Raw genomic sequence first — 72089 nt, 5'->3', positions numbered from 1 at the left:
TAAGTAAAACCTTATCTGCAGTGTGTACAAAAAGGGGGAATCCCTTTCCCAAAGATCCTAACTCTATAAATGGATACTGGCAGATAAGAGATTAAAAAAAAAAAAATCTTAAAAACTATTTTCTCCAGCCAGCTTCTTCGCTGGAAAAAGTATGCCGCTCCCAGACTTGGGACAAGGGGCTGTATGAGATGAGCTTTTCTGGCAAGCCAGATCAGTGCCAATGGCTGTGCTGAAGTCACCAACATGACACTGGCTTAGATCAGCCCCAGCGCCCTGCCTGGGCTCTGCTCTGCACCTTTCTCCACGAGAAAAACTCCTTAGACAATAAATTTTCTTCTGTGCCTCCCAGCTGTGTCTATGTCCACTCAACACAACTACCATGGATGACAACACTGCTCCTGAGAGCCATAGCTCATGCCATAGCCACCCATCTGAGCGGTCATTCACTGCAGCCCATGCCCCATCCTACTACTGAAGGTTACTCAAAGGCTCAGCCAGTGACAAAAGCAAGGCAAGGTGCTATGGGAACACACTCTTTTTTGAAGCTCTTGGGCAATCCTCTGTTCCCTAGTGATTTGGAAGTTGGGTGCCCCACACATATCATATCTGGGCATGTCACTGCTGGTAGAACACACAGAGCTCCCCTCGCTCTGGTTGCTCCAGGGTCTCTGTGAAGGTCCTGCAGAGCAGCAGGCACCAGGCTTAGTCCTCCTTCTTACACGGTGGGAATGGAGGCACGCTTCATTTGGCATTCAACTGATCAACATAATCTAAAATTTAACAAACCGAGTCTTGGCAGGCCCGAGTCCCAGCTAATGTGTGTCAACACAGCAGCCTCAAACCAGTAACTCCATTGCCTTTGAGGACCTGGTTGTATTTGGTACTCAGTATGCACTGACACGCACGTGCATGCACACAGCTCCTCCGGTCTTTGCAGTTTGAGAAAAGATCAGTCACGGCCATATACTTATTTCAAATTATCTCTGAAGCTCTGCTTCTTTTATTAAGAAGTCAAATGAACTCAAACTAATTTAAAATTTGAATTTTCTAGGACAATAGGAAAGCACTGGAATTTAATTGATTTTGATTACCCGCCTTATTATTATGCTGCCAGTAGTGATAGTTCAGGTTGGTGTAATTTTAAATTTACTGTGAGATGAATCTGACATTTCTCCGCTGCTGAATAGAGGACTTGAGCGATTCTTCAGCTCTTCACAAAGATGTCATAATTAATTCAGTAACATCACTTCTGTAAGCGGAGATAGAAAAGGAAGACACAGAAGCACCTACGCTGCATCTAAGAGCTGAATGAACGACAGGCTTAGTTACTCCAGGCTTCCTGAAATTGATTGTATTTTTTTTTTAACATTCAACACAATTTCTGCTGCAAAGACACATCTTCCCCTCTCCTGTCAGCACACAAGCTGGACTTATTAGCTGGCAACAATTTACAGCCAAAAGGTCAGCTCATCTTTCCCCAGCTGGCTCCAAGAAGCATTTCTATTCCCCAATCAGCCTGGAGCAAATTCTTCTGCAATCCAAGTCTAGCTGCTTTTCTTTGTCTCCTTTCTGAGGGCGCAGAGAGCACAGGGAAACGGATCCCCTGCCAGTATAAACCAGCTTTGCTCTGCTGGTTGAAAGGCACCTCCATCAAGATGAACAGCAGATGCCCCATGCCACCCCACCCCATCCCCTTTCTCTTGCCATGGGAACACAAGAGATCACCTCCGCTCCCCGCCTGAAGAGGACCTTTCCCCTCTGCCAGGGACGCCTGGCTGGGAATCACTGCCCAGCTGAAGTGCACAATGTTTTAATGCAATGGAAATTAAACAGAATTGTGAACCGGGACCAAAGTCTCTATTGACAGTGATATTATTTGAAAAGATAAGACTTTAAATGTGTACTGCGCAAGATAAAACCTGGACAGGCAGACAATAGAAGAGTAGCTTTTTTTTCTTTTTTTTTTAGTCTTTTAAAAGCAAGATTATCTAGCATAGTCAGTGCTATAATAAATATGTGTTTTTAAATGGTTTAGAGCAATTGGGAATATAAAAATCCAGAACATTAGCATTTACTTTACTTTAACTGCCTCACAGAATTAGAAAAAAATCATTTCCTTCATCTCAAAGCAGTTACATCTCCTCAAGCCAACTGTTAAAGCAAAATGAATTAAATTAATGCGCCCTTTTGAATTTAAGCACCAAACATTCAGAAGATGTGTGTATAAAAGCACCAGGCCTCCCAGGCAGCCTATACCTACACACGTGCTATGTTTCTAAATACAGCAGAAGGTATTTTCAAAAGATAAAACATACCTGAAATGCTTATAATTTGTACCCGAAACGCTGAGCAGTTTCACATGTGAGGCATTGCATCCTGGGCCAGTTTTTATCCCTGGCCTGGCCCACTCAGCTGCCTCCCACAGAAAAAGATCTTCAAAGGCTTTCCCAGCCATTGGCTTGTCACAGCAAACAATTGAGATGAGCAGCTCCAGTTTCTGGAGCCTGTTCACACCTCCCAACGGTTGGCCAACCTCGGAGGGACCAGATGACTTGGGAGGCTAATCCCGCCTGCGTCTAAAATGCAACTTTTGCATTTCATCCCAAAAGACCAGTTTCTCCTTCTGTTTTTCCTGTACGAGAACTCTGTTTTTCTGCTCTATCTTCCAATTCGTTGTACAAGAAAATTTTTCAGTATTTTAAAATTTGTTGGGTTTTTTTGACATTTTGACATTTAAAAAACCTTCCAAAAACTTCAGAAACAAGCCAGGGAAGAGCAGAACTAATGAAGCCTGTTTTCCTATACATTTGTGCTCTTTATCCCTTATGTCCTCCCCACCAACAACAACCAAATTCCACCACGTCTTCTTGGACACCTCCAGCTCAACCAGAGAGAGCACATGCTGTAGCTGGTCCAGAGCTGCACGCCAGCGTGATGGAGCAGCTGACTGACCCTTGGCCATCAAACCTACTTCTTTCTGCTTCTCTGTAAATGATCCCCTGCCAGGTGACAAAATCTGTAGAAGCATAATTGTCTTTGAGGCAGTTACCCTTCTTTCAACTGTGATTGAAATTGGCCGACCTGTTCAAAAATGATGATGGTGGGGGAGAGACTGGCGAGGAGACAGATGGCAGACAGCTCAGCTTCTTTAGCCTCAACTGAGCTGATTGAGAAGTGGGAACGCTTTCACCGTCTCATGAAAAATGATATCGCTCTTTCGTTGAAATTCAAAACTTAGTTTCCTGACATTAAAAATGTGACTGTTCCAACTGGTCAAAATTAGGATGACATCAGCGACGTCTTGGTAAAACAATACTTGGTGCTCGGCCAAGGAACAAAGCCGCTCTGAGCAAGGAATTAAAATGCAGCTAGAGGAAGAACAGGATAATCAGAACAATAAAGCCAAACACAGGCGGGAGCCCCTGGGGAGCCCGGCAAGATCCACACGTGCTCGTGCTGAGCAGCGGGTGTCCCAGCAAGAGCAGCAGCAAGTGGATTGCCAGGCTCACCGTCGTATTTGCACAGCGCTGCTGTACACCAAGCACGTAGAAAGCCCGAGTATTTTACCACCAATTTCATGGGTGGCCTCAGACCTGCCATTTAAGCCAAGCTGCCCAAATCTTGGCACCAAGATACATGGCCCATCCCCCGAGTTCAATGCCAGCAGCTTCGCCGTAGCGTGTGCCGAGCTTGCGTGGGGACACAGGCAAGTCTGCCTGGCGGAACAAATGAAGCCCCACTTTGGATTGCCCCGTGCTGGTGATCAGTCTGAGAAAACCCATCCACTGTGACAATACCACCAGCTCCTCTGCCACCATGCGGCGGCTGAGGACGTCCCCACAAGGACGTGGTGAGGCCGTGGGAAGAGCAAAACAAGTGTGGTGTTCCCAGCAGCGTCCAAGTCTTTTAGTCTAATTGCCGGTACCCCTCGGCATTGGGTTTCCACAGGAGAAACGGGGTGGAGTTGTCAGGGGAATTGAGGCCGGGAGACAGGCAGGGTGAATTTTAAGTGTTTTTCAGAAAAATGCATGGGGTGAAAAGGTGTTATGAACGACCAGGACAGGAAAGCGCTGCCCCGGGCACTGACTCAGGCCCTCCCACCCCCTTGGCAGCAATGCCCACCAGAGCTCCCCAACCCCAGAGCAACTCGTAGATGGTGTCTGGTTCTGCAGATCCCGTTCTGTGCCCAGAGGAGCTGCCAGGGGGGCTGACTGCAGCCCAGAGCAAACCCCCAGCCTCCCCTCTGCAACCTTCCCTGCTGCCGAGGCCTCCAAAAACTTAAAACTTCACCAGCACTTTCCCACCCCCTGCCCTCTCAGCTGAGCCTGGTCATCCCAACATTAGTCCTCAGCAAAACACATTATTTCATCACTGATTTACACCAAGTAGGGTGAGCTTTTCTGAACTCCCTTGTGCCTCTCTGAGCCTCCCAATGTATGCCAGTTCCCTGCCGTCTTTCAGATGAGGAGCTCTGGGTTGGGTTTTCTGTGTACGCAGATGTGGCTCGTACCTGCCACCGTTGCTGAGGCTTCCAGAAACTGAAGCTACCGACCGTTGCCAGGAATAGAAACTTTATTTCTGGGCTGGTCCTGGAAAGCCAGCCCTGTGGATGCCAGCAGGGATTCAGAAATCGTGGTTTCTCATGTCTCCCTCGAAGACGGCACTGCTATTCTGAGAGGAACAAACTACCCCCAGTTCAAAATCACCAATTAGGGAATTTTTTTTAGCTTCTGTCTTTCCCTGTCTTAACATAGACATGGATTACAACTGCAACCTGGCAGAAGTATACCACACACGTGAACACATCATGACCAAAGGTATGTGCAAGCATAAGTGGCCACCAGATAAAGACATACCCCTCATGGCTGAGGTGATGTGCCTGGCCTCCTATCGGCCCAATTTCCTCTGTTTCCACAGCAAGACACATCCACCCTATGGCCACCCCAACTGCTCCAGGGGCATCCAGTGTCCCATACACATGGCCAGGATGTCAACAAAGCTGGTATCCACACACAGGAGTGACACTGGGGACATTGACTCCCACGTGCCCTGGTGCAGGTACCAACACTGGGGGATTACCAGAGTTGCGTGTGAGGGGCTGCGCCCCCAACTCCTGCCAGGGGCTGGGTGGGAGATGGGGGGAGGACCGGACCCAAAACACACAGCCAGCACTTTTCCTTCCCCACACAGAGGCTGAAATGTGGGATACTGAGGGAGGAGGCAGAGGCACAGCGCGACATGGGAACCTCTTCAGTCCCCCAAAAGCACCCCAGCAGCCTCTGCCTGCTGCCGCAGGGCCCCTCTGTCCGTGCGGATGGACAGAGGCACCAACACAAGGGATATTTCCCAGTTCTCCCAGTTATGCATTATACACCACACACCTGCATCTTTGTTCTGAACAAAACACGTCCACCTCTCCTGGATGCATATTCACTCGGTTCTGCCACAATACAAACAAAAAGGAAGATACGCCAGTTTTGCATGTCTACATGAGCCATCTGCTTCTATTTTATTGATAAAAACCTGTAACAACAGCGTTCACCATAACAAAATAAGACTGTTTCTAAGGTGTGGATGGTTGTATGTGTGTGTGGATAATTTCAGCCCAGAATTCTGCAGAAGCTGGGTTGAATGCTTTTTTTTTTTCCCAGTCAGATATCATCTAGACATTAGTATTCCCAACGCAGCATATAATTAGCGAGAGGCAATATATTGTATGATCATGCACGTTAGCACTTAAGTAGAATAAAAATGTTTCATTGTCAAGTACATGAAAAGCTAAGAATAAACCCATACCACTCTTCCTGTTGAATATCCAAACATCTTTTCATCGTATTTTTCATCTTTTTTATCACAGTTTTGCACTTCAGATATCTCTTTCAATCACACACAGAGCAAGTGAAATGATGCTCATACCATTCCAGTGGCCTCACCAGTCAATACCAGCCATTTATTAAGTAGATTGAAGGTACAATTTTCAGTGCAAATCTTTGAACTTTACAAAAGTGAAAAGGGTATATGAGTTTGTTTCACAGAATCATAGAATGGTTTAGGTTGGTTTCTTATAACCTTCACAGTATGAACAATTCCTCCTTTACAGTATATTTATCATGAAAATAATTCAAATTCAAGCTCTAGAAGATTTGCTTTTGCACTGACAGAAGTTAGGGACCTGGCATTTTTATTAATTTGTCTGTATTGTTATTAAAGTGATTGATTTATAGACAAATTTTGTGCTTGTACATCTCAGGCTAGGAAAGGAGAGATGAAACCTCTACTATTCTTGATGCACCCTCAGCCACAGGGCTGAATTACGCGGAATACCAACCGGCTCGCTACCTGCCCATGGTCTGTGCTGAGGATATGACAGCAATGACAGAAAAAAAAAAATCTTAAAGATGGATTATTCCACTACACACGAGGAGGGAGACGCAGTAAGCGGGCTTACAACGCTGTCGTGTGGCAATGCACCCCAGCAGCGACGGATGTCCACCAGCAAAGCTGGTGGAGGGGAAGGACTATCATGTCACAGGGCAGGTGGAGGAAAGAGGAGATGGACACGCACACCTCAGCCACTGCATCTCCAGTGTCCAGCTGTGAGTGCAGCAGTGAGACAACGAAAACCTGTTCCTGCCAGAAATGGTATATCGTTCCAATATAAAAAGAAGCCAATATACACTAAAAAATATACAGTATATTTAAATCAACAGTCAAATATACATTGAAATGTGCTTCATGCAAATGCCTGGAGGCACTCTACCACAAAGAACATTTTTACATATACACGTATAAATGCCACACAGTATTTAAACGCTAAGTCTACCAAATGATTACTTCATTTACTCTTCTTGACAAACAACACTCTCTGCTGGGAAAAAGTCAACGAAGTTACAGCTGAGAATACAGCCCAGCAAGACAAAAACCCCAGCAGTGCCAGCTGGGAGAGATGTGGTTCTGGTTTAATTGGAAAACTTGTGCTTGAGGTGCCACATAGTGACAGCAAGAGATTGGAGGACAGGTTTTATCCTGAGCACCGTGAACATAAAATATTGCTACCAGGCACAGACCTGACTTGGAGCAGATCTCTACATATATTAATGAGAGGATGGGAGATGCAGTGATGGAGACAGCATGAAGGAAAAGCACCTGGAAAGTGTTAACAAGACACAACAGGGAAGAGGAAAGCTGGCAAAATTATATGATTTTTCCCAGCTGCTAATGAGGAGAGAAATTTGCACTGTTCTCCTAAGTCTCAGAAATTAAGGGAGAGGGAAGTATTTGGCATGATAAAATGCCTTCCCTGGAGGTCAAAGGCTAGTTAATGGTCGTGGGACTCAGGAAAGAATTCAGCTTTTGTCTGAATCCTGAATCCTTCTCGTTCTTTGCCCGTAGCCAAAATCAGCTTTTCATCTCTTGTTACTCAATGAGATCAGCCCACGCTGGGTATGACGTTACAGGGAATAGGCACCTCCAAAGTATTTGGTATCTATTTGATGGTCAGCCATTACAGTCAGGAGGAAACTCAAGAGCCAGGAGGTGATGTCCTCACTCCCTCGCACCTGCAGCTGCCTCGGGAGCTGCGATTTCTGTTACACCACTTTTGTTAAGTAAACCTCAACAATTTGCTTTCCAATTTTCTAAAGAGATGAGCAACTAACAGGCCCGAATGGAGCTTCGTCATTCCCATCTGGTTTCTGGGTTTCTTCAAATTTTTCCAGCCTCTGCTGCCTAATGCTCACTGATGCAACATGGTGCCCATGGAGTTTTTTGTCATGCAAGATCACACAGACTACCACAGCCCACCTGCATCGCTGTCAAGCAACACAGACTTCCTTCACCAGTGGTACCTTGTAGGATTCAGGTCTTATGTCCCTGTGATGGGGAATACCCAAATCCCATGCAGGTTCCCAAATTACGATCGAAAAATGTCTCAACACTGGACCGATATCTGCCTTATACAAGCATTGGGTTTTCCCTGCGTTGTGTGTGAAGACCTGTCTAGGGACAGAGCTTTGCTCAGGCTGTTCAGCTCTGCAGCGAGATCTCAAAATTTATCCCCCCATGAGAAACTCAGGAGCACAGAGGGGAAAAAAATCTCACCTTCAGCCTTCTATTTTGGGGGAGCAGCACAGGGAGAGCCCAGCCCACAGCTCTCCTCTTACACCCTTGTTTGTACAGATGGCTTGTGTGGAGAAGACAGAGATTGTAATGCTAGAAGAGATGAATGGTATCTACCAAGTTCTTTATCCAAGCTACAGTATTGACCTATATCTGCTTCATAAAGGTGAAAAAACATGAATAGCTGTGTGGGTTGAGCGGGAACATCTTCCCGCTGCCAGCTGGCAAACAGCTTGGGGATTACAGCATGAGGATTAATAGCCTTTGTCATTTGTAAGTGCAGATGCTAACCTTACTCACATGACAGACTGATCTTCTTTGGATTCTGTGCCTGTTTGCTGTTCCAGAAAGATGACCTTGGGCTGCTGCGAGAGACAAAATATTCACACATTCGTTTCTTCAGGCCTACAGTGTAGGCTGCAGGAAGGCAGGAGCCACTCAGCACTGAAAACACAAGAAAAAGCGGGGGGAGGGGGGAAGCTGTATGCCTTCAGCAGATCTGGAGCTAAGGATCGTGTTGAGAAACTGGGGTTTGGCTCAGGCTTAACACCACTGCGGCCCACTGTGACACTTTCTGGAGCACAGAGTGAGCAAACTCCCGGCTCTGCAGCAGCACAAGTACACCGAGCGCCTTCCCGGCCACTGCTTGGGGTTTTCATTTCTTGCACGACAGTTTGTTAAATCTGCACCAGATTCCAAATAAACACCCAAACCAGCTATGTTGAATTATCCCGTGTGTCTTTCCAAGCTTTAGGATCTGTCAGCTTCTGGCTGCTTTTATCACGGAAGCAGATCAGCTGGGAGCCAGCATCGCTGCCTGGGGTATGAGAATGTATTTGCTGGAATAGTGCACGCTGAAGGGAAAAACCTGCCTCATTCAAAGCGTGAGCTCTTCTACAAACCCTGGCTGCTGCTTTTTTTTTCCCCCTCAAGCCATAGTTGCAAACATCACACTTAGTACATTTTAAATGGAAAGCGGATGCTCGTGCATACTAATTCCTTCAGGCTCTGTTGTCCTTTTACAGAACAGGATGCTCACGGAAGAAAAGAAGAAAGCAAATACAGAACAGGTTGTTGTCTCTGTCATTAACTTGGTCCACATTGAGGTGAACAGGTGTCACTACTCTGCAATTATTAAAGCTACCCCAGCCCAGCCAACACGGCTCAAACTCCGCAAGTGGACTAGAGAGCAGGGAGAAAATTCTTGATAATGAGCATCATAATTTTAAGATGACCCCTCCAAGAGTCAGCTCCCCTTGAGCCCAGGGATAATGCAACAGCGAAGGCCATATTCTTTGCTCAGCCTTTCTGTCCACCTTTTGTGCTAAAGGGCAGAAGGCTGCTGAGAGTCAGAGAGATGAAGTGCAGTGATCACACAGATTAAAGATGATGATAAATATGGGAGTGGAAAGCAAGCTCCGCAGGCATGCTAGCTCCAAGGTCATCACCAGCTTCAACTGAAGGAGAAAATGAACTGCCACCAGAGGAAATGCCTGCTCCTCTGCCAAGCTGCCACCTTAGGCTTTATGCTAGAGAAATGATCAATAGCAGCTGGCAGCCTTTGGTTCTGTGCATCCAAGAACATCTGAAGACATTCATGATTGAAGATCAGTCAACTATGTAAAGCACCAAACAACTCCTCGGGATCTGCAGCCGCTAAAAATACATGCAAGTATTGTCCGTGTGCCCCAGGAGCTACACACCCCACATTACCCTGCAAGGGAAACGTAGACGAGCCATAGCTACAGGAGTGAACAGGCCACAGCAGGGTCCAGGTAATTAAAGACACTGGTAAAAAGGAAACCCAAATAAATCAAACGACATAGCAGATCATCCAGAAAAAGCCTTTACAAATGAGCACCTCAGTAAGCTATAGCTGTAACTCAGTGGGCTCAAAGAGGTACTCATTTCTGTGGGCATCAGTTGAAAGTCAGCATTATTACAGGGAATATAAACGTGGTGAGATCATTCTGTTCTGTTGTCAATACACATTAAAAAAAAAAAAAAAAACAACAAAATAAAATAACAGCACAGAGCCTAGCAGGACAGGGGCGTGCTGGCTGGAGAGAGACCAAGGAAGGAACAGACTGCCACTAGCTAAACGACGCTGTTTGAGAAACAGAGATGTATCCAGAGCACTTGCCCACAATAATCTGGGCTTGTGCCAGAGCAGTTGGTTCCTTCCCACACGATGGTTTTGTGGGTTTTCAGTCTTTTTTTTTTTCCCCCCAAGAGAAAAAAATTCAAATAAGATACAAGGGAACTCCAGACAGTGGTGGCAAAAGGGGATGAATTAGCTTAGAAAACATGAGTGCATTAGGAAACCTCCGAGCACTGGCACTTGCAAGCACCCAAGCATTCCCAGAACCAGGTCAGCCATTGCTTTCCCACTCACTGAAGTCCTCATGGCCTTCCCACGACTCTTCACCCCTCCTGGAGCCCCACAGAAACAGAGATTGGGCATCAGCATCCACGTGGATGAAGGCCGGCAGAGCATAGGGCCTCAAGTCTACTGACCACTACCAACTGAGAGCCAAGTGCGAGTCAAGATTCCCAATGAATAGAAACCCTTCCAGAAATTTAGTCGTCAGCCATTTCCAAAGGAAACAAGGGGTTAAAGCAGTGACTGAAAGGGCAGTGGTATTTACATAAGAAAGACCATGAGCACAAGCCCAGCTTGTATCAATATTAGCAATGACTAATTCAATCTGTCAAATGGGAAGAATTACGGGAGCTCTGGAATACGGGGAAGCTGCTGCAAAGCCTTCATTTCACAGACAGTCAATACTGAAAAGAAAAATAAACCACAAAAGCAACAAAAATCCCAAAGTACAGCTAGCAAGTATGAGCACCCCCAGCACTGTGTTCATCCCAAGATTCCTAAATTCCTCCATTGCTTCAGTAGGAACTTAATGAACCCCACAAATGCACTGCTCAAGGCACGGATGTGCCAACAGCTTTAGCAGCAGCTCCAAATAACCAATGCTCCCCTTGTCTCATCCCTTTTCCCTTTTTGCCAAATTTTTGCGGTAAAACATCAGGCCAAAACGTTGCAAGGATGCAGCAATCTGCTTCCACCTGAGAGCAAAGTTTTAACATGTGCTCAGATATTAACTTATTCTAAGTAAGATATTTTCACTTGCTTTCCTCTGACTCCCAATACTCTACACTGAAATTATACATTAGAATTCAATTCCCTTAATGCTGTATCTTCAGAAAAGATCTTTATACGAAAACAGCATAGAAGTCCAAAAACCAGTTTACTTCATTGCTTTTTAAAATTATCTTTTCCAAGATTTTTTTTTAATCACACTATTATAAATCTGGGTTATCTCCAGTTCACTGCTGAAACATATTATCAGTTTATACTCTTCCCTTAGCTAATCATTAAGCATAAGCAACATTTTGCAGGTTCAAAAAGTTATGAAGAGAATCTCAATAAGTTTATTATACATACACATCCCAGATAATAAAATTACTTACAAACACTTGTATATACATTTTACGCAGCTCAGGAAACAAGATGCAGAGATTGGAAAACGACTGAAATCAGCAAACGCACCTTTTGAATTGGGCCGTTTCCTCTACTTTTTTTCCAGAAGAAAATTACATGATAAAAAAAAATAAATTTCTATTCTTCTGGTTACCACTCGAATGCTCTTTTTCTCTTGCATTGGCAATACAGCAGCATTAACAGTGCAGTCAAAAATGTGTTTGTTTGCTGAACTGTATTTGGGTTAGATCCTGCTTTGTGATACAAAGCCCCAGTAGTGCAAAGCAGATATTATACCAGCTTATCTAGGCAATGGAGGACAACCCTCCTGCATAGGACACCCACCAGGCTCACCAGAAAAATGATGCTCAGACAGGTAAGCAATAAGAATATATAAATCCATGGCCTGTAGGATAACTTGTCTCACCTATAGCAGAAGTCCTTCTACATGCAGATTATTCTATCTGCCTCGTGAGGCCAGAAAAAGCCTGTGTGTATCACACCAAGGGATAACCTGCGTGTATCACACCACTGCCCGGCAGTGGGTCTGGCTAGCCAGACCCTGGAGGTGATGCAAACCAGCACCGTGGCTCAATTTTGGTCAAACAGCCAGTGCCAAAATTTGCACTAGTTAGATTTGCACAGCACCACTACTGAAGGGAAGGAGATGGTTGTGGTGCAGTAGGAGGCAGAATCTGGTGCCAGGTCTCAGTAAATGACAAAACCAAAACATGAAGTGATTCAGCACAGACAAACCTTTTCAGCAAAATATTTCCTGTCTTGCTATCATCAGCAGGAATGGAGAAATGCCAGTCCTCTCCTAGAGAGCACAGAGAACAGGAGACTGGGCAGCTGATAGTATTTGAAGATCACAGCACCTTAGTACCTGCATACCATCACTACACTAGAGGAGGAACATCCTCTGCTGTGTCGCACGCAGCATCGCAACAGCTAACAACCGCTAAGCTTTCAACAGTCAGGTAGCAGGCTAAGACGTGTCCTCTATCCATTGTTCCATGACTTCAACTCGCAGAAACAGGAAAAAAGATTAAAATGGAAAATGACAATATAGTCTGAAAAGTAACTACATAAAAATGTCATCACCTCATCCAGCAAGCCTGCTCCTTGCGTTGTTTTCAGTTAGAGGCAGGAAGCGTAATACTTTTCTCTGGCTCTAGTTCAGCAGAGCCAGCAGCCCCTCTAGGGGTTCCTCTGGATCCTATTCCTTGCCTGCAGGAGAGCTTGCCCTGAAGATGAGGTGACACGGCCTGGCATCCTTTACTGCTCAGTGTGCCAAAAACGGTCCCGAGAAGATATTACAGGACAGCACATTTGAAGAAGAGCCCTCAGCAAACTGAGCTGTGCTTAACTGAATCGCAGAGAAATCATGGACCTAAAGCCTTCCTGCGTAATGCTCACAGAAATGCTTTTCTGTTTTTTAAAACTGAGGTTCATTCAAGGTAACACATAGGGCAAAACAATGATGCAGGAAAGAGTGATTCAGGCACAAAGGTGGATGTGCAGCTTGTTCTGGTCTTTTTTTTGGTATTCGTGATGACAGAAGCCATGAACTTCAAGTAAGCATCTAAACATGCATTGTATAATTGCAATATAAAACTGACTCTAGTTCTCTCTCGTGCAAACCGATGGCGATGCAGGCTAACAATTGTACAGGATGCCTAATTAAAAATACCGGTAGTGCTTAGTCCTAATATCAGTTGTTAGTACAGGAGAACAGTAGTAATGTCTAGGCACTTAAAAGTTGACAGAGAATTCAAGAGTGCTTTCCCATGCTGCCTGAAAAATGTATCATCCAGTCTACAGCAGTATCAAATGCTTATTTCTAGGACTTAGAAACACAGTAAGAAAAAGGAGAGAATGTGATCTGCATGCAGGTTAGCCTTGCTGTGAGCTATCTGCGTGTCAAGAATATTTGCAAACTTCATTAATATAAATAAGGGCAGGGAGGAAAGAGATGGTTTACCCCAGAAGAAAACAGCATCAAAATCAGTCCGTGATGATTAAGCCTATGACAAAATGAGCAAGACAAGGAAAGGATTTTGCAAGTATTCCCATTGCTTCTCCCTAGGGTTAATTATTCGGATGTAGAAAATGCAGGACAACTTGGAAAGACAAAAACTAAACTTGCTTCCCAGGCCTTGCCACCTTTAATACCTATGACTGCTGACACTGAAAAGCCAGGTTAAAGTGTACATGACCTGTCAGAGCACGGTGCTCGCCATGGGATAGCTGTTTTCTGCTGACTGAAAACAAGGGAAGACAGCCCATAGTTCCAGGACCCGCAGGGTGCCATGGTAACCACTAGGACTCCAGCAGCGTGTGCCACCTGCAGACCTGCGTCCCCTTCGACTCCTTCATTTCCTGCCAATGACTTTGCTCTTCCTCTCCACTGCTGTTCTGACCCATAGAAATCCAGCCGATCATCTCTTTGCGCTTCATGCTGCGTCTGTTGTATATGGAGATCATTAGTGTGACATCAGAGAGCTGGAAGAGGGCAACCTGGAAGATGAAAGTTTCCTTGTAGACAGGGTTTGGCTGTCCTCGACGGATAGAGGTCTTGCAGCGAGACATCTCCTGGCCCATGGAGTTGAGCAGGCAGAGCTTTCCATAGGTGTCTAGGACAAAAAAGAGGAAATAATACATTTGGCACAGGTGACAGACTAAATGAAAGCCCTGAGTGGTCAAAATATACCCCAAAAACCTCCTAGTAGAGCAGCTTTGCAGTGAATAACAGATGAGGGCTGGACTGCTCTCCTTAGTAAAATCCATGGGATGAGAAGCAGAAGGTGAAAGCACCTCTTGGATTTCTTCCTATTCAGCTGGGGAGAAGAAAGGAAGGAAACTGATGCATGTTTCAGCCCTACTTTCTTGGAAAGAGATGGAAATCTGGTTCTCAAGCCTAGCAAGCCTGTCTAAGACCAACAGAAACTATGAGCATCTCTACAGATTTTCCATATCAAATGGTGTGTCTGCACCTTCCCTCCCTCTTCCTCACAACCAAGCTTCATTGGAGCTTGTCTTACCAGGGCTTCCCTTGGCTGCACTTGCCTCTCCACCACCTTCCTTTGGAAGAATGCCTCTATGACCTATTATTTGAGATAGCAAACAAAAAGGGTTCTGGAAAAGAGGGAAAGGAAACCTGCATACACAGTGAAATTATTTGATCTCGCATGATGGTTTCAAGGCTTTTTTCCAAATTCTCATCTCACTTTTTTGGTAGACTCAGGGTCAATTTTATTCACTATTTAAGTTAATACAAGGAGTAAAAATTCCTGTAGTAGATACAGGGAAGGGATGGCCCAAGTCAGTGTTCCTGTAAACCCACCCTGAAAAGTCTTGCTGCCTCCTGTGTTAATCAGTTCACCTCTGTTATGTGGTCGCTAATACCGTGGTCTCAGGCAGAGCTGCGCGGTCCTAATGCTCCACAGACCCAGCTCAGTGTAAGCTTTCACCTCGTTTTGCACGTGACAGTAACAGATCACTTGGCTAGAAAAGTCTCCTCCTAACCCCTTCATAATCTGCGCCTGGGTTTCTGCGAGTATTATTTCAGAGTGTGCCAAAGATAGGAAATAAATAACTAGCCTCCGTCTCTTGTCTACAGCATGTCTATCCTCTTCTGTTCCCGTTTGATGTGCTATTTTACGCACTTATCTACTGAGCAACACAAGGTGTGAAATTACACTTCAGGTGTGAAAACACTTCTGTGTCTCCAAAGCAAGGCTCTCCGCTCCTCTCAAACTGTTCCACTGAAAAAGCTGTCAGGAGACTGACAATCGAGGAGCAAATTGTGAGCCTGCACAGCTGTACAGCTATCGAGTTACTGCGGGGAAAGTTCAGTCCAATCATTAGCTGGGGGTGCCAGCTTGGCTCCCAGCGTAACACTGGAGATGAAGTAGATCTTGCCAACAACGACCTACTCATTAGACAGAAAGGCAGAGCTCTGACATGAAAGTTTCCTGATTGTATCTGGGAAGGAAGAACTGCGTTATCAAGAGGTGGACTAATTCCCACAGTAACATTCAGTGTCGGTGGTGCTGAGGGACTGAATTCTGTAACAACTTCAGACCCACGAGAGACACAAAGCCCAAGAGACGACTCTCACTTCTAGCTCGACTCAATGTGAAACCATGCAAGGTAACTACCAGACACAATCTCTTGCAGCACTTGTAGAGATGCCACATTGCTTTGCACTGACAAACCGTAACGTGCGCTGAGGCATTCCTCACGTGGAAGCCCTGGTTGCTGGTCTGAGGCTGCAGGGAACTCCCCGCAAATAAAAATAAGCGGGGAGTAGGGGTTTTATGGATTTTTTTTTTTAATGTGTTCACCCTTTTTTCTGTGAGGAGGGGATTTCAAAATAGTGAAAAATCACTGCCAGGCTGATTATTAAAATACAAACAAGCATCTAATTTGTACAACTCCCTGTCCGAATTTTAAATTTTTTCTTTCTTTCAAATTGAAAGCTTACATTTTTACATAATTTCAGTGCATTTTACAAACCAATTCCAATTCCAAACCAGCAGGGCTTGTTTCTGCTGACATGCAAGAGAGGTGAGTGCCGAGGCCCAGGAATTCATGGCGATGAGACCCCCTCTATTTGCTCCTGGCCCAAAACCTCCACTTCTCTCCAGATATGTCCCTGGTGTCATATCGCTTTCCTCGCTACCCTCTGAGAACTGCTTTGCTGAGGGTGAGGGCATTTGATTGGGATCACAGTAGGGGCTGGGAACAGTCAGCAAGGGCAGAGCTGAGGCACGGAGTCGCACTGGAAAGGTCCTGCCCCTGGACCCCTTGGCAGCTCCTGGGAGGATTTCCCTGGCTGTGCTGGGGCAGGGGATAGGCTGAGCAGAGAAGCAGCATGCAGCCAAGGTCCGCTACGAACAGCCTCACTGCTACCCCAGCTAAGCATGGCAATGTGCAACATAATTAACAGCAAACAAGGTACTTTTTTAGCTTAGCTTCCCATGCTGCTTCAGGGAAAGGTCACCCACATATGCCTGCTTTTCTGAGAAGATGGGGAGAGGACTGAGGACTAGATTTTCTTCTGAGTAAGCCTTGCTATCATCCTTCCTTCTGACTGCTGCCAGTATTGACAGCTCAGGTGCGATCCATCACATCTAACCACAGGTACATATGTTTAAGTGGTCCACGACAGAGAAAACCAAGTTATAGTAAATACCATCAAAGCAGCATTCAGCAAAGATCTAGTAGACAATGCTACCACTACAGATGATTTAGGTTTTAACACTAAAGCAGGTGCCACAGTGCCACAGCTACACACCTCATAGCATGCTGTTTCAGGATGTCCCAGTTAATTTTCCAGGCAATGAATGTACAAGTTTCTTGCAGTCAAACTCTAGGATGTCACATCGCTGACTGAGGCCTCAACTTTTGCAAGGGAGGAACAATATAGGTGGCTTTAAAGAAAACCGAGCATCATACAACCAATGACTTCAACCCAACAGAGATCGACGTCAGAAAATTAGGCTTTTTTCTTTGATACACATCAGATCTGCTACATAATCGTGCACCAAGGTCCTGTCTATACAGTATGAAGGTCAGTGGGGATTCTGCAGGTACCATGTGGATCGGGCAAGAATGTGCAGGCTGGAAGGAGACTACGCTCAGGGCAGAGCTCATACCAGGAGCCCTATTAATCCCCATATAAACACAGGCACAAAACCAGAGCAAGTGACAACTAAATCAAGCTGCTAGTTCTTCTCAAATTTATTCCACTGGGTGCATTTTACCAGCCAAAAGAATCAAGCTTGCCTGAACAGAAATAAAAGAGTAGGTGTGGATAATATATTTAGCGTCTGAAATTTGCTTTGTGGAGCTGGTACGTATGAGGCTGAGCTGTTATTTTGCTTCACTAACTAGATTTTAAGTTTGTGGTTTGCCCCTACTGCATTGTGCTCCTCCTTGCAGCATCTTTTTAGGTGTCTCATCAGGAAACACTTCCTAATTCTCCTTGTGGTCCAGTCTGGAGCTCTGAGATGGAAAGCTCTCCCCTTTGGTTGGCTTTGCCAAAGAAAATCCATCCCCAGATACATGGTGAAATCAGTGGAACTACAGCAAGGATGAACTCGCATATTTACTGAGGAATGTATGTGTGAGAGCATCTATTCATTATGCGGGCAAACATTTTCCATCTAATTACATGCTCAGACCCAGTAATGGCCTCATTACTGTGGTATCTCAGCACTTTACGTTCTTCAGTGTATTTACTTGCATGCCACCTCTGTCAAGCATAAAAAGAGAGGAGAAATTAAGGCTTACGTTCTTTAAAATGCCTAAGCGCTCACCTTCTATTTAGGCACCTATCTCACTGACATGAAGAAGGGCAAGGCCTCTTAATATCTGGGAGTGTCTGAGACTGCAGCTTGCCCACAGTTACACAAAAGTCTGTCAAGAAGCAGGAACAAGGTCTAATTTTGCTGAGACCAATTTTAGCACCACATCCACCGGGCTCTCCTTTACATACAGGCTTTGGAACAGCAGTTCTTGCTACAGATCATTTTTACTCCAAACTCATCTGTCATTTCTGGTATGAGTGGATTGAGCAATGTTCACGTGTACATAAAATATCAACACCTCTGCATTTAATACTAGAATGAAAAGCACTAAATCAAGGAATGCTGCAAGAAGCCAGACACATTTTGGGCTGGTGCTGCATAATCTTACTCCAGAGGTTTGGCCAAACCTCTCCTCGTGCAGACTGCTCTGTCTCCATCAACGCTGCCCCAACCATAAAACACCTCTTGAGAGCTCATCTGCAAAGGCAATCGGTTTATCCGCGATTCTTCTAATGACCCATTTCTGTCATCATCCTGCTAAGGGAACTAACTGATAATGACAACTCAAGGGAATAATCAACTGTAATTTAGATGTTCCTGTTTTTGGAGCAGGGACCATAGCGGGCATTCTGCTTTCATTTACCCTGCGCTCCGCCATTATTAATAAAGCTGACCCATGAACAAAAACACTGCAATACAAAAGTATCCAACCCCCTGCTTGAGTTTGTATTTAGAAAGGAAATAAACAACCAAAGACTTCTGACTCCTCAGGTCTGTGGACTGCAGGGTACAACACAAGTGCTGTACGGACTTTCCCACCCGCGCTCCAGGCAAGCTAGCTCATTTCCAAAAGCAGTATAACCATGTCAGCGTGCTGCAATCCAGACGAATAACACCCGCAGTGAAATAAAGCCTTGGGCCTGGAGCTTAATTTCACCCAGCTGGCGTGCCCACACTCCTAGCCTACATAATAAACGGCAGCATCGTGTGGCAAAGCAGCCCCAGAGCTCAACTCCGTGCTGCTCTGTACAGCACAGCTCAACACGAGGTCTCGGTTTGAGACCCAGAAGACCACTGCTCCACTAGTCATGGCTGCACCTCCCCATTAAACTGGCAGTGGGGCAGGAAAGCTCTGAACCTGGCTCACTGCAGCTGGATTGGGAAAAGAGCAGGAAGGAGAATTAAACCCAAGCTTTTGTTCCCAAACCCACATCGTGAAAGTCTGGATTAGGCCAGAGGCAGCTTGTGGCCTACTCTATAAACCATACAAGAGCTGAGGAGCCAACTTTCCTTCCCCTATTCCACCGAGTCTCTGTTGCTCAGGTCCCCTCTCCTGTGGCTGGCAGCCATCACACAAGGCAGAGGCTGGGATCTGGCAGCCTTCTCCACACATGAGTTATCAGAGAACAGATCAACAGCACCTTTAATTTAAAAGGCAGCAGAAAGGAGCGCTCCGCACCTTTGCCCTGAGGGGAGGTAATTGCCACCATCAATGACTTGTTTTGTGCAAGGAGAGGAGGGCTCCCTGGAAGCAATGCCCCGGTATCTCTGGAAGGGAGGCTGCTCCAAGCTCAGTTCGTTGGTGATCCTCCTCTGCTGCCACAACACCCCATGTCCACTTCATTTTACAGTGCCAGCCTTCACCTGGGACACGCATAACACAGACACTTCCAGATGTACAAGATGACTTTCTTCTAATAAGGGCATTTCAACACCTCCCACAACATACACTGAGCTTTATGCATTGCTGCTGCCTCAGAGAGGAGGTGGGAATTTGAACTGGGAGCGTATCAGAACGCATGAATGCACACCTTCTCAGCCATGCAACGGTAGTGGCATGATGTAAGGACGCTTAAGCCTGGCTTTTCTCACCTCCAGCAGTGGTAACCACAGGCATGGCCTTATTATACAGTCTGTCATCAGATCTCTTGCAAACACTGCTCTGTAGAGTCACTGCAGATTTGCACTAAACATTCAGCTCCAACTGAAATTTGGAATTAGGAGAGTTCTACCCTGGAAGCAATGGATTTGTCTTCTGCTTGTTTTCAGAGGGGAAAAAAAATAACTTTTTTGTCTTGTTCACAGCTGTGGAAGTGGGAGAGGCATCACCATACAAATGCACTCCTTTGATTCAGAAATATCTTCATTTTTATACCAAGTGTAACATGGATTATACTTTTAATAGACCTTTTAGAAATAGAAAACTATTGAAAACTGTACTGGATAACTGCATGCTATGACTGGATGTCTAATTATCATGGAACATTCCCCACAAAAATCTCACAATCACCCCTTGAAAGTCCATTATTCTGTGACTTGCTTCTCTGAGCCTAATCACCCCCAGGTCTCACATGTGGTGGGAAGAGCTGTACCAAGCCAGTCCACCCACCCAACAGTACCCAATACCACATGCCTTAGTAAGTCTATAAAAATATGGCAAATCACTGGTTCTCTCCCAAATATTCTCCCAGTCTCCAGCAATTTGTGAGTCAAGAACTTCCTCAATCAGAGGCAGTGTCTTCATATTTAATGGTCCTCGGTGGATCTTTCTTCATGAACTTGCCCTGTGCTGTACCAAACTCAAGTAGACTTGTAGCATCCACAACGTTCTGCAGTGAGGAACTTGACAGCATAAGTGAAGAGCTGTCTCCTCTTCAGGACCCACTACCTCCTCGCTTCATTTTATGATCCGTTGGTTTTGTATCAGGAGAGACAACGAACAAGTGTTGCCAATTCACTTTCTCAATGACACTTATGATTTCATAGACCTCCATGAAATCTTCCCCTGTCTCCCTTTGTCATAGCATCATCGGAGGCGCAGTCTATTCAGCTGCAGCTCACTGGAAGCTGTTCCCATACCCCTGATTGTCTTGGACGTTCCTCACCACATCCTTCTGCTTCTGACATATTCTATTTGAATAGAGGGAGCCAGAACTGTATGCAGTATTCATTACACCGGTGACTGTATATTTACAGTCAAATATCCATTTTTCATTTTGTTCTCTGTATATTTCTAACCCTTAATTTGTTTTTTTCACTACTACTGCTGATCTTTGAGTGGACATTTTCCTGGAGCTATTTACTATAAGCCTAATATTTCACTTCCAAGTTGCTCTTAGTCCATTCAGATTAAGTTTGAATTCCGCCCCTGCCCCCATGACTACCTTCCACTCATCCACCCTTCATCTTCCACCTCGCTGCCCAGCTGCTCATTACTGCAACATCCTTCTGGGGCTCCTTGCAGCTGGCCTCAGCTTTACTACCCTGAACAAAACTTTCTCAGCTGATCTTATTGTAAGTTTATTCAAGCTATATTTAAGGATAGGCAACAAAAAGATGCAGAAGGAGAGGTGGTCTTGTACTGTGACTGACTGGCAAGTACTCAGCAGCAAGTAGCTGCCCGGCGTCTCTACTGCTCTGTTAACCAAGATCTCTGGAGGACTGACTCCGCCCCAGCTCACCCTGGTACAGGTCCCCCTTCTGTTACCGATGAGATAGAAGCATGAATTATGAAGCTTCAGAAGCTCAATCAAGTTCCCTGTTCAGAGCAAGATACACAGGTTAAAAGTTAATTTTTTTAATTCATCTTCCTGGCCTGATTGGGAGTAATTAAAGAAATCAACCTGTGCCTTAGTTCTCCAGGAACGAAACAGGGATAATAACTGTCCTTCCCTCACAAATAAGTTGATAAAATAAAATTCACTAATGGCTTTCAAGCACTCTGATACCAGAGCAACAAATACCATGTAAGGATCCTAATTTTTCTATGGGAGCATCTTCTGTACTTCTTGGCATTGTTATCTGTGGCTCAGGTAGATGTTTGTTTTCAGACGAGTTTTTACTCCAAGAACTTCTCCTGTTCCCAATAGAAATCCTGATAGCTTGTTCTCTCCCTCCTGTCTTTTCCAGCATTAATGCTATTGTATTTGTTTAATGGGGTTAATATGCTGCTGGTATAATAATGATCATGTACAGATGTAATTATTATGTGTGATTAATTCTGCAGCTGCTGAAAAGCTTAGAGGACTTTTCTTAGGCGAGGGAATATCTTTACAATAGTCCTTCTTAAACTGCATTACACACAGACATAAACCCCCAAAGAAACACAGAAGGGGAAAGAACAAAGGCTGGATTAGAGGAGAGAGCGCTGCACCCAGCAGAGCAGCTGATGAAGATTAAACATCATGTGGGCAGAGACCATCTCTGTTGCATGTTTATATACTGACTAGCACAAATGATTGCCGGTCCATCACTACAATCCCAAGGTACTACTACCATGACATAGTATGCAACTGGTTATAAATTTTTAAAGATGTGTCTGCCAGTGGTGTAGGCTTCTCCTGTTACTTTTTTTATAGCAAACATCCTTTAAACAGACACACTGGGTTTTGTTCTAAGAAGATACAACACCACAGACCAAAATATGAACCCCTACACACTGCTAGCACAGGTTAATGATTTTTACAAGAACCAAAGAGAATGAGGAGCACAGCACACAAGCCATTAGCACTAAAACACCAAGGGTGTCCACATCTGACAAAACTGTAGATGCTTTTCTGCATGAGGCTTTTTGGCACACGCTGGTAATTTACAGTCCGATGCTGCAGCCATACTCTTGAGTGCTCTTAAGTGCTCTGAGTGATAATGGATCTATTTGCGTGATCAGGGATTGTAGACTCAGACCTATAACTCAGCATGTTCCCCACAACAATACCTGGACACTTATCCTTGACCAAACTATCCTTAAATCCCACATATGTGACCTGAAGAGAAGACACTGCCTGCAAGATTTATGTCTCTGTAAGCTGTCCAGCTGTTTTCTAACCCAGTTATTACCTATATTGTAGATAGGTGGGGGTCAGTCTCTTCTCCCAAGTAACAAGCGATAGGAAAGAGGAAACAGCCTCGAGTTGTGCCAGGGGAGGTTAAGGATGGATATTAGGAAAAATTTCTTCACTGATAGGGTTATCAAACATTGGAATAGGCTGCCTGGGGAAGCAGTGGAGTTGCCATCCCTGGAGATATTTAAAAGACAGGTAGATGTGGTGCTTAGGGACATGATTTAGTGGTGAGTTTAGCAGTGTTAGGCTGATGGTTGGACCTGATCTTAAAGGTCCCTTCCAACCTAGATGATTCTATGATTCTGTGTAAGCACATATGACTTTGGTATTTCCCTGACTCAGTTTAAAGGTTTAAGTGAAGGAGAAGATGTGTCCAGGAAAAACTGAGATGTGCACAATCTTCCTTTCCTTCTCCATAAAACCATTTGTTTTAGCTTCTGCAGTCTTTAACATCTAAAATCACCAATGACCCCGTCTAGTTCCTTCTTCTGCACACAGTGAAATCCCTGTGCAAGGATGCCAAGGGGGGAGCATGCACGCTGCAGGAGAGGCTAAGCTCACCTGTGCAGGACCACAGGTGGCAGAGAAGAGGGTCAAGGTGGGCAAAAAGCACAGATGGGGAATTTGCTGTCGTGCAAGACTCTCCTGTCATTCCCCAAAGCTGCAGCTGTCAGCAGCAGACAACACTCAAGCCACTGGGCTGCGACAGGACCACATATGGGTACTGTATAGGCTCTGTGCATGCAGAGCTGGGAATGGAGATGGATTCTGCTAGTTGACTTCTCTCAATGGCTGCCCTGAATAACAGTTTGGCCTTGGTGTTTAAGTGTCCCAAAGCGTTATTATATCTCAAATCCCTATGATATTTTAAAGAAATAAATCACTCCCTCTGAGCCTCATACAACAGAACTGCAGATAGGATGTATTTGAGAAAACACAAGGGCTATTTGCTCACTCTCCAGAAAGGGAGATAGCAGTTTAGTTTTCACCTGGTGAAGGACTATCGAGCATCTCATTCAGCCACCAGCACGTTTCAGACAGTAATGATCGGACCTCACAGAACTCCTCTGCCTACAGGAGTTGTCTGTGAAATGCTGCTCCAGTATCTGAGACAAGTGCTGGTCGTCTTCCTTCTTTTTAACTTCTTTCAGTTTCTGCTTCACTGGGTTTTCCTTTTCTCACCACGCTACTGGGAACTTTATAGGTGCAGAAGAACAACACAGAAGGCAGAAGCAACAATGTGACTTGGAATAAAAATAGCAGATTGTGATAGGCTCAGAATTTGCCTGTAATCATTTATGAATTTCTGTGTTTCACCTAAAAAGTGATCTAACACTGAGAGATACTGATCTGACAATGCAAAAGTTGATCTGGATACAGAAAGGATGTGAAGAAACAACTCAGGATAGCCTTAACAGCAAAGATGGAAGAACTGTTATGAAACAATGTCAGGACTATTAGTTTCGGTGGCTGACAGAAGACTTTGGCCAGCTTATCAAACCGATTAAACTAGGTTTATCTGAAGCCCTACAAACACAGAAATGGAAAATTCAGGCAGAATTTAAAATGAAAGATCCCTCAAGGAACGCCTCCTTTTCCCATCTCATCAACCAGACCAAAATGCTTATCAGGTTTAAAGATGCTGCCAACCAAGCTACTGCACTCCTGTGTGCTCCACAGCTAAAAAGCTGAATGTGACATCTAATCAAGGCAGCTAAACTTTCCCATGCTGAAAGCTAACCTGTGCACGCACTGCTAATCTGCCAAACCCCATCCCACCAGAGGCCCAGGACAAACACAACTCCCCAGCACTGACAGACAATGAATTATAAGGTTGCTCAGCTGATTGCAACACGTGGAGCTATACAACATGCACCCAAGAAGACATTTGTTAGAAGAATACAAAAAAAGTCACTAATTTGGTCATAATATTGCAGGTAGTAGGCTGGAGGGCAATTATTTGAGTTCTGTGCAGTGAAGACATTTCATTTATGGGAGAAGAGTGGGCATTACAGATGCCTGACCCAGCCAGACAGAAGACAACTGGTGCAGGGCCTGATTTAAGAACAGAAGTGCTGCATAATCCACATCTTCAGGCAGCTAAGAGATAAAACTCCAATACCACAGGTAGATACACAAAAACACGCCAGAAAAAAACTGCAGCAAATCAACATGGACCTATATTGGGACTACTTTAATTTCATTTCTGAGAATAAAACTTTAGAACGTAGCTATGCTGCAGCATATATAAACACTGGTGAGCTTGCTTGCTAGAGCATGTGGTAAGACTCTTGTCTCAGTCTACCTTTGCTTTAAATTACTAAAAAGGTCCCAACGTGAAACCTTTTAATAAAACGTGTACACGCAAACAAGAACATGTCTTTAAGTAACTCACATGGAGACCTACGTTGCCACAGCTAATACAAGACCAGCTAGGGCTATGCAGACTGGGGTCATGTGTTTTACTGTTGCATAGACTTGCCCTTAATTCTCAAGAGACGGACTGATGATACAGATTATTTCTGTAATATACTGAAGTATAGTTTAGCGGAAACTTAAGTTTTCACGTCCGTATACGGAAATATTACACAAATGTTTTGCTAGCTCTGGGCCAAAGAGCACAGAATCTTGCAAAAGCAATCTTAGCATTTTGCAAGCTGGAGACACTACGTCAAAGTCGGTGAATGCAAGGAACTGTCAAAGGTTATTACCTTTGGCAGGCAGGCAACCACATCACAAAAAGCAAATACACCAACAAACAAAAAAAATGTTATTTCACATCGCCATTAGCTGCCGGTTTCAGACAGGAGACAAAAGGACAATGTAAGATGAATACAGCACTGCCATTCAACCCCTGAATGAGGCACCCCAGCAGCAGTGCAGATAACACCATGCACTATGGCTGCATGACACCATCTATATCAGGGACATTAACACCGTCCATCCACTATCCTTCTCAAGAACTAACTACAGCTCAAGCACTAACTAAACCTATTGTAAGGCAATCTGCATTTTTTCCTTTATGTGTTGGAGGAAGGGGAACTCAACTGTTGCAACCCAGAAGAAAAACTTGCAAATCTTCTTTCTGCAGAAGGTTTTCTTGTGCGGCAGCAGAGAATTCACAGCAACAGGATCAAAGCACCCAGGGCCCAGAGCACTGGGTCACCTAGTGCTCAGCAGCACAGCAAGGGGACTAAACAAAGCACAGCCCTGGGAAACACATAATGGCACTAGGCAGGGCCTCTGTAGGTCACACAGTAACATATAATAACCTGAAAAGAGCTTCTTTCTCTTTATGGATCTGCTGAGAATTACTCTGTGCTTTGGGTATAATAGCACTTTTACCATAATCAGATGTTGTAAAGGTATATGCAATAAAAGAGACATTCGGGTATTACCGTCCCGTCAGCTGTGTCTTCATACAACTGCCTCCAATTACACTGTAAAATTCACCAGCACATGTATTTGACATTATGCTTTTAATTTTCAATCAGATACTCTACATGGAAACCCAGCTCAGAAATGACATAATTGAATATCTTGAGGAAGAAAATAAAAAGCAAATTTTGACTCAATGGTGTTATTTAATAGCAGTGAAAGTACTTACCAGGTGGCCTATTAATTGCAAGGTTTCGGAAATGACTGCCTTTGATCATCTCCACTGACAGCCGCCCCGTAGTGGCATTGTACGACAATCCCACGAGCAGCTCTGGCACCCCTCCATGCGACAGGGACTGTGTTGAAGAAGCGCTATCACTGTGAGAGACTGCTGACAGACTAAGCTGAGAGTCTGCACTCTGAAAGGAAAGAGCACCGAAAGTCTCATCAGGACATCCACCACCACCCTCCCTTAATTTATATCTTGTAGCCTTGTTTAGTAAGATCTCTTAAGAAATGACAATGACTAAGAATGAATTATGATGGGGCACCAGAAGAATCAGAGCATCACTTTTACAAAAACACATCTCTGAACTTTTTCTTTAAAGATGAGGAGCTCTGCGTAATGTGTTATCACTAGCATAGATCAAAGCCTCTGAGATAAGCATACATCCTACTACATGAAATGCACAGTAAATCTCCTTGACAATGACTTTTGGATGGAATGCATTTTGCAGTTTGGGTTTTTTTGGTCATGTACTGTGTATTTTCTTACTTTCTTTCCTCGCTACCATGATGCTCTCTCTACCCCCTCTTCACCCAGAGTATGATGTTTTATTCATGTCGTGTGCACAACCTCTCACCAAGCTTTTTGTAGACAATGAATCACGACAGAGCTCATCTACACAAATTGATTGGCATAGCCAGAGCTGGATACAACTGTGATGTGCATGGAAAACTATGAAGCAGCACAGCCAGTTCCTCCTCACATGACCCACCTCTCCACTTCCATCTGTCATGAAAAGGAACTAATTGCTAAGCCTTGCTGGTGACATGGAAACTGCACAATGCAGAGATTCACAAGCTAGTAGCTAGTGACAAATGAGATAGCTCTTGCACTGGCAGTAGTACAGGTCCACTAACATAATGGTCCACAAGAACTACTGTCCTTGTTGAAATTAAGACATAATTAGCCTTGGTGGTTCCAGGACCAACGTACTATTTCTGCCTGGCACAGCATGTAGGTGTAGTACATCCACGTGATTTTGTGTAAGCTTGCTAGCTGAGCTGTTGTTAATAAGGCACGGCTTTGTGTAGGGACGACATGCCCTGTGCTTCCCCTTACTGATAACTTTTTAAGTGACAGTAAAACAGATCCACCAGTTGCATTTTAACAGCCCTGAATGAAAGATATCAGGTACAGCTAGTCCCCATTCACCAGATGAATAACTTTACAGAGTCCGTATTTCTTTCATCAAACTTACGCTCAAATTACTCCTTGGCTCCAAGACCAATGTCACCTTCACTTCCCCTTCCTGGCCGATGTTGCTCAGGTAGAACAACTGCTCTCCCATCATCTTCTCTCCAATCATCTTGTGCACTGCATAGAGGCGGAAACGAATGGCGTGGCTGCTTAACTCCTCTGGCTCCAGCTTACTGAAGGTAATTTTATCCTTGAAAATGGGGATGGGTCCTCTCTGAACACTTGTTTTGCCCCTCTGTTTCTTGCTGGGCATCAGGACTGTGTGCACTTGCCAGGTGTTCACACCACTGCGGTCTTTGTCTGGGATATCCCTGGCCTCCAAGATAGTAACTACTAGCTTTTGACTTGAGGCTTTATAGTTGAAGATGACATCTAGATCACCACATTTACAGATGGGCTCACGAGCACCATGATAAGCTGGTACACTGCTCACTTCATCATGTTCCTGCAGAGAGAAGGAAGAAGTAAAACCTCCATTAGAGTTCGACTGCCTCTGTGATCCCAACTCTATTTAAAAAAAAATTCTTCTCTTCACTTGTGCTTGCAAGTGTAGGCAGTTGCTCTGCAAAACATGAGGAGGAACTTCTCTACTTTGAGGGTGGCAGAGCACTGGCACAGGCTGCCCAGAGAGGTTGTGGAGTCTCCCGCTCTGTAGACACTCAAAACCTGCCTGGATGCCGCCTTGTGCAACCTGCTGTACGTGACTCTGCTTGGGCAGGGGGGCTGGACTAGATGATCTCCAGAGATCCCTTCCAACCCCTGCCATTCTGTGATTCTGTGATTCTCTGAAAATAAAGATCCCACTGTTTCTTGAAAAGCCAGTGCTAGTTAACTGCCTGCTTTTGTGTAATATTCCCCATATAATCTAGTAAGCAACAGCCCTTATTGAAACATTTCCAAAAAAAAGTTTCATCAATATTTAAGTGCTTTGCAGGAGACCGTTAATTTGAAAAAATTCTATATAGGGAAAAACTAAACGAAGGTTTTTTTAAAAAATGTTGTTCATGCCAAATTTGAGGCATTAATAAAACTTTTTGGGTTGATTTGATTAAAAAAACACAACAACTTAACCTATTACTTTGAACATACACTGCAATTTTTTCAGAATGGCTTTTTTTACATTACTGAAAGCAAACAATTCAGTCAAACTTGCTGATTTTTTTGATATTTTGTTCTGTTGGAAATTAAAAAAATTAAGGACTGTATTCAATTTGATGGGAGGAGAAATCACCATGTCAGAATTTCTTGCAGTATGGAAATTCCATTTCTAGATGCTACCCTATAATTCAATACTTTTCCTACAGCTAAAGCAATGATAATCGAGAAAAACAGTCTCATTAAATACATATTGATTCTTTATTCTCTTTTTAAATCTCCCAAGAGAAGCATCTGTTCCTTCTGTTCAGTATGGATACTAATACTTTCAGAATAAAAATTCAAAATAAACAATCAGAACATGTGCAAACAAATTCACACACAATCTTTCACCCACTTTTGAAAGAAAAGTCATCTTGATAAAACAAGACAAAAAACATGGATGCTCACCTTACCTTTTGATGAGTGGGTGTGTGCGTTTCTGTTCAAAAGTGCTTTTCTATCTTAGAGCTAGAATGTGCTTCATGTGATAAAGGGGTTGCTATAGTGATCAATGATTTGTATTTAAACATGAGTATACACTGTACTAGGGAAAGATTTTCAGTTAATAGCCAGAAGGTGAATTAAGGCCTGTCACTAGCAGTCTGAGTCACCCTCCTCCTCAAACATTTATCTTCTTTCGCATTTCAAGTAACGCTTCTTTTCAACATAGGAATCTCATTGTTCAGAGTAGGGATGATGGGCCGCAAGACTTCTGATGTAATTCTCTTCAGAAGTGTCTAGGGTGGTATGTGTCTCAAACAAGACCTCGGACAAACATCAAAATTTGTATTTACTTCCTGTCAATCTACTTTTCAAGTGCTCGGATTCATCTGCCATGACGTGCAAAGCTCCGGCTTTTCGTATTTTCATAAGTGTCTAAGGGATTTTTGCATATGAATACCAAAGTCCCTGCGTGCCCATTAGTGATGGAGACCTGCTGTCATACAACTTGCAGAAGTAATATCAAAGAGAGAAAAATCAGTGCTTGGACAGCACACAAAATGACCCATAAAAGTGCCTTTTTGTATGAGCAGCAGGCTGCAAAGACAAAAATGCAAGGCAGGGCAGGTTGCCTGGAGAGAACGTGATGTTATGCAAATGTTAAGTGCTGCTGTGTAGCTGTTATTTCTGTCTGGTTGATGAAATAATATTTAAGAAGGAAATGCAAGCGATTGTGCTTGATTCATGTTTCCCTCCGCATGTTCATCCCTCCCCACTTTCATCTGTGTATTGAGGAGATGGAATCAAGGCACATTTGAGAACTGCTGCTAAAGAGTGGAGACAACTGTGCTTGTGACATAGCATTGCTTTCATCCACATGTCTGAGCTGGAGAATGCAAACTCCTACACGTCATGATAAACCCACAGGTACGAGGACACAAGAGGCACCTTCCTGCCCCAACAGGACCAAATATCTCATCTTCGGGCAGTGTGCAGGGCAGACTGAAAGTCAGCTATCTGTTTTTTGACAGAACAGCTAGAAAGGATCTGGATTTCAGGAAATCTCAAATTGTGCTACTATAGCTGTGGCAAAGAAAACCGCATGAACTGGAGGCAGAGAGAGAAAGAGAAATGTCAAACTGTGGCAGTAACCTTTCCATGGGCAACCAAGCTTTAGAGATCTCACGGGCTGGCACTTTCAGAGAGCGCTGTGCTATCTGCGACTCACCCCTGTACAGGTTTCCAGCACACAAAGCGTACGGATGCTCAGTCTTCTTTCTGTGGAAGTAATTGACAGAATTCCCCTTGGCTTTTGGAGCTCAGCTGCAGCTATGAGCCCTTTGTGAACGTATTGGTTATACAGACACTTAACCCAGAATCCAAGGAAAGTGTGGGGTTTAGACACTTCATCTGAATTTCTTTCTTTCCCTCTTCCTAGCACAGTTGTTGAGATGTCAAGCCAAGTGTACTGATTGATACTGTATGTCTAACCCGGTCATTCAGGACAGCCAATATCCACTTCACTAGGTAGAATAAGTCCATTTCTGCCAGAGAAACCTAAAAGAGCAGCTAATTATGGACAGGGCTTGAAATGGTACTTGTGGTTCCACTGCAGGGGCATAAAATTATCATTTTTGTCTCTAAAGAGACTTCCTTTGAGTGGAGCATAATAGCGCTTGGACATTTCTGGCATGTCAGAACATCTAGTTCCTGCAATAAAAAGTCTTTCATTAATCTACACAATACCTTTGCATAAGAAGCTGCTTGTAGTAGATAAACTGGGACTTGGGTGTATCTGCTCCCTGATGCTATAACCATTCTTTGCATTTTTTAAAATGTAGATACTAAGAACAAAATGAAAAGATGTATCCCAAAGAAATATAGGAGGCCACTGGAGACACTGTGACACATGCGACCCGTGGCAACGTACAACAAATGTGGCAAAGGAGAAATGAGCCTCAGACGGGCAGACAAACAGCGTGTGTCAGAGGCACACAGCAAAGAGAGGGCAGGGCTGCTGCCGCACAGAGCTCCCCTGTGTTGTGTAGTATTTTGTGGGACTGGTATGTGCAGCAAACCAAAATGCTGTTCAAAACACCCCTTAGGGCTGCAGCATATGCACTGAGGAGCTGCTTTCCATCTCTAATTGACTGCAGGCAGTGTGATCTGAGGAAAGGAACCTTTCCCTCAAAGCCTTATTGCTCGGAGTGTGGTAGAGGTATTAATTTCCACAGCTGAGGAACAGTCTCTTTTAACTCAGGCAGAAGATAAGACCTTTGTGCTGTTCTTTTAATATGTCTGATGCAGGCTGATATTTTTTTCACCAATTTAGTCTTGTGGTAAAATAATAATGCAAACCAACACATCACAGAAAGATTACAAGAGAAAGGGGGGATGATAAGTCATCAGGTATTTATGATGCCTTAAAATCTTCAATGTTTTCTGGAGGCTTCAAAATAAAGGCACAGAACTAAGGGAAAGCAGAGGAGCTCTCAGGCTCTCTCCTTCCCTGGAAGGATGCCTTGTATCTATGGGAACCAGAGTGATGGTCACTTGACTAAGTCACAGGCCATCCCCACCAGCTGCCTGCAGCTTTCCAGATGCCTCCCATTGTCTAAGCCATAGAAACCACCTGGAAAAAAGAGGCACAGAGCTGACCCAGTGACCACACAGCATCTCCCTGCACGTACAGCCAGTAACAAAGCCCTGGGCTATTGCTAAAGGATAGTAAATGCTGTCAGGCAGCTGATGGCTCCAATTTCACTTCAGAGATTGCAGTAAGAACTCAAGCAATAGCACAGCTCCTTTGAATGAGTGTTAGTAGCAAGAGGTAAAATACAAGAAAAAGGGGAAACACATAGAGAGAGGTGTATGTTCATGCACACATGCACACAGAAGTACCATTATCTTGTGCTGTGCCGATCAATTTTTCCCTTCATTTCTCCCCTAACGTTTTTTGGCCCCCAACATCCTTCAAAATCTTACTCTGTATGTAATAAATGACAATTCACCATACCTCCGGGGTCCAGGCCGATGAGCTGTCAGTAGCATCATTTACTTCAAATCCCTGGGTGGTAAATGCTGTCTCCATTTGCAAACGTCCTTCCGTGGCTTGCTGACTAACGCCATCAGCAGTGCTGGACTCCATTCTGGGCCCTTTATGCTGCCCAGTGACCCTACTCTCAATTGTTGCTCTTGAATCAACAGATATATGGTCATCTTCACAATAGGATAGGTTGTCTTGGTAACTCAGTTGGCTTAGTCCATCCAGATCTAACAATTTCCAGCAAGAAAATAATTTCAGAGGGATTAGAATAAATTCCTCCCCCTCTACCTCCCAAAATGTGAGTTTCTCTCCTTTCTTTTCTTTTTTTTTTTCCCCCCTCATCTCCAGTGTATGCAAGAGACAGTTTCTACTTCTGAGTATTGCAGCACTGAACTTACAAAATAACAAACCCTGTACAAATCAGCATTTGATGGAGTGGACTTGGCTGTTTCACACTCCATCCTGAACTGAGAAACCAGTTGCCTTTACTTGAAGAAGTTAACCAACAAATGCGATTAACAATGGAGCGTTTGGGATATTCAAGTACCTTGGGGATGCTTTGCAGCCCCAAAGCAATTGCTTCCATGAAAACACAGGTCAGAGAAATTAGAGAAAAGCACAGCATAGGCCTGATGAACATATATCAGCAATTTCCTTCTATGCAGAAGGAGAAGGAGGAAGACAGGACAGGAGTTACCATTACCTTCAAGGGGAGGGTGCTGGTGAGAAAAAGAGTTTCACGGAGATAACAGAGTGCCACATATCACCCATCCCTGAGAGCTTGGGTGCACATGACCAGCCCCACAAGCCAACGAGGAATCCCCAAATCCCAAGTTTGGGCTAAATTATCCCAAGGGTAACTGAGGGGACATGTGTTCCCTAATTTCCTGCCTGCTTTAATTAGTTTCAATTAATTTGATCCTACACACTTACTCCATGGGCTAAAGTAAGATTCATTAATAAGAATAAAATAATCTTCTTGGTTCAGACTACAGATTCCTTCCCTGCACCACTGAAGTCTCTATTTTGAACACCAGGCACTTTTCTCTACTTGAAGGCATCGGTACGAGCTCTCTGGGTGGAGTGACACAGACAATTACATGTGCAGGGACACAGATGAAAATAACATCATGATTTGGCCTTGAATGTGTTCTGCAAGCACTTCAGAAGAAAACCAGGGACCTTCCTCCTCCTAACGCATCTGACACCAGGCCTCGCTTTAGGAACACAAAGATTCTGCCTCCATCTCTTTCAAATAAGCAAGGAGCAGTCACAGTAAAAGAAAAAAAGTTGTGCTACCAGACAGCTGATGACAGTAATGAAAACAAAATTACTTCCTTTGCAAACACAGCTATTTGAGGTTTAAAGGTCTCACAGAATGGTTGAGATTGGAAGGAACCTCTGGAGGTCATCTTGTACATCCCCCTGCCCAAGCAGGGCCACCTGCTTGTTCATCCTCAAGCTTGCACATTTGTTCTCAAGGTCATTACTATAGAACAAAAATTTTTTTCACATTTAGTCTCCAACTCAAATCTTTAAAAAGCAATATTAATTATTGTGTTTAACAGAAAATACTATGCTTGGTTCAGATGAATCAATGTTTTCATCCCTGCCCAATAAATGAGACACAGAACCTGGTGACAACTGACACAGAGAAGGCTGAGGTACCCAACAACTTTTTTGCCTCAGTTTTCACTGGCAATTGCTTGTCCCGCATCTCTCAAGTCCCTGAATCTCAAGGCAGGGACTAGAGGAATGAAGTCCCACCCATTGTAGGAGAAGATCAGGTTTGAGACCCTCTGAGGGACCTGAACATATGCAAGTCCATGGGACTTGATAGGATGTATCCCAGGGTCCTGAGGGCACTGGCTGATGTAGCTGCTAAGTCACTCTCCATCATACTTCAAAAGTCATGGCAGTCAGACGAAGCCCCCAGTGACTGGAAAAAGGGGAATTTCACACCCATTCTTTAAAAGGGTAAAAAGGAGGACCCTGGGGACTACATCAGTCAGCATAACCTCTGTGCCCAGTAAGATCATGGAACAGATCTTCCTGGAAGATATGTCAAGGCATATGGATGACAGGAAGGTGATTACACACAGTCAATATGGCTTCACAAAGGGCAAACCCTGCTTGACTAATCTGGTGGCTGCTGATGATGGAGTGACTGCCTTGGTGCATAAGGGAAGAGCAACAGATGTCATCTAACTTGACTTCTGTAAGGCCTTGACATGGCCCCACACAATATCCTTGTCTCTAAATTACTGAGATAGGGATTTGATGGATGGACTATTTGATGGACAAGGAGTTGGCTGCAAGGCCTCATACAAAGAGTTGCAGTCAATGGCTCAATGTCCAAATGGAGATCAGTAACAAGTGGTGTCCTTCAGGGGTCTGTAATGGGACCAGTACTGTACAATATCTTTAGTAATGACATAGACAGTGGGATTGAGTGCACCCTCAGAAAGTCTGCAGATGACATCAAACTGAGTAGCACAGTTGATACACTTCAGAGAAGGGATGCCATCCAGAGTGACATGGACAGGCTTGAGAGGTGGGCCAATGTGAACCTCATGAAGTTCAACATGGCCAGGTGCAAGGTCCTGCACCTGGGTCAGGGCAATCCCCAATATCAGTACATACTGGGGGACAAATTGTTTGAGAGCAGCCCTGAGGAGAAGGAGTACTGGTCGACGAAAAGCTGGACATGAGCCAGCAATGCGCACTCACAGCCCAGAAGGCAAACCGTATCCTGGGCTGCATCAAAAGAAGCGTGGCAGGTCAAGGGAGGTGATCCTCCCCGTCTACTCCACTCTTGTGAGACCCCACCTGGAACACTGTGCCCAACTACGGAACCCCCAGCGCAAGAAAGACATGGACCTCTTACAGCAGGGCCAAAGGAGGGTCATAAAAATGGTCAGAGGGTTGGAACACTTTTTCTATGAAGAAAGGCTGAGACAGTTGGGGTTGTTCAACCTGGAGAAAAGAAGGTGTCAGGAAGACCTTATTGCTGCTTTTCAATACTTAAAGCAGGCTTACAAGAAAGATGGAGAGAGACTTTTTACCAGGGCCTGCAGTGATAGTGCAAGGGGTAAAGGTTATAAACTGAAAGAGGGTAGATTTAGATTGGATATAAGGAAGAAATTCTTTACTATGAGGTGGTGAGACACTGGAATAGGTTGCCCTGAGAAGTTGTGGATGACCCATTATTGGAAGTGTTCAAAGTCAGTTTGCACAGGGCTTTGAGCAACCTGATCATGGCAGGGGGGTTGGACTAGATGATCTTTAAACATTCCTTCCAACCCAAGACATTCTATGATTCTCTACACATCCCTCTGTCTAGAACAAAAAGCCCAAAGCTTTCTGAGTAGAAGAAATTTCATGTTTGGCCTTAGCAGCAAATATGCCTTTTCTGATTCATACCTGCTCCACAAAAAAAACCAAACAACCAACCCTCCCCCTGTCATTCCCCTCCCCCCCCCCCCCCCCAAAAAAAAAAAACCCAACAAAAAACCAAACAAGGGGAATGGGGATTATACTCAGGAAACATTTCCTGGAGGTGTTCAGAAGTATTTGCCCCTCTCCTTGGCTGCTCTTTCAATTTAACAGCTCAGAGTTTAGGAGAATAACTTTATCCCCTTTCTTCAGCTATGAATGGTCTCCCATTCTCTCTCCCAGTAAAATGCTTCAAGCATGGGCACTTCAACAGAGAAGTCTGAGAGCACCTCACAGCTTTGTAATTTTAGTCTTCTTCTGAGACATGGGAGATGGTCCTTCAGGAGGAGAGAGGGATCCAAATTCACATCTCTCAAATTCCAGGTGAGTGCTCTTCTCACTCCCTTCCGAAATGCAAAACCCACCTCTTGTCCTCCTCATCCTCCCATCTGGCAGACCTAGCACTGAAACCAAGAGCCCTCATTGTCTTGCCTCTGCCCTGAGCTGAAACTCTTGAGTGAGGGTAGAAAGTAATTAGGTTTTTTGCCATTACTTCCATTCTTCCCTATGAAGTCAGAAGCCAGAAAGAAGTAAACATAAGAAAGCAAGCAAGAAATAAAACAACAGAAATTCCACAAATATACTGAGACTGAATGGGTACAGGCACTCCTTAAGGCATTTAATTAGCAAGCCAATGTCTAACACGCATTTTAAACAGTGGGTCATCCATCAAAGCAAACACCACACAGCAGGCTTTCAGAATAAAATGCTACTGTAGTAAGAAATTATCCCTACACAATTGTCTTGTGGTTTTGACTCCTGCTGGGATAATATCTAGATCAATAATAGAGGAATTTTCAAAAACTACATTAAAGCCATAAAAGGCTATTCATAACAGGAGAACTCCAGAAATGTATTAATAGAGTAAGCCATCTCTCTAAGACTCAGGCAAAAAAATGAATGTGTTAGGAAAGCAAATGTAGTATTCAGGGAGAGGAAGGGAAAAGGTGATTCACCAAAATAATTTAGTGAAATAGTCTGGCCTTTTCTTTAAATTTAAAGTAGTTTGGTAAGAGATAATCACTTATAAATACCAGTATTAGAGGATCATTACAGGTAATAGCCAAACTATACAGACTATAACAACTACATCTCTCCAATTACATCCGTACTAACATTATATTCACAAAAAAAAACGGTCAAAACAAAAGTTCTCATGTAAAGGAAAAGGTCAGAGCAGTAAAATGCCTGTAATTTACCTGAGAAATCTTTAAGGAAGAAAATGTCAACTGTCTTATGAATACCTGACATGAATAAACAGCATAGCATCAGGGATATACATTGAGACAGCATTATCTCACTATTTGAACTTTAATTAGTCAAGAGTCCCTGCAGAGCAATAGCAGCCAATTCTAAAATTAAGGGCAGATAGCACTTTACACTACAAGAGGGCTATTTTTTCCAGTCCTGTCCCCAACCTTTCCCTGTTGCATCACATGTGCCCACAAGCCAAGAAGGAGGCAAAGAGAATACTAGGGAACAGAAATGACCAACAAATCAGGAAAGTCTGTATTCGGGGTTGGAGAACTGGCTATGAAGAAACTGTGACTTTTGTCAGATGGAAGGATGAGCATGACCTCCAAATAGAACTCTGGGATATGGAAGCATCTCTCCAAAGATATGGGGAAAGCTCAGTACCTCAAACACTGAAAATCAGGATGGAAAATACTGTGACGTTCCCCCTTACATTGGCAGGTAAACGGCCTGGTTAGCCTACAGTGTATTTCTTCTTTTTTGATGATGCACAATCTCTCAGTTCTATGAAGCATTACAATGTATTAAAGAAATGTCCTGAGAGGCCTCATCAGTTCCTAAAACACACTGTCAGAGTTAAAAGATGGAGCCTAGTAGATCTTGCTAAATTAACACTACATAGTTCACTGACCAGCGAGAAACACTGAGATGAAGAGTTTAATGTGTGCCTGTTACCTGTGCTGACCGAGGCGACGTTTGCTCTGTGGACTGCAGTGAATCACTGTGCTTTTACAAGAAAAAGCATGTCTTTTCTTTGTGATTTTCCAAAATGAAAGAGATTTGAACCCTTCTTCTAGACTGTATGTAAACACATGCTGAAAGTTAAGAACCTGTTTAAATATGGTCCAGGGGACAAACGGATTTCTGTATGGATCTAGGTACTTCTGGACTTGAAATCCTCCTAGCTACTAGGAGTGATTTTCAAACCCCTCTTCCTGAAAGACAGTAACAGCAGCAGAGATAGGAGTTAATGGGACTGAGGCATATTTGTCCTCATACAGCAGTAATCCCCTTGCCTGACCCTTGCTACAGCCCCAGTTCCAAATCACTTTGCTGTACCCCGGCACCATGTGCTCCTTCGCACTGAACGAAACCAGATGCAGGGAGACCAAGCAGTGGTTCTGCCCCTGGTTATTTTGAGATTAGCCATAAAAAAGTGCTAAAAAACTTCCCAGAAGAGCCTCAAAGGAGCAGAATCATTATCTAATTACAATAAATCTAAACAAAAATGGCTTGTAAATTTTAGGGGTTAAAGAGAAAAAGGATCTTAAATTTCAAGTGATATTATGCAATCAGGCCAAGATTGTTTAATTTACCACATGCTGGGTAATAGCCTGAGAAGACTCCATGTTTCCAGAACTAAAATAGGCTCTTTATTAACAGGGTGATTTGTAGGGAGGCTGTGGGCAGAGCTAGCATTCAAGTCATTCAGCTCCTCAGAGCATCCTCCAAACACTTCCTTCCTGCGGTGTGCACTCCTCTTTCCAAGCTGTATTCGGGTCACTACAAAGATTTTTAACAGGTGACAAGTTAAAGCCAGACAAGTCCAAAGCGCAGACTATCATGACATTGATAACAGAAACAGAAGGTCAAGGAAAATCTCATGTAAGAACATGATGTGAGAAGACTTTGCCATATGTCAAGGATGAGTGGGAGAGAAGCTATTCAGGGCTCTCCGAGATGCTCAACTTTACTGTATGCCGAAGTTTGTTATATTTTTCTGATTCTGTAAGAAAAGAAAAACTACCAGCTATATGAGTAAAAGGTCTGTGAAGAGAACACAAGGAGAAGAGAAGTCTTGGGCAGAATCTAATGAAGGTCTGAAAGCACCATGATCCCCATCTGGACTGAGCACTTTTGAAAGATCCTTCATCCCTCCCACCCAGAAAGGTCCAGAGGATCTGCTCAACTGAAAGTGTTTGATACGTCATCGGGGCACAATGATGGCATTACATGCCCAAACCTGTCTGTGTTTTGTGATCACGGTACCAGCTAGGGGCCAAAATGGACTCTCACGCACATGGAGTTCTCAGACCAGCAACTGGGAGGTAACGGGGTGTGGAGCTATCTAGGATTTACCTCAATCGGTCAGCTTTTCTCCCAAATAAATGTCTCATATTGGAAGCCGTGGGTGTATCTAACTATCCCTGTACACCCTGTAACAGCAGCTCTACATGTTTCGGAAACCTCTCTAGTTTTGAAGGAGACCTGACATACTCAAGGATTAGTTTATAGGCATTTGTAACAAAAGGTCTGATCTTGAGCTTAGTGAGGAACAGGGACAATCGAACGTCTCGGTGAAAGCAGGCTTTAACATCTGGTTTCATCTAGTTTCTGAACAGCCAGTTAAAGAATATTAACATTACCTCTGAAAAGAAAAGTAAGAGCAACTCTGCACCATGTTGTGTGAGAAAAACAGTCCAACGGAAAGCCATACCTTGAAATGATCTCTAATCAGAGGGCGCATCAAAATCAAGCAATTGTATTTCAAAATTAAAACATTCTATACAACAAAAACCAAGGCACTTTCCCAGCTCTTCCCTCTAATGAACTGCTCCAGATTTTAGAATGTGTTCAGGCCAATTTTCTAAGTAGCTACATTCTTAAATGCATTTCATCTCTGTTTGTATAAAAGAGTCATTACATTAGTCCATAGAAGATCATAAAATTCTTCCCTTCTGTGCCATAAATTTTTAGTTTCTGTCATTGCCTGACATTTGGCGTATGTGCTGGCAAATGATACAGCATAATTCATTCACCGTTCACCTTGTGTTTGCAAAGCTGTTACAAAAGGAGACGTTCAACTTCTGCTAAAAGGCTTGCTAAAGAAATGACTTAAGTGGCACAGAGGAAAAATAATTAGATCGAAGTCCTGCCGTCTTTACTCTGGCAAAACTGGCAATAAACCCTATGAAAATCCCTGATGAGAATGCCATATACAAATAATGGAAAGATCTCCATGGACTTCAGCAGGGCTTGGATCCAGACTCTTCCCTCTAAGTACTTTAGAAATGAGCTGCAGGTGACCAGTAAGTAAACCAAGTTTAGTAAGAGAGAAAGCAAGATTCAGGACTTGTTCTCCACAACAAAATAACCTTTTCACATTGAGGCTACAGATCTTGAAGACTCCAACTTCTTTAATCTTATTTCATGCAAACAGTACCTTTGCATTCAGATACCTCTGTACTGTACTCCTCACGGCTGGAGAACAAATGGCTGAATTTGGATCTGCGCTCCATGCCTGCTGGTGTTGCTTTTCCAGACACTTCTGATCGAAAACTTTGTGAGCATGACGCAGAGACCTCAAACTGCTTAATCACCTCGTCATCGCTGCCTGAAGATGCTGTCTGTTCTTCATCCTCCATGTAACTGTCTACTGGGAGAAAAATACAACTCGGGCTTTAGACAGTCTGTTGCCCTCAGCCAAGAAGCCAAATGACACGGCACACTTCTACCTCTCAGATGGACCTTCTGGGGAGAAAAAGGGGACCAAGGGTTTATGGAGGTTTGGGGAATGAACTTGAGAATCACCAGCTTCTTCAGCCTCTGGAAAGCTTGTGAATGTCCTATTACATCAGCAACATTTACATATTATTAGACCTTGCCCAGCTCTGCATGTTATCCTTTTTTTTTGTTGTCGTTAAAAAAAAGAAGATATTTAACAGAGCAGAACACAAAGTAAGACACAACACACATAGAGAACCACTTGTAAAATCATTAGCATGCGCAAAGACAAAGTAGTAGGCAAAGGACTTGAAAACTTGGTCATGCTTCCATTCCCCTTCAGATCCTGCTAAGGTGGAGAGGGAACTTCTTTTGTGCAGAAAAAGCAGCTCAGACATAACCTGCCCTGGGTAATACCATGAACACATAAATTCAGTACATGGCTAACAGGCACCACTGACTCCATCTGCCAGCAGCAGAGGAACTCGGGAGACCAATGTAAATTGTAACCTTTAAAACTGAAGATGATACGCATTTGAGCACGTCCCTGTGAACGCCCTTCCCCTCCTGCTACCAACACGTGCTTTGAATACAAGATGACTGCACCCTCATTAGCGCGTGAATATCCGCCAGATGGGGGAAGGAGGGTTCAATACATACTATATATACTTGGCCTTGCTTTGTCAGGACGAAAACGCAGAGGCATTTTGCTGATCTCCCTGCCATCAGCATCAAGGAAGCACAACAGCAGGACGTTTTGACCCACCGGCACGCAGAGAGAAGGGAGCAGTGGGGATGATGGGCAGTCGGTGTGTACGTGCATGTTTGCGTACACGCGTGTGAATAACCCAGCTGTCAAGTGTGGTCGGTCCGCTGCTCACTCTTGACCATGAAGTATACGATATCGTTGCCAAGACTCGCTTTGATAATCGCTATGGCAAACCCAAGCAGCTGAACAAATGAGCATTGCAGACAAACGGGCGGAGGGCAGAGTTCTCAGTGACATTGCCTGGTTTGGGAGGGAAAGCACCTTTTTTCACCTCAAAACTCACTTACATCAACCACACAGCTACAGGTGGGGAAACCAGATCCTGCTTTTACACACTGTGTTAGGTCTATTAAAAATGTGCCGCATAAACTTAATGACAATTGGTACCACTGCTCCATAAATTTACCTGCTGCTGCTGCACAGAAGACGGCGCTCAACTCCTTGGGCAGAGAGGACAGAGCAAGGAAGCTGGCAGTACCGAAGCAAACAGCTCCCACCACCAGCCCAGAAGAAGCTGGCTTCTTCCATGCCACCACACTGGTAAATTTGACCCTCTGGTCTGATATGCCACAGTTTGACAACAAGCCTGCTGTTCCTTCTAGAAAATTGCTCTCAGTTGGAGGAAAAAGCTAAGCGTTCCTATTCTGATAAAAATGAAAAAAGGTTTTAGACATTAGTTTGTAAATTGTCAGTGACCAGCTATCATAAAAATGGATTATTTTTATGTAAGCTGTTAAAAAAAAGTTTCTTTGAAATTTTTTAAAAACAAAAATTATTTCAAGCTGTAACAACCCTATGGCCTAAATGTGCTACGATCTATTCAAATACTCGAAATGCATAAAACTAAACATTCCTTTTCAGCCAATTGTGTTGTCAATTCACTACCTGCAGCTCATGCAACCTCTACAAAATTAATTTAAATGCTCAACAAATGCTGGTATGTTCTATTTATATGTGTATATCTTTTGGGTATTTAAGATAAAAACCAAAAATGTCTCCAACACAAACAAAAGTCTACTTTTCCCTCAAACAGCTTGCCAAAAATCCTGAGTAAAATATCATCTTTAGTAATTAAGCCACATCTTTCACCATTCTCTAAAACAACTCTAACATTAAAATCCTGGGTGTGTGGGCATGAGGCTGTATATTTAAATAAATGGGCATTACTGTTGCGTACAATTCTGGTTATTACAAGAAATTTGGCAAAGGCTATGGGGATGCAGCACTCCTGGACCACTCCTGTAAGGGCACTCCCCGCAAAACAGAGTGGAGCCCTTTTTCTAGGACAGAAGGGGAAGGGTGAAGGGATGGAGGGGAGGAGTTTGGCCCTGTTTGATATATTATTGGCCACTTGAATTTGACTTCAACTTTACAAATCCCCAAAGCATGACTGCATCACTTGTTATGACACTGGATGCTATTTCTTACTAGCATTTGGAAGCATACAGGCTAATTAAATGGTGGCACTGGGGAATCTGTAGCAAATGCTTGATATGTCTGCTGCTGAATCTCTGCCTGAGCAACAGACAGCTCTGTGTCAACTTAATATCTCTGTATTAATAAAACTAACTTTACCCAGGGGAGAAAAAAAACGTTCACCATTCAAATATACAAGTGTCCTGATTAGGAAAGGACAAGGGGGAAAGATTTTCTATATCACCAAGGAAACTTAAATAAAGGACCCATAATTACAATCTAAATTCCAGAGATTTAATGAATAAATCTTGTGATCTGCAGATGTTGTATAGTACATACATATTTCTAGCAACTTCAACTCAATTACTTCTATGCAGCATCTGTTTTACTAATCAACTTCCCACCACTCATAAGAAGGTATGTGGGATCTTTTTTTTATTATTTTTTTCCCAGAGGAGACTGCGGGGGGAGGAAGGAGGGTGACCTCTTTTTCTGGCAAAATATTTCGAACTACCACTATTTATTCAGAAATTTCAAACACCCAATCAGTTACAAAGTTAGCTTACAGGCATCCAAATACGCTGAGCTAAAATGCATGAAATAAATAATTCAAGAATACTCTGCAGTGTTACGAAGTATAAAGAATAACTTATCATTTGCTCAAAGCTTATCCAAGGAAAAAACATTATTGAATAAAATACATAGTGTAGGTGTAAAATGTAGATGTACTGCATGCATCCCGTCTGCCTGCACGTTAAAATAAAAAAAACAAAAAACAAAAAACAAAAAACCAAACAGCAAACAACAGTCATTTTGGCTGAACAATGAAAAGTTCACAAATGCCAAATTTCTGCTATCCTATACATTTAATGCTGCCCTTGTGTGCCCACTTTCTTCTTAAAGATTTTGCTTCTGCTTTATGGAAGTCAGTGAGAGTTACAATAGGCGCATCACCGAGCCCTGAAGGAAGCAGAAGCACTATACAAAAAAAAATGTATTTGATCACATAACCAAAGATACTATCAGTACATCTATGCATAATGCATATACTTGGAGGATCCCAGGAGTGCTCTGTGCTGTGTTCTTTGCTATTACAGAAGCAGTCACATAGGCCTGGCCTTAAAATTTTCATGATCAGGATGACATAGAGAAACAGTGATCTGCAACAGCTCCTAACTCAGCAAAATGCAGAATCACACACAGAAAAAAGGGGGCTTTCATTTTGGAAAACTGGAAAGGCCTGCTGCAAACAATGGATACGTTAAAGCTTCTCAGAAAAAAAAAAGGAGGAACATTTTGCAAAGGGAACACACGTGGAGTTGCTACTACCAATTATTCCCATGCAACCACAGCTCTGATTTGCAGTGTCTTCAGTCGGGAGTCATCTTCTCCCTCTTGCTGTCAACCATTTGAATTGGGAGTTGAAACGAAAGTACAAATTAACGCAACTACCTGATTTATGGGTTTGACTAGGAAGGAGAGTAGCCCATGCCTTCATTTATGCTCAAAACTATTTGGAGACACAATCTGATCATCAAAATCCATTTTATGAAACAGAAAGAAAATCCAAAACATCCACCCAGACCTCAAACAGACTTAAAACTGAGAATGCACTGTGATACAGTAAACCCATGTTTCTAAACATGCCATTATGGACATGTGCACCATTAACACTGACTGGTCATTTACTAATGAACAGAAGGCAGCCTTCACCTGGGCTTTCTCCTTGCACCCAGGCCAGTGTAGTTTTGCCCCTTTCTGGTATGTATACCAACCAGGGAGCCATTTAGTGCCCAACGTAAACATGAGATCCACCCCTCTTTGCTGAGTGACAAGTGACAGTGTCCTGCTTTTGCAACACGTCAATCTTTACCCCTTCATCTGTCCTCACACCATGACCAAACCAACTGGGAGCTCTCCGAGGCAAACACACTTGGGTGTCTGCATGTAATGCAGGCAGAAAGAATTGCAACTTGGCAGCTTTCATACCAGGGGACATTTCCAACAAAAAAGAAAAAAAAGGCAAACAAAATAAAGTCAGAGAGTAATCAGAAACAAGTCATTATTTGGCTCTGACCATCAAGCACCTCCGTAGCTGAACAATACAGCAGTCAGAGCAATACACTCTAATTCTGCACACTGCTGTGCAAGGAAATAGAGAACTGCCCACAGCAAACAGCAGGCAAACCAACATCTTCTCCTGTTGCTTTTTTTCTAGGCCCAAATTTGGATTTTAAAAATAGGAACATGGGATTCGGCTTCAAACTGACTCTCACTTTGCTGCCTGAAGTTCTTCCATAGCTAAAGGAAATGGCAGCCAAGAAGCAGAAGCGCAATCATCCCTGATTTTCCCAATCACCTACTTTACATTTTACATGTGGAGAAGCATGAGTCAGGCTTCATTTACGCTGCTGGGTTTTATTAGCACAGGCCCAGGATTTGTGGAGAATTGGAAGATAAAAAGAGATTACACACTGTAGGAGGCACTGTTAGCCAGGAAAACCCCTGGTGTGGATGCAGTTACATCCATGAGTCAACCTACACCCCTTTGCCAGCCCAGGTTAGGTGGCCTGAAGAAAACATGCAGTTGTAGAGGCAGAAAAGTACCTTCTGTCAACAGATGCTGTGTCTATGCTGGGGACACTGCAGGGCACAGGTGTAGCTGGGTATGCTCTGGGGTGTGAGGCTGTAAATGCCTGTGGACTCGGAAACTAAACAAACAGCCAGATCCCTACAGAGGGCGAGTTAGAAAACACTGTCCTTTCCTTCCAACAAATAAAAATAATGATTATAAAGCAAAAGTTATGATGACAGTTTTCCTGGTAGCTTTGACAGTGCAATGGGCTGAATTCCTTCAGGTTCTCCATCAATTGCCTCTTCTACTTCTTTGCTTGGCTTGGCTACTCACTTCTTGTAGTGCAAGGGAGTCCCTATGTAAGCTCTCTCCACTACGTTTAAGGAAGTTTCACTCAATTGGCACTAGCTTCTTCCAGAAAATGGCCTCAAACTGGCCAAGGAAATGCCCAGGAAACCCAGGACATGATTGACTCTTGCTCCGCTTTAAAGCGCAGTTTTGCCACGCCATGCTCACAACCTGCTAGACCCAGCATCTGCATGCCAACTACATACCGTTCATAGAACCCACTGCTGTAACCATTAGCTTCACATCCACAAGCCTTTGTTTGCTGATTAGCAGGGTGGAAATCAACTCCCTCTCAAAGTTATTTGTTTGGGGTTGCTACGGATAACAACTGCACTGCAACAAGGCAGATATTTATTTTCCCACTGACTTTTCTAATTGTAACTTTCTGTTTGCTACCAGAGGGCTGATTCACCACAGTTCCCCTTTACCACCGCTGTAACACCACCGTTTCCATGGCATTGCAGGGAAAAATCACAGACTTCAGCAGCAGCAGTGGGTGAGGATGTGGTACAACAAGACTCACATGCGTTCCGGACCAAAGCTGTCACCCAAAAGGGACAATCCTATCCTTTCCTTCCCCTCTTCCCCTTGTTTCAATTTTAGCAATCATGTGGCCAACTCACCTGATTCAAAAGTAAACTGGAAAGGGCTGGTAACTCTCAGCTGAAGAAATGACCTGGTCCTGTTCACCACCCAGTGGCAAGCTCATGAGGCCAGACATGGAAAATAGCACAACTGTGTGATAGGGGAAGGACAATACATCTCAGCTGCAGTTTTACATCAGCTACAGACAATTGCAAAACTGCACCCTCAGGGCCAATGGTTTTATAGCTATATTATTTATGGCAATAAGTCTAGACCCCAAAATTGACCCTGTGACACAGAGCTTCAGCAAACCTCAGTGCTCTCATTAATCCAAATTCAGGGCTTTCTCTCCAGCAATACCACTCATACTATTTGCTGGAAAACACTCCCACACGGATTATGCTGCTACGTATAGACTGTATGAGCTTGAAACTCTTTCAGCCTGAGGACAGAAAGGTGTCCAAGTGCCCAGCTTGCGTGGGCAAGCACTCACACCCAGTGCAGTAAGCCTTTCCAGCGATGCCTCATTTCACATGGATACTGAGCTCTCTAGACAGGGCACAACCCTCCTGAACATCAGGGGACTTTTAGGTAGGGTGATGAAGCCATGACAGTATCAGCCATTTTCACGGTCCTTAAAAGGGATTTCCTACAGATTTTGCTATGGACTGGTTTAAGATTCAACCTAAGTCATTCATGTTGGTCTACAAATAGGTACTGATGAAGCCTTCCTTCAGTAAGAGGACACTGCATGAGAATCACACAAACAGCATCTGCAGAGGCACAGCCCAACAACACCGTCCTCGTTACCTGGAAGACCCACACAGCTGAACAATACCATTCACTGTCTATAAAACTGCACAATTTTTCCTCCGTGACTGTAATCTCCCTATTTTCTTTCATTGCAGTCTCTCCCCTTGATTACTAAAACTGTTCCAGGAGTCTATGAGGCCACTTAAAACAATGGCTGCTGCCAACAGGTCATTACAACAGCCAAAAATGAACTGGGTGCAAGGAAGTCATATCCACACCCCTATCTGGCAAGAGGTGAGGAGCAACACCAGCTCACCTTTTGGCAGAGTGTTCCCATCTCATATAAGCTTATGTTAGTGTTTTTTGTGCTGTTAAGCAATGCAAAAAGGCTAGAAGAAACAGCGTTGGATTATCCGTACTTCCAAAAGTCCTAATGTTCATTCCCTTCTGCAAGCGTTTGCCTGCCATCCTGGGTTTGCATAAGTAGCCTCCTACAAAACGGGTGAAGCTAGCAAAAACTGGAGGAAAAAAAAAAAAGAAAAAAGAAAAAGTACTACTGTTTGTATCAGCACACAGAAATACTATGTTCCAGCTCTGCACAGAGTGCTGCTAGTATGCCTGCATGTAACCTCCACCACAACACAATGAGATCATTCACACCTGCCTCGCCTGTAGTAGGAGATGGAAGGTGAGGAGGCAGGGTTTCTAGGAGAGAGGCAGCACTTCCCAGATGCTGCCAAGATGCTGTTTATTGGTAAATGTAGCCTCTTGAGTCCTAAACAACCTTCCCAGAGGAAGACAGAGTCGCAACTGCCATATGGGGAGTGGGAAGAGGATGCCACTTAGCTAAAGTGGATCAGAAAATACATGCACAAACACACACGCTCACACACACAATTTGTTCTGTAACTGCACTGAATGGCAAAATCCATTTCTTCCTCTCAAATACATCCTTCTCCAGACAGTTTATGCAACTTTCTAGATGGCAAGAGCACATGACAAGTACTCCTCAACACAGTATCCTTCCTCATGCTCCCTAGGGAGCTAGGCACAAGGAAGCTCTGCCCACCAGACAAGGAACTTGGTGAAAACCCAAACTCCTGATCTACTGTGGACTTACAAAGATTCTGTGTCTAAAATGACCAACTGAGGATGAACAGCAATGTTGACAGCCCCAAGACAGAGCCCACAATGGTAGCACCTTTGAAAATTTGTGTTTTGAACCACTCTTTGGCTTCATTTCTCCAGCTGTAAAGCTGTCATGCTGCAATCCATCCTCCTTTCAGGGCTATTGTGTACTCTCATCACCACTTACTTTTGGCATCATTGCTGAAGATCCCTTATAATTTGAAACTCTGAAAAGGCAGAACTGCGAAGGAGTACTTTAAATATAAAAGGAACATGGTACCACCTTCAGAAGGACAAAAGTCCGTGCACAAACACTTTCTGAGTGGTTCTGAATTTCCCAGAGAGAAAGCATTCAATGCAAATTCATGTCTGCACTTCATTTCAGAAAGCTGCAGACTCGTACCTCATTCTTCAGAGAACAGATGCATATCCTCAGTCACATTAGTGCTTTTTCCCACTTGAGCAGCCAGGAGTATTTTCTGTGAAGTGCTTTTATCCACTGTCTGTCTTTGCTTTCCTTCACTCAGTCCTAGTGGTGCTATTGATTCAGTGTAGCCTCTTTAGATGTCCTGGTTTGAGTACAGGCACTGATTTTTATAGGGATACATTCTGGCTAAAGCACTGGCTGGCTCCATAGCCAGACGGTGATAAAATTCATCAACACTTAGGAACTTTACATGGAAACTGGCCATCTATATATTTTAGTCTCAGGTTCAATCAGAAGTTTTATTTATCACGCAAGCAACATCTTTCTATTATGGGTATATTTTGCTATATGGGTTTATAGGACCGAATGAAAACTCACTTCTTGCCTAGGAATTCCCGGCCACATGAAGGGATATTTACTGAGGTCAGGAGTGCTCATATACAGCAGAAAGAATAATTTCCTCTACTACAGCAATTAGTGGCAAAAATCAATGACCCCTGTTAAGCTGGAGGCCAAGGTAAGTAAATGCAATAGTGCTTTCTAGTTTTAAAAACTCCCAGAGCTTCAGAGGCACGCCTCCCCTTACACATGTACTGAGGATAGCCATCTAGACAAGACTCCTATTAGGATGTCAAACTTCCTAGTATTCCAAGGTCAAAAATCTATTTTAGTGCAACTGAAATGCAATCTCCCGCTAGCACTGAGATTGACTAATTGATGGAAAAAAGTCTCCAAAGACTTCATGTAGTTTAAGTGTAGTGCTCACCTATAAATTACACTAGTGTTATGAACGCAGTGTCAGAGAGCTCAGGAGACTCTTCAGTCACAGAACTCGTGATGCAAAATTAGTTCAGCTCTGATTCAGAAGACTCAGCTCTGGTGGTGTGTCTGTCCCTATGCCTTTTCAGAGCAACGTCTGCTGAAACTGCTAACTTAATGGTCACTTTGACTTTTTGTTTGCAAAGGACATCGGCCCTGAAGAAGAAGTGGGCTAAAGCCATTGTATTCATGGCACATTTTTTGCTGCTCTTCATCTTTTTCATTATTACTTTTTTTTTATCTATAGATTCAGGCTGGGAAGCAGACGGACTGGCCAGCTCCACCCCTCTGCTTTCAGTGCGCTACTTTTAGAAGTGGCTTATTGCTCTACTGCTTTTTTTCAATTCTTAAGCCAAATGTGCAATGATGGATTTGGCAGCCACGCTCCCGCCAGCCACCCCCAGTCAGCTGATGAGCAGTATCTTAGCCGTGGGGGGATGCAAAGGCTGCTCCATTCTGCAATGGGAGACAGTTTCTCTACCAGAAACCCTGAGGTTAGACAATGAAGGAGGGTCTCGAGGAAGCTGCAAGAGCAAGTTCATCTGTATTTGCAAAATTTACGGCTATGTGATGTGCAAATGGTGGCAGGGATCTGCATGCATGGAAGGGTCTGCCTTCCCATCATTAACCTCTTAAACCAAACACCTGGCATTGCAATATTTCCTGCTGAACTACCTCCTCATTTTTAAACTGTGGATCAAAAGCATCCAAAGTGCCAAACTTTTCGCTGCATGTTTGAAACCTTGGCACAATATTACTAGCATCGTTTAAGTACAGACCAGGACTCAGTGGCAGCCAAACCTGCACCCTGCTGATTACCATGCCTCACAGTATCTAACAGACGTTTGACTTAAGAACCCAAGTATTTCATTGCTCAAACACTTTATTAGATCCCTAAGCCTAAAAATGGTTTTCAATAATGTGTGTGCTGCTCTGGGGCCTCAGAAAAGCTACTTTGGGAGCTAGGAAACATTTCCTAGGAGGCAAAAATGTGATCAAAAACATATTTGATAAAAAGGAGAAGGGGTAATGATGGTTTTTAACAGCCATTTTATTTTATTTGATCTCAGAAGCATGCTCTAAGTTTAAAAGAGGGGAAGAACTATTGGATTTTGTTTTGCATCTTTTTTAAAACAAAATGATTCTCATATAAGATTGGTGGCGGTTTTTTCCCCCTTAAACCCAATAAACTATATATTGGAATGACCTTGTAACAGGTTTCTGTGGCTCTTTAATCACCAGTGGCTGCTAAATGAAGCATATCTATTTTCTCTGTTACATTACTATTGGCAACCAGGTCTTCAGTAAGTGCCCAGAAATATTTCCATGGCAACAAAAAGCATTCAGCATTGCTACTGTTTTGTGCCAATTTAGCTTTAAAATATTCTATTGTGGAGAGAAATATGGTACATTAAGTGAAATAAAGTCAAGATGCAATGTTCTGAAAAGAATATAAGGATAAACAGGAAACATGTATTTTGCAGAAATAGGGAAAAAATGCCAAATGGAAGGAAAAATGTTCAAAGCCAATATTGATGCTACTGAACGCCTTTGCTGAATGTCAGCAAGTCCATATGCTCGCTTACGTTGTCACTTAGGGTTAGGTAACAAAGCTAACAGAAATAAGGATACCTCAAATATCTTCTCTTGATCATTTTAATCCATGACTGAAATTTTAAGTTGCCAGGATATTACAGCCTCTCTGCATGTCTAGGTTACCATCAGAAGAGTTCATACTCTTGATGTTAGAGAGTGAATCTAAAGGAAAAAGAGGAAATAAAGAGTTGAAAAATGAAATACAAAGAGCATGTGTGTGTTTTGGAAGTGAAGGGTCACTTAGAAGAGCAAACTGAGTTCTGCCACAGGAAAGGTCCTGTGGAAGACATTTTCAAATCACAGTTCAGCTCTTTATCTCTTATTATACAACTTAGTTCTGAGAAAAAAGGCACCAGCTCTGAGCCCTCAAACTCTTAAACAGCCAACTTCATGACTTGAGTCTTGAGACCATTGGATGCCCCTTTGTGCAGTGCATTGCAGAGATAAAAAGATAAAAAACTATTTGAAAGCATTTGGAGTGACATTCCCTCTGGTGTAAAAAGCTATGCAATGCCCTCTAAAGTGCTTTGTGTGGAAGTAGAGAGCTCTAGGCAGAAGCAATGTAGGTGCTGGGGAGCTTTTTAAGGCCAGCCTTCCAGTCTACAGTGGCTCCAAACAGCTTACTGGGAAGTAAAGCAAATAAACTCTACATGAGAGCCCAAGAGCAACTTGATCAGTACCTGCTCTCAGCTGGGAGAGAGGCAGAGTGATGCTCTCCTTTAGCTGCAGTGACAGATTACTCTGGCATCTGACTGTCCCTCTATGTGTCTCTCACCAGGAAAATTCATCTGGTCCATGATGTGCTCCTAAGGATCCTCTTTCTCAGATGTCCCTGCGGACAGGACTGCAGGTGGGAAACTGTTCCGACAGTGACAGCAGCTCATTCCTGTCCCCCATTTCCCTGACAGCTCAACACCTTTTCTTCCATCCACTGTGAGCACGGGTGTAATCCAGAGACAGGACAAAGATCTGGAGGCCACCACCAGAATAATGTGTTCGGCACAAGGCTGCTCCCCAGCCTACTCAGAGCAGCCCCAGGTTTTGCTCTAATAGCCCCTTTTAGGGGTACAGGCTCTGCAAAAGACAAGGTTGCACCCTGGATAGTACTCGTCCAAGAGGATCCATGGCCCCAGCACTCCCTGGAAGGACACTACATGCCCTGCTCCATGGCATCTGTGCACACGCTGGACACATAATCCAAGCACACACAGTAAATCCAGGCCTGCAGCATTGACTTGGTGCCTATGAACAAACCCTGTGGGCAGGATATCGCACAGGCAATGTACAGGGGTACCAGAAGGTAGGGGATCTGTACAGGTTAGAGGCTAGGCTTCAAGAGATACAGCTCTGGGGTGCTTAATCTGAGAATTGGCAATCATTCAATTTGGAATATGAAACAAGCAGTCCCAGTTTGGGAGACAGAACAGCTAGACCAAAAGCTCTTTTTAATTATTTACTCCCTGGCCATAACAGTGTGAGGAATAGTAATAAAGAAAAGAGCTAATTTTAACATTCATTAAAGAACACCGTCAAGGTTTATACCCTCTCAGTCTGATATTCCTATTAAATATGAAAACAAACATGCTGATCTTCCGCAGTCTGCACAGAAAAGGCTAAATATGTAAGACTTCCCTAGAAGCCAGGAGTGATGAAAAGCTCTTGGTCATTATAAAACAAAAAACTTTCAATAGTATCTCCTGCCTGCTTCAATAAAAGGAATTTAGCTATTTGAAGCCAAATTCTGAAGACCCTCAGTGAGTCTCAAGTTCTTCATCAGCTCCAAATTGTAGACCTACTCCTGCTCCACCTTTCCTCCTTTATCCCCCTTCCTAGGATGTTCGTAGAAGAGCAGCTTTAATCCCGCAAAACCCAACAGTGGTGTCAGCAGGACTGCAGCTTTCCTGCTTGTGGTTGGGACATATGTCTCCACCAGTCCTCTGTGACCCAAGTAACATCCAGCCACATTTACGATGATATTTAGTAAATGCAAGTCACGTGGCTGAAATTCAAAAGCTGTTCATGTCACTTAATGATCAGAAGTCATAGTTAGGCCTATTTAAAACTGAAAATATCAAATTCAGTTCTGCTTCCCATAATCTCCTGCCTGCCGTCCTCTTCGGTCTTATTTGAAAAGCCTGTGGGGGTGGTGGGAGGGGAAGAAAGCGATCTGGGAGCCTTTCATCCATAAAATCATGAGATATGGCTGGCTTTTTAGTACAGCATTTCACAGCACATGGCACAGTAACATCTTGAGATTCCTGGCACAAAGAAACAAGGTTTGAGATTATATATATCTTTAATAGCAATGACGCAAAGGCAGATGGTTCTCAAAGCAAAGGCTTAAGGCTAAACACTCCCTTTGAAGGGTCCTGCTACCAGAAACAAGACACGGGGGAAGCAAAATACTCCTTGCTACAGCAACAGGCCCCGATTGCCTTCTAATACACAGCATTTCACCGTGGAGATTTCCACTTATTTCAATGAGATTAGGCTCACAAACGAGAGATGAATTGGAAACAGAAGAGGAAAGGTTAGATGTTTCTTTGGGATTTGGGGCGTTTTATTTTAGCTGTGGGAAACAAAGACAACACAGAACATAATGAACAGATTAGCAACTAAATCAAATCTATACCAGAAGAAAGAGGTCTGGATAATACTGTCAGGGTGCGTGCCAGCTGCTTACCTGCAAAACTTGCCTTGCCATTCTTACTTTTTAAGGAGCCACCCAAGCTGAGGTTGTGCTCGCGACCTCCCATCCTCATAGAGGGCTCACCTTCTTCCTCAGCAATGGGAGGAAGCCGATCAAGCAGCTGGAGATCTTCATTCGCCCAGTAGGATCCATTGGCTGCCAAAGATGTGGTGTTTTCAACACACTGCTCTGGTAAGCTGCTGGTATCTTTAAACCGTTTTTGCCTCTGCAGACCCATGTCAGAGCCATGATGGAGGTCTTGGGAAGCAAGGTCAGGACCCCCAACATGACCATCTTCTCTAGGATATAGGTATTCCTCATCCCAGAGGTCCAGGTGTCGTTCACCATCTGATTCCTCAGAATAATCCTCATAAACTCCTCCATTATTCTCCAAGTCCCGGTTCCTCTCTTCTTCTGACTTACGACCCACTCCACTCAAATTCAGCAGTGAAGCAGATATAGAGTCTCCCGCTTGTTGGATAGCTTCGTATATTTGAGACATCCAAGAAGACAGTGGCTGAAGGAAATTCTGAGCAGCCTCAGAAGCCATGTTTAACACTACGCCGGTATCTGGTGATCAGTTGTTCAGCTTTGCCAGCATGTCACTTATAATTCAGGGAGCTACAGAATAAGCACCATAAGAGATTACTGTAAATTACTTGTCCATCAACACCTGTCGACACACTATCTACGTAAGATGTCTAGAACTGAGAGGAGAAATGGAAAAAGCACTTCTACCCATTGAGAATACCACTACAAATCCAGAAATGATGGACAAATTACACATACTCCTGCAGAGATCTGGAAAGCTTTCATTCAATTGCTAATTTTATAAAAATAAAAACATAGAACATTGGAACAGAAGTACCTTTTCTGAAGCGCACACATTCTGGTTACAGCTGTCAACAGACCTGGTAAAAAAAAGTACAAAACAATTTGCAGTCAAAAATCTCAAACAATCTATTGGCCCTGACTTCTACCACATCCTTAGCATTTGCATGTCCAGATGGAAAAACTGAAGTGTAGAGAAATTGGGGAGAATTATGTTTTGATTGGTTGGTCTAGTGGGAGGTGACCCTGTCTATGGCAGGGGGGTTGGAACTCGGTGATCGTCAAGGTCCTTTCCAACCTAAACCATTCCATGATTCTATGATTGTTTAAAGTGACAGGCCTAAGGTGTGCAGAACCAGCCCACGGCAGACAACTGTCTCAAATGCTTTGCTCCAGAAATTCTCTGAAGAAGCTCTCTCTGCCCGCAGAGGAACACAAGCCAGACTTGTTTTGCGCTTCACAGAAATAAATAAATAAATAAATAAAAAACCAAACAAAAAAAACACTCAGGAGATGGAATATTATAGGTATGAAATTACTGGGAACAGAGATGGAACATTATAGGTATGAAATTACTGGGAACAGAAGCAAGTTAACAAAAGCATTGCTATCATGTCAGTACAATAGGTTTTCTCAAAACTCATCTAATCCCTAAATAAAAACACAACTTGCAGAACATTACGGTGCCTTTTTGCCTGATATACATCTTCCCACATTATCACAAGACAGATATTCTTTTAGAGACTCTGAGAAGGAGAAACCTACAAGTAGGATGATGGGTTTAGGAAGAAAGAATTAAACGGTTGCAGATTTTAGACTAAAAGACAACTAAAAAGAAGCAAAGAGAAGCTTCAAAAATTAATACCAGTGTCTTGCTGAATTTAGAGGTCTAGAAGCAATTAACCTATAAAAGGGTAAATGCAGTATAAGCAGCAAGAAAATAAGCTCAGCAGCAACGTGTATTACCTCGTGAAATGGCCTCCAGAGAAATGTAGTGGGAATCCCACCTTGCTTGGTGAGCAGCTTTTTTTTACAGACGGCATCAGTGACTTAAGAGGTCTTTACCTTTTGAAACACTTGTGCCAAATAATTTTGTTCAGTGATGTTGACTTACACTGCAGACACTTGCAACGAGTTTATTATCAGCTTCAGTATGTACTAAGAATTACAGTCCTAACAAGGGCAGTAAATGAATGTAGGTTACTAAAGCCATTTTAAAAGCTGATGGCTGTTACAAACTCTCCAGGCTCAGGGCACACACTGTTCCAGTTTCCACCTGTCAACCACTGCACTCTGGCTTAGCCGCCGGGACCCAGGTAACACTCCCTGCCACGCACTAAATCTTTGGCAAAGAACAGACAACGCCATGGCATAACCTCCCAGGTGAGTTGTTCCCTTCATCACCTCTCCTCTTTCCAACCCTGCCCTTGGCAAAACCCCTCTGCTGTGTGCAACTTATTTTCTCATAGACCTAAAGCGATTACACACTCCAAACAACACATTTTCAGCACAATGCAGATCTGCTGCTGCTAAGTCACAGCACCAGAGCAGTCACTGGGAGGAGATGGTGCTTGTAAGAGTGAGATTCTCCCAGGCGTGGAAGGAGATAAATTTGAGTGGGTAAGTACTGGATACTTTTTAACCTGTCATTTATTTACAAGCAACAATAAATGAATCGCTTGATTTCTGATGAAAGGAGAACGTCATAATGCTGTGTCTCCATCTCAGCAGCAAGAGACACGACAGCAGTAGCCTTCGGAGGGATGCAGGCATCCAGGAGTGATAGCTAACCAATGCAGATAAAACATATGGGTGCTAAAATGAAGCGCTGATCTGTTCTAAAAATCAACAGAACACAGACTTGTGATATTTGCATAGGGAATAATTAACTCCTCTTGTTATTAGATCTCAGAGCTAACACCCAATTGGTCCAACAGAGCCATCCCGCTTCTCCCGCTTGCTGTCGCTGACTGCACCATGGCTCAGGCAAACATCGCGGTCCTGCACAAGAGACTCTGCATTAGGGAGTTTGGTTTCACAACCATAAAGATGGAGGGAATTTTTCAAGGCAAGATTTTGCTTTAGTCACAGAATTAAAACAGTGATCTATAGTCACCTGCAGGGCTTGGATGTGGTCACACAGTCATCCGTAGAGGCAGATAAAACCTGAACACGCATCTTTCGTATACCAAGTAGTTGCCACAATCATCTTGCTATAAGTAGGCTGGGGGGAAAACATGACGCATGCTCACGTGTACATACCCAAGACCTGGAAATTTGTCTGGATTAAAGCTGGAGAACCCCAACAATTGGTTTGATTTCAGTTTACAGACAACGGAGAGACACTGAAGTATATTTCACCCAAAAAATCTGAACCTCTTTGCAGTAACACCTGCAACATACCTGTACAACTTGCAATCCAGTGCCTACATAATCCCCACAGGCAAAAGCAACACAATTTCTAGAGTGCCTGACTCCGTTTAGCCTTTGCTTGGCTTTTCCTCCTGTCCTTACCCTCTTACCGAAAACTCCACAGTCAGTGATATGCTGAACAACTGGAGTTCAACTGAATTATAAATCCCTTATTTTTGGTTTGCAGCAGATGGCGAAAATGTGTAACAAGCTGCAGACAAGTTTAGGCGGGCAACATTTTTACAAACTCAACAGAGGATCAAAGGGGGCTGAGCTCTGTTATAGGCTTGCTGTTTCCCAAGAGCTCTCTCCCTTAATTAGCAGGCACTGCTCTAACGGGGTGTTTATGATATATTTCACAACATGGCCTTTTCAACATAACGGATTTTTACTTTTGAATTCTCTAAGAGTTTTGACTTGCATTAGAAAAAAAATAAAAGAACTGAGAAGAGCATTTAAAATGTGTGGGAAAGAAAAATCCATTTCTTTTTAAAAGCATTCATCAAAAAAGAGAGAAAAAAAAAAGAACAGTTTAGAAAATTCACTTCAAGTTCCATCTTCTAAAACTAACCACATGAATTTTCACACTGAATCGCCTGCTTAACTCAAAGTTGGGTGTTTTTTTCCCCTCTTGGAAAATCAGATAGCTAAATGGATCAATGTTAAGCCTCTCAGAAACCATCATAACCTTTACTACAATCTATATTCCCTTTTCTTGATAGGATCATTATTCCTGAGTAGCGTTCCCATTGAGAGGTGCAATTACTGTATAGCTAAAAAAAGACAACTATTAGCAGAATTTCAAACACTACCACAATGCAGAGGTTTGTAATATTAGCAAAGTGTCTTTCAATCTTCTTGATATGCAGGGTCCTAAAAAATTGCAATCAGATGTACATTTCTTACAACGATTTCCCTTATTCAAGCTGTTTTAGAGTGTAGGCACAAACTTCCTTCAGTCACTTTTTGTGCGGCCCTTGCAAAAGTTTTCTACCAAATTCCTCCTTTGTAGGGAGGCTTGTAGACGACAGGTTGAAAACAGTGTCCCAGCATATAATAACCGAACAATTTTCAAGTGAGTGCTTATTTCTGAAACACTACAGAGGAAGAAATCCACAGCCTCACCTCTTTGCCTTGAAATGTATTATCCCGTGTAGGGACACAAGAAGGGGAAATCAGCTCCCAGCTTCCAAAGATCAGAAGACATCTTTGTCACATCACTGTTTTAGAAAGATGCACTTATTTTGCCGCTGCCAAGAATATTGTACCAAGAAGCCTTTTTAGCAGTTTGGGCAAGTTGCTGAATCAATCTGTCCACAACTGAAATTCTGAGTGCTGTGCTGGGTCACTGGTTTAGACAGCCACACTACATGTACCAGAAGAAGCAATTCCTGCCTTCCCCACTTCTCATAATTTTTAATTAAGACATTAATAATGATTTACCTTTATTTCCTGACAGACAGCATCAGCCCCTTGTGCCCACCTGGCACGCCACGTATCATATCCATGGACAGCAGCTTTATTTGTGTGGACACCTAGGAAAACCAGTGCTACAGACCCACCACGAAGCCCTGCTCCAAGCTTAGGAGGAAAGACCTAAACCAAGGTGTGAGTCTAAGCTGATGCCCAGAACATCAAAGGTCTGTGCAAAAGGCAAGGCCATTTTTCTCTTCATGAAAGGAGGAAGTAGGGAAGGCTTGGAGGAGTAAGATAATTTAATAATTCTTTTTAAGGTATTGAAAACTATAACGAGCCCGATCCTCCTTTCGGACTGGAGTCCAATTAGCACACATGTGAAATAGCAGAGGGGAGATTAGAAATGTACTCTGCTGAAGGCAGGCAGCCGCAGCACTGGGCCAAGAAATCCTCTGTCCTAGTTCTGGGAACAATCTGGACTCTTCCCTACTCCTGTAGTTGCCAGAATCGTGTTTTAACAAGATGCTAGCAAAGCCCTTCCACCCTCACAGCAAAGGATAACCAAACATTGCTACGACAAAACTGTATTTCCAGTTAAGATTGTCACAGTGCCAAAACCAATCTGTGCACTCAAAGCCGTTCAGTTCATTGGAGCCTCTTGCAGAAGCATTATGAGTAAAGTTCACAGACAGTGCACAAGGTTCACATCAACCATGACTGTCACAGCTGCCCAAGTTTCCCTAAGGTAAAACAAAACATAAATACAGAACATCTTGGTACCTTTTTGGCCTACGTGTTATAAAAATGCTATTTATGTAGCTGAATTTAACACAAAAAAAAAAAAAAAAAAGACGGAGGCACTTTCCAAGTGATTATGTGCTCTGTAATAATAGTTTTCAGCTGGTGATTCAGAAACTCCAGGGCATTCAAGGAAGATCTAATGGTTTATGCCAATAAATTACACACATCTCATTGGAAACATTTATGGGTTACAAATCAACAAGGCAATAAACCCACTGCTGCAAAGCATTGGTCCTGCAAGCTCCAAAAGGGTGAAGTGAAAACAAAGATGAGATCAGACAGATATCAATGCACCCTGCTGCACGGGGTTTAGCCTAGGCAGAAGAAGCCTGCAGACTTATTCCTCACTCTCAAATCATCTTATGTCTTTGCGGACAGCTCGCTATTAGTGATGCTGTGCCAAATTAGTTTTAAAAATTGATACCCAAATGACAGAAGTGGTTTTGATCAGAATATTTAGCCCCATGGTGTCTCCTCCTTTCTTCCCATTCCTTTGTTGCATGCTCTCCGTTTGTCAGAAATAGAGGCAACAATTACTGATCCTCACAGTTTCAGTGGGATCGGGAGAAGACAAAAGTGATAGAAGAAAAAAAGGAATTATGCAAATGTGACATTAGTCATGCAAAACTATGGAGCCTTTTTCAAAAAACCCATATAGACTATATGGTGATAAATCCAGGCAAAAAAATGCTCATGGAAGACCAGCATCCAGATATAGAGCTCAGAAGCTCCACCATCAATGAGGCTGAGGAGCTGATGGCAATTTCCTATGGTGACCACTTCACACCCTTGTTTTTGCCTAGACTGTAAGACCTCCTGAACTCAGAGGTGTGTTTGTTTCGTGTAAGTCCAGTGCGCTCACAAAACAGGGAATCTGTGACTGCACAGACAGATACTATTGCCACCAAAATATTAATACAAAACTTGAGGGAATTTTCAGGAGGGACAAGATGGAAACGCTTTCCTTGACCATAACATTAGGCCTCGATATACCAGAGAGCCAGATTCTGCCTCGGCACTGATGTTAAGTCCACAGTCACTCCATTGAAGCCAGGCACATCCTCCAAATCAAAATAAGGTCCTTTGTGTTTAAAGAGCCACTTGTCACCATAGGCACAAAAACCTAACAGTTCTATGCCAAGTGGTAGTACAAAAAGCAACAATGAATATCTTTTTGATTATTTATACTTCTCAAACTGATGGTTACAAAAGGGCACAAAGAAAGTCACAGTTCATTGCAGTATTAGAAAAGTGGTGTTAGTAGTGGCAACTGTTCTTTCAAAGTAAAGGAGTGAGAAACAGCTGTAATTACTGGATTAGGGGAATGAAAGAAGAAACCTGCAGTCAGAAATTACAGCACATTCTGTAATTGAGATGCCATCGTTCGTCAGCTTGCATGAAGACAGAAGAAACAAAAGGAAATCACAAGTTCAAAAAGCTGGAGAAACACCAGTTTACACCACCACTCGAACCCACCCACCTGTGCTGTCAAGCTGTTGCATAGAGCAGACCCAATAGACGGAGACTCCACCCTGCCTGCAATCATGCTACCCAGTCTGCAGCAACTGAACAAGCCAGGGTCAATCAGAGCAATTACTTGCATGGAAATTAGCAGTGGGAGAGCGTGTCTAGCTGTTTAACACAATGAAGATATTTTAGAAACATTTTGAGGAATCACTCAGTTACTGTTACTCCTTCTTCCCCCACACACTCCATCGTTACAGCACCCATGGAAATTGCTCTGTATGGACCACCATCAAGCAGCACACAGAGTGCTGTTTGGGAACCACAGCCCCAAGTGGCAAATGCAGTGGACGATTATCCATTCCTGGTTATCCACCTTTGCGTGTGCACGTGGTGAAGTCTGCAGCTCCCATCTCCTTTCACTTCTGCCAAGTCAACCACCAGTCCAGACAGACATTCTGGGAGGCTGAGGGGCCACTGGGAAAGCCAGACCAAGCTTCAAACGATTTAAAAGAATTCAGACTCAGAATGCTGAGCAGGCAGTTGTCCCTACCAACTTACGAACTGCCCCCTCAGCTACTCTTATCCTTCATTTAATTCAGTCTTGTTACAAACCAGGCTCTCTAATGTCTAGGGCAGGCATCAGTGGCAACAGTCACACTGTCCCATGTCCAACCACTCTTCCTACAAGCCTCTGTAGAAGCAATGGAGAGAAAAAGCAATTTAGAAAAGCAGCTTCATTTGGGCACTGAGAAACTTTCCCTTTCAAGAGTTCTTCTCCCTCCTGCCACTGGCTGGTCGAGGAACCTAACATCCTGGCTGAGCTATGTACCTTAACTAGGGTAACATGAATAACCCCAGACTCATTTTCAATCTGTGCCTTACCGAGGGCAACGAAGCTACTGGGTACTTGGCATCAGGGTTACAAAGATCAACCACAACCATATTTCTTTGGAGAAGGACATTCCTGGGCTTTCTATGACTTACCACTCTGTTGGAGGAAGCCAGTCTGCTGCGCATGCCAGACTGGTACTTTCACGCTCACCCACATTACTTGTTTCTAAACGTGAAGCTAAGCCTCTGCCAGCACATGACAGTCCCACACGCTGCACGTGGTGGGTCCCCAGTGCCTGGCTGGGCCCAAGGCAGCACTGACAGAGCAAGGTCGACATTCAGGCAGCGCTGCTAACATTCCCGCCTTTGTTGACTGTTATAGGTGTTGATACTTTCCTAAAAGCCTCAGCTACAGGAGACGAGTGGTTTATATAAGAACTGCATCTCTGTTTTTTTATTTTAAGTGTGCTGCTAGCCCCAGAGGCTAGAGCAGCGGCTGTGCAGAACAGCTTGAGAACATAAACTGAAAACACTCTCAAGGCTGATAAGACACAAGAAAAAAAAATGGAAAAAAATGTTTCTTCAAACTTCATGACGTTTAAGCTGATTTGATCTATCAGGAGTACATGCTTAACATCACAATAAGTGTTCAAGGCAAGGCACAACTGGAATATTTTTGTATAAAGCACAGTTAGGAAACGATGATTTCTTTCCTGGTCTCAGGTCACATCATTATAAAAAAGATTACGGTATAGAACAAAGAGGGCCCTTTTCTTTTTCGAGTCAGAGCACTGAAGCACACGGTTCGATAAAGCTCTTTACACAAGGGTTTGCCCACCACTGTCACGTTTCTGTGAAGTTCATTTCATCCCGAACTTTTGAAGCAAAGGGCTCAGCAACATTACAAACACCATACATAAGAACACCATCACCACCTCTTGGTCCTGAAGTTCACACTACAGGAAAGGACACCAGCCTCAGAAGGTCTCAGACAATACCCCACTGACATCTGTCAGGCTTCTGTTGGAGGGAAGGTCCTCCTTCCTCGTACAGGGGGATGCTCCAAGGGGAAATTTCACCCACAGACACTCCACCACCACCTGAAAGATTACCAGTGCTGTGAGGAACCACTCCAGCTGACTCCATCAAGGCCAAGGGTGGGGTGTTTAATCTTTCCCTTGCTAAGGAATTCTGCACATGACCTACATCAAGGCTGCACGTCGCTGCAGTCAGCTCAGGACTGCTCCACGCTGCCACCACTTCTTTCTGCACATGCTTGGGCATAGCCAAGCAAGCTTGATACCTGTGAAGTCAACTCTGTGCTACACTTCTATCAGTTACATGTTTACCAGCTTATTTATCAAGCTTTGCAGCCTGCTCTGAGCTCTCCCTTGCAGTGCCAACTCCATCCTTAGTACATACAGGCTGGCTGCATCCAGATGAGCTCGAGCCCCCACAGTGAATGGACTCCTGCAGCTGAGTGAGAGGTAATTGGGGGAGCACATCCTTGCCCAAGAGATGGGCTCATCACTAAGGTCAATGAAGCAGCGAAGAACAGGGTTCACAAAAGCCTCAAGTATCAAAAACGTTATCCATTGTGTCCCAGTAATTAAGAGGCTTTGTCTTGGAGTCTCCTGAAAGGTCTTCAATTAATTCTTCATTTTCACAAAGATCTTTCCCTTATCTTGTTCCTTTCATGAAGACACAAACTGTACAATTAAAATTAAATTAGGAACAAACCAGCCAGATGTATCCTAGAGTCATGACAATGGAAACACCTATTTCATTCTGTCACTTGCCTCGTTCTGAGGTCAGGCTCTATACAGAAGAGCAAAAACAACAACAACAAGAAGACTTTGACACCTTGCAGTACACTTTCTGAATGACAGCCTGTGCACCTGCAAAGTAGACAGATTTGCTTATGTTTCTATACCAACTCTCTATCAGTAGATAACAAAACTCAACTAGATCCAAGGACAAGAGAAACATCTCATGCACTGAACCCATACACACCTTCTCAAGCTACAGCCTTCATTTACCTCTGCTGTTGCAAACTGGGGTTTATCCTATTGCAGATGTTACAGTCGTGCCAGAGGGATCAAAATACAAAATGCCTTCTCTCCTATTTAGATAGTTATAAAGCTGATAGTCATAGCGGACAGATAGGTTCTAACCACTCTTAATTCCAGATGTGGAAAAGCACAAAGATTTCCCCAATTTGAAGCTTAGAACTGGGAAGAACAATTAGTGGGTTCCATGTTAAAGAACAGCTGAGTCTTTAGAATCAGGATCTCCTTGTAACAAACACAGCTCACCAGAAGAAGTTGAGAAGGGGAAAAGCGACTGCTAACCAATAAGTTACACCTTACAAAGACTCCCATCCCGCTCCTTTCTACCCTGCTAAATCAGATTTCAAATTTGAAACAAACTCTTGCTTGTCAACACTCGTCTTGGGAGAGCTCCCTCACCAGGCAGCTGACATGCTAGAAACAGCCTTTCCTGGCTTCCCAGCCCAAGCTCAGGCTCCAGGTTTCTACATTCGCCATATGACATGCTACGTTAGCCTGGGGTTTAATCTATTCTCTCATGCTGCTGTCCTTTAAAAGCATTAGCATTTCCTACACGCATATTCCATATTGGCCTTACAAGTATCAAAATGCTATGGTGAAATTTAAACTAAATATAGAGATGATATTTTTAAATAGCTCTTAGCTCCAACTCGCCAAGCTGATTTTGTTTGAATGGAAAAAGCAGGCTCCAACTTTAAGCTTCCATTGTAATTAATGATTACAACACATTCCTCTGCCGTATCAGATTTAGCACCTCATTAATGTGTGTGGTATTTTGCTTGTACGGCACAGCTGTAGTTAAAGTTGAATTAGTGTTTCCATTATAAACTCATGTTTTCAAAGGTTTATTGCTCAGACACATAAGATTTAGTCTGAAGTGAAAATTGCCATCGAGTGTGTCAGCTGGGAAGCAATTTTTTGCCCTTCAAAATTTGGAAGGAACAAAACACAAAAAAAGCAAGCCACCCTGTTTATTAATAATTCACATTTTAAAAAGCATTGCAAATACATGTTTACATGATAGCCTGTGACAGCTCCATAGAATGTCAACACCCACACACTCCTGGGAGATGTGTCATCTTAAAAACCGAAATAAAAGCCACATTTTCACACCACTTGATGGGAGGCAAAGAGAAGGAAAGAAAGACTTAAAAATAATATTGATGAAGGAAACTTATAAAAAACCCACAGTCTTTGTTTAGAAACATTAAAGTTAGGACTTTCAGTGGAGAGGGGGGTGGGTGGGAATAATTTCAAGTACCATTTGTACTTCCAACTTTTTGGTGCCTGTCCCTGGGTCACTAATGCATTTAGCAAGAAGCAGTCAGTCCCACTGACTTCCTCTCACATGTGGCATCCAAGCCTTTGACTGTCCATAAATCCTGGACTCTTAAGGTTTGCCCAGACAATGCCCTTTGGAACAGCAAAGTTGACCTCAGTGTACAAGGCAAAATGTACAACAAAAATACCTCCAGGGGCTCCACATTTTGCGACTGTGCCCTTCTACAATTAGCTTTAAGACTGAAACACTGAGAAGCAGACCTTTTGATTGGGAGGCTTTTGAGGCCTGCTCTTGGCCGATTATCTCAATGATTATACACTTATGACACGCAAATTTATGAACAAATGTATGATGAAATTACTAAATTCTCAGTCACGACCATTAACAAAATTGATGCATTTTTGATGGCGGAGGAACATTAAGATGTTATTTTTGTAGCACAGTAAAAATTCCCAGTTATTTTGACTCCAGGACTCATGAGTTTGTCCAAGACATAATGCTTCCAAACAAAAACAAACGCATGAAAGAGAGTGTAATAGCTACTACAAGAAAACCAGGACAGGCATATCCTTTGTGAGCAGAAAGGCAGTGTCGTTACCCAGAATTGCTCACATTCTGCTCTTCGCAGAATTAACAAAACACTCCTTAAACAGACTGAGAGTGGAGTGTCCTTTTTCTCCAGTGTTGCCCTCCATTTTTCCAGAGATTACTCCAAACAACAAAGACATTGGGAGCATAGTAGCAACTGCATATCCATTTGATCAAGTTTTGAAGGTTATGATAGTCTATCCAAAACCCTACTGTGTTCCACACAAATAACCCAAGACACAGCAAATGGGTCTATCTCTGTCCTCCCAGCAATCAAAGCCTCAAGAAAATTCTGTACATCAAAAGCAGTATAATAATGTGGTACTTACCAAGGCGCTCATGAACTCTGGACTTTTCTTTGTAGTGTTTTCTTCTCCCTTGTTGTTCCAGGCATGGGAACCCACCTCTCTTTTCAAAGCAAAGCTTCTTGTCGATGAGGTGCAAGAAGACTGCAGGGGGGATAATGAAGACTCCAACTGCAGACAAAAACCTAACGGCCTCAGGAGTAACTAGGAAGAGAAAGTCAGAAAGAAACCATCAGAACAAGTGCGAAAAACTCCCCACAGAAAGATGTGCTTTAACCACATCTTCATCCGTGGCTCTGCTTCCCCATCCTCTCCCCAGAGGAAATGGCAATGAAATGCAGCAGACCTTGGACTTGAGTTAAACAGATAGAACATCCGCGTAGGCCCAGTCTACTGAGGACATCGACAACAGGGTACATTACACAATCACACCTGGTTGTGATTAAGGTCTTAATTTCTGTCACATGAGGAACTCCAACACAGGAAAGACACTAACCAATTTTAACAAACTTTCATATCAATGCAGAATTCCACCAGCTTCTATATTGCAAGAAGGATCCAGCCAAGAAAGGGCAGCTGGTCATAAACCATTTCTGCACAGCTTGCAGTAAATTCTCAGGGGATGCTGCAGGGAGGATTAGCTCGAGGGGTGAAAGGCCCCAAGACTTCCTTTGCAATTTATGTATGTTCTCTAAAACCATCAGATTACAGCATAATGGTATGCACTAACTTCATTACGTTTACTAAAAACCAGGTTAATGTATCACTCCATGATCCTTGTTCAACTGTTACTTTACCCTTAAGTAAGCAGCATATTACTGTACTACATAATTATAATTACCATTCCTTACTGCAAAAGGCCAGCCTCCAGCTCAGGTAATTCAGTTTAGCTTCCCTGGTGTCAGGTTTGGCCACATGTAATGAGCACAGTGGTTTTGCACCAGGTGATAACCTAGTCCTATACATCAACATCCCTATGTCAAACTGTAGAGAAACAGTCTTATTTCAATTTATCAGGTTCTGCCTGTACCACTGGGTCTGCAACAAACTGCAGGCGCCAGCAAAAAGCTTTTAAAGCCATTTCACCTCTCTCACACATATCAAAATGCCAAAACAAGGGACAAATGCTACATATATCACCCAATGTGGATGGGAAGGGCACACACGTCAAAAACTGTAAGTGCCATCTGCAAAAAAAAAAAGAAAAAAAAATTGGCTTGTTATTCTGGTAATTACTTCACCAGGAAGGGGTGAAGTTCAGTTGTTCAATTCAAGTCAAAGACCCCATAAAAATGAAACATCAGCAGCATCAGTGGCACACCAGGGATGCCTGTGATTGCAAAGCTGCCACTCACAGATGAGATGAGCAGGAGGAAGGGATGTAAACAGAGCCAGCCCTGCCTGCGAAACATCCCACTGGGAGTTTACAAGACTTGACTCAGCGAAAGATTTAGGCTAGAAGAGCTACGCTGTCTCCAGCTACAGCCTTGATAGTGCACATTAGGACTAGGATCTAGGGGATTAAAAACCCCTAAATTAATGCAAGCCGAAGTGCCTCAATTGGAAACAAAAATCACCAATGCATAGCAGCAGCCCACATGCAAAAAAAACGAGTGTTTGGGACTGAACCCAGAGGAATACGGGTTACAAAAACTGGAGGTGGCTCTGACCTTGCTGACTCCAGCCTAAGCAAGGAACAGAAATACGCACTAAATCACAGCAGCTTGAATAACAAGAAGATCAAGTCTACACTTCCCTTGTTCTCTTCTGCATGGGCACAGACACCTGTCTGGCAATTACTTCTGTGTCCCCCTTGTGCGACACCAGCACTAAGCTGGGTCCATGAAGACAGCACGTCTCCCTGCCAGCACTGAAATTTGGTGCCACAGCTTCCCTGGATAATTTGGCAGGCATATACCAGCCTTATCTCCTCCTCACAATTCAACCCAGGGAGCAGGGCTGGGGACGTGAGAGTGGCTGAGTGATACATCTACTCTAGCTATTTTCAGCTGCTGAAGTCACCATTAAGTGGCTGCTGGAGCCAAGTATAAATCAAAGGAACTGAGTATAAATCAAAGTAAGCATAACCCCAGAATATATATGACAGCCTGGCTGGGTCCCATCACTGACGACTCCTTTTCTTGAGCACAGCATATGCAGGAAGAAGGATTATGCCCTACCTTATAAAACACTTGGGATCACCACATCTCAGCACACAAGTGTGAGTGTGTGTGTGCACGGGGGGGAGGGGGGTGGGTGGTGAGCACAAGCTCACATGCATGCATGCATTTGTGTGTGTGTGTGAAGCTGGAGCAGGTATGTAGCAAACTGACAACCATGTTTTGAATGTTTTATGTGAGTGACTTCATTGCAGAGGGTGTGATGTAGAGGGGCAAGGACGCTGCTGTTATTGTTTATTAAGCCCTTTTATAAAATCTCAGCTGTGAGCCCAAGGAGATGCCAGCATTTCCCCTTCTCAGACAGGGCACAAGCAAGCCACCAGTATTTTTAAACATTAATTGTCCAATGCACGCTCCAATATGCTTCACCCCAGCTGTAGAAATCCTCAGAGTTCCCCTTTCTCCAGCAGACCTGCAAAATCCCAGAGGAAAAAGCAGACCCTTGACTAGACCAGGCATCCTGAAATAAAGTTTGGAGACAAATTATCAGCTGCTATCCGCTTGCCTTAAAGGATCTCAGACTGGCACAAAAGTATTATTGCCCATCTATTCTTGTTTCCTCATCAGCTACAGAGGAACAAGAAAGTAGTAGTGCAGGGGCACAGGACCTGGGACAACCCTTCAGGCTTCCCTTACTCCTTGAGCAGAGATGTAAAAGGCACCTCCTCTCAAAGCTCACAAAAGAACCAACAACAATTTCTAGGAGGAAGCTTTCAAAGCCGAATGCTAACAACTGTGTCCACACAGAGGAAGAGGTTTTGGGACCACAGGTAAGAAGGGATTGCAGAGACCCCTCCCCATACATTCTGAGCAGCAAAGACTATCAGCCAGCTAACAACAAGAGCTGAGATCCCTGCACTATTCCTCCCATCACTGTAGGCACCAAGCAGAGAGGAAAGGTGCCCCAGAAAGACCACCACAGCTCTGGCAGGAACTGACACCTCCTGCATAGTTGGCTGCCACAGCAAACCACAGAGTCCCTCTCCTAAGGAGGGTCTGCCCAACTGTGAGAAGGTGGCTGGGACTTCTACAGCACAAGGCAAAGGAGCTTGTGCACCCTGTACCACAGCTTTAAGCAGAATTTTCCTCTCCTCTCCCCCACGTTATCAGTGCCAGATACTAGAGGTTTGTGCCACAGCGCCTCTGAGGGAGGGCTGTGATTTTGCACCTGAGCACCGTCTCACATACGTGGGCAGAAACGTTACAGTCTGTGCACCTGGCTCCAGCTGGAAGCTCATATCCCTCTGCGATGGGAGGCATGCTGGCACTCTGCTCCTCCATCATCAAGAGGAAAACATGCTGCACCTGCACACGGTCCTGACCACGTGGCCCAGCTCTCCTCTTAACCCTCAGCTGAAGGGCTTTCTCTGCAGACTTGAAACTCTAGGCTAAGACTACGCCTGGGAAATTACTGTAAAACTGATTTGGAGTAGAGCTCTAATCTGGCTTGTGGTGGGATGTCTGGGCCTGTGAGGGTGTTGAGGAGGAAAAGCAGCAGAAATGCTCACATGTCCAGCATTGCTGGAGTGTGTCAGAGTTTCTCACACAAGTAAAATCTCCAGCCTTACAGCAATAGATGACAGACTGTACCTGAGGGCAAGAAGAGGGGATGCAGCGAGGCATTCAACTGTTGGTTCAAACCTTGGGCACCCAAGTCCAGGGAAGGAGCTGGCCACTATGTGCTTTGGGACATGAACAGTCCATTCAGCCAGGACTCTCTCCCATTCGCTTACCCATTTTTAAGCTAAGAAATTATGCCATAGACGCCGTTGTGCAATGCCACAGTGGGTCCACACATTCTGTTGCCCCAGGTGAGAACGCAAGCCAAGAACCAGTGTTTGCACTCCTGGCAAGTTGAGGACATGCATAACTGCACACGCTCCTTTGTGTACACTGCTTAAGAACAAACAAGAGGTGCAGTGTGAAGGGCCCCAAGATAGGAAACAGGAGATCAGAGATGGAAGCGAGATCAACAGAAGACATCTGACAGAGGACACAGGGAGTACAAGACATTACAATGCCGTTCCTGCTCCAACCTCTCCCTCAGAGCTACCTCCACACTACAAGATGACTTCAAGGGAGAGGCAGGGAAGAGCAGGAGGGAAATATTGGCCACACCGTTATATGCATTGAATTCAGGTGGGTATTTGGCTTGTGGCAGGTTTCACAGCAATTCTGCTAGCAGACTTGGCCCCTCCAGACAGACCAGGACTAGGAGAATGAATGGAAGAAGTGCCACAATAGATTAACTTGGAGAGTCTGCAGTTAACAAAACCTGAATCCATTCAGCTTTGCAAGGGTTAAATTTTGCATAAAAACCTGTTCCAGACAATAGCTCTTTCATTCCATTTGATACCAAGCTTCCTGCAAAAGGAATGTTTACTGGTACTTTTTAATTACGAAAACCCCCATAAATTGTCTGTTTTACTGTCTGTGCTAATTACATTTCATTATATATCTGGAGTAAGCTATGATTTTCCTGCTGGTTCCCATGACATTTTTCATTATCAACCACTAATTGTCTAGCATGCACACTGCATTGTGAACCAAGTAGGCTGACGCGTGGGCAGAAGTTCTAGCAAAAGCTGCAAGGCAGTCGAAGTGCACGTTATTATTATTACTATTATGATGTATTAGAAAGTTTCCACCTACTTGCATACCTACATATCCTCATCCTTATCAGCAGTGTTACAGAGCAGCAAAGCACAGAAGTCTGTCTGTAACAAGCCTCTTGCTTAGCAAGGCTCAGCAACTACTGAAGGAAAGTTATGTGGGGTGAAATGACGACAGCAGCCCCACTACCAGGACAAGTTCCCGGCTGAGTGCAATGGAAACACCAAGGTTTCTCAGTCGCTTCCTCTACTCAGAGCTCAAAGCATGTGGGTATCAGGATCTTGTCACTTTGCCCACTCACAAGCTGAGGCCAAGGTTATAAAGGAAAATAGTGCCATATGTGGATTCCTAAAGGAATAGGATAATTAATGGGACCTTTCTGAGAGAGCAGGCTAGAAAAAAAGGTAAAGGGTTTTCATGAGCCACAGCTAACACTGTTTCCATCATAGCAAAACCTCTAACGAATCCATATCTATGCAAGCTCAGAAAGTGCCACAAAGGATAAAGCAACTCATGGCATGCAGCATTTCATAAATTCAGACCAAGGGATGCTGTAGGCACCGATTCTTCATACAGCAAACTGCTAGAGTAAGGAGCACATGACCACCGCTCCCCAGATCATCATTATCAGCCTCGGACAGGTGGCAATTCTATTCGTGTGCACCACACACACAATACACAAACACTTCAGAAATAAATGTGTGTTTTCACAGGCTTGCAGCTCTCTCCTGATATCTATTTCAAAGGAGATAAAGCCCGACCCTTCCTAACAGCACTGTGAGGGAACAGTTGTATAACTCCTCCTCTTCTCCTCAAGGTGATCCACAAATACAGTATCAGAAATGCAATCAGACCACATTCAGCGCTGTAGCAGAAGGGTGAAATTCCCACCCAAGGCAGGAGGACTTGCCCTGCATCGAGGCTCAGTTTCACACACTTTATTTTTATGTGCTGATTTATAGACAGCAAGAATGAGGAAATTCTCCAGTCCTTTTATATAAGGAATATGAAGGACTGGAAAGCATTTTTGACCTGACTATACTCCTATTAACTTTGCAAAATTTGACTGATCAAAGGGTGGAAGAATGGGCCTATTTGTAGCTGCCGATGATGTATTTGCAGGTCACCTTTAAAGATGTAAGCTTACGGCCTATGACATAGGCGTGCAATTTCAAAGGTCTCGGAGACAGTACAGCTACTTCATCTCCCTTTCTTCCACAACCCACATAACCACAGCACCCAAACACTTTGCCGGCTTCAATGAACTTATCCCCCTCAGCAACTCTGATGCAGGGAAATGCTAACACAACTGCTCCACAGAAGGGGAGCCACAGCACAGACACAACCCCAAATGGTGGAAGTTAGACCCAAAAGAACAATCAAGAAAAGTCCCATCCATCTACACAGGCACTTTAGTGTCTAGAAATACCTCACTTTTCACCTCAGGGCTGAGACTCCCAAATAGAACATCTACAGCACCTTCCTAGAGGTGACACCTCTGCAACAGCCACGGGCCTCCAGGCATCTCCTCAGTTGTCTTGGGTCACCTGAAAGCCACAGGACTGGCATTTCTTCCCCCAAAGCCTGATTCTTCTTAGGGACACAACACAGTAGAGGTGCTCAACACCTCCCGGCAATACTAAGTTCAAGGGAAGGCACATCAGGCACAACAGGGGGGACGGAAGCAGTGGCATTAAGCAAGGACACTCACCTAAGAAATGTAAGGCCTGAGGCAAATTCTC

The 72089-nt window shown here is 43.8% G+C and overlaps 1 protein-coding gene across 1 annotated transcript; it reads right to left on the bottom strand.

Moving 5' to 3' along the window:
- Nucleotides 1-13933: 13933 nt before the first annotated feature.
- On the bottom strand, nucleotides 13934-54102 carry SYT16 (synaptotagmin 16; the record flags this gene model as incomplete). The annotated part of the gene is made up of 5 exons (XM_082485712.1): nucleotides 13934-14247; nucleotides 26377-26566; nucleotides 27632-28075; nucleotides 32225-32481; nucleotides 53547-54102. 5 exons carry the CDS (start codon nucleotides 54100-54102, stop codon nucleotides 13934-13936), a joined length of 1761 nt encoding a protein of 586 aa, XP_082341838.1.
- Between the last annotated feature and the right edge of the window lie 17987 nt (nucleotides 54103-72089).

Source organism: Vanellus vanellus (genome assembly GCF_965231255.1).
Source record: "Vanellus vanellus genome assembly, chromosome: 6".
Lineage (NCBI taxonomy): Eukaryota > Metazoa > Chordata > Aves > Charadriiformes > Charadriidae > Vanellus > Vanellus vanellus.
This window is presented reverse-complemented; position numbering and strand designations above follow the sequence as displayed.